We start from the raw sequence: 70,027 nt of genomic DNA on the forward strand, positions 1-70,027 counted from the left end.
CTCAGCTATCTGCCAATCTCCCATTCCCACCACCCTTCTGAGTAATACCCTTCCCCACCTTCTCACTATATAGAAGGATCTGGCAACTTCTGTTTCAGTGTATCTGAAGAAGTGTGCATGCACACGAAAGCTCATACCAAGAACTAACTTAGTTGGTCTTTAAGGTGCTACTGGAAGGAATTTTTTTATTTTAACTTTTAGTTAAGTATTTTTATTTATTCATTTTGGGGAGGGGCAGCTGCCCCTCCCTGCTATGCTCATGCTGGCATTGGCCTCTGGGGGGTAGGAGTGCCAACATGAATAAAATATTGAGGGGCCTCCAGGTAAGCCCTGATGCACATAATCGATCACATGATGCACATCATTTGAATGGCAATGCCCATCAACATTTTTTGGGGGGTGGCCCACTTAAATATTTTATTGGGGGGCAGGAGTGCCAGCTTGGCCCAATAACTGGGGATGCCTGGGGTGGGGGTGCCATGAAGCATGCACCAAAATTTCTGGGGAATTTTGTGGGTGCTTGGGCACCTAGGGCCCCATGGCGTTGGCACCTATGGGGGGGGAGCGAAGACCCCTCCGCCCCTAAGAGTTGGCTCCTATATCTGGGGCATCGCTGTCAACTTACAGATTTGAAAATAAGGGACCAGCAGCCTCGAAAATAAGGGACCAGCAGCCAAAATAAGGGATTTTGTGAGTACAGGTATGTTCAACTTCTGAGCCCTTCCGAGCCAAAGGCAGAAAGCCCAGCCAGCAGCCAAATGAAGCCTCAAGCAGTGGTTTGCACAGCGCAGCAACCCGGCAAAGCGGATGCAGCAAGGAAAACCACCGTCACCTCTCCGCTGGGAAGCACTGAGCAAAGGTGAGTCCCCAGGCAACACGGCCGATTTGATCGGCACAGGGCATGCAAGCTCCACCCCCCAGTCGTTCTTAGACTCCTTATTGGGTGAGCAACGCAGCCAAGCAACACAGTTGGAGCCTCCCTCCTCCCTGGCCAGCAGGGGGGGGCAGAGAGGAGTTGCTTTGAAACCCAAGAAGTTTAAGGGACATCATCAATAAGGGACAGCAGCGGGACACGGCGCTGGGATAAGGGACTTTCCCGCCAAATAAGGGACGGTTGACAGCTATGATCTGGGGGCAACCCCGTGCAAGCCCCGCACTGCAAGAACCAGGCACTGCTGGGGGTTGATGGATTTGCCAGTTCATCCAGTCGGGTCAGAGGCCTCTCTACCACCAGAGAAGACTTGCCCCACAGCGCCCCCTCCAGCCTGCTCCACAGCTCCGCCTTTGTCCACACACCAGTGCAAGAAACCTTCACGCAAGGCTACTTATGATTTCACCTCAGACGAGCTGGACTCTGCCTATGAGTGGCCAAGGGAATCTTCTGCAAGGCAAAGTGGTGTGGATATGATCTCTCTCCGCCGAAGCACTCTGGGCCAGTTTCCTTTAGGTTTGCATCTGGATAAGCTGGAGGCCCTGGTGTGGAAGGAGACAAGGCCAAGCTGTGAAAACTGTGCTACAGTGAGAGCCTGAAGTTCTTGGAGGTGTTACCTAGGATCAGGCTCAAACTCTCCGGCAAAGGGACTTTCCGGTGCCTTGTGCTGCTGGACCCAGTGGAGAAATGGTGTGGTGAAGCAGACAGAGGATCAGACAGAGAGACCTGGCTTCAAATCCCCAATCAGCTATGAGGCCCCTCTCACATGGCTGCAGTGCTCTGTTTTTAATGTTTGATGCTTTGTTGTTGTTTAGTCGTGTCTCACTCTTCGTGACCCCATGGACCAGAGCACGCCAGGCACTCCTGTCTTCCACTGCCTCCCGCAGTTTGGTCAAACTCATGCTGGTAGCTTCGAGAACACTGTTCAACCATCTCGTCCTCTGTCGTCCCCTTCTCCTTGTGCCCTCCATCTTTCCCAACATCAGGATCTTTTCCAGGGAGTCTTCTCTTCTCGTGAGGTGGCCAAAGTATTGGAGCCTCAGCTTCACGATCTGTCCTTCCAGAGAGCACTCAGGGCTGCTTTCCTTCAGAATGGATAGGTTTGATCTTCTTGCAGTCCAGGGGACTCTCAAGAGTCTCCTCCAGCACCAGAATTCAAAAGTAAAATCTCTCACTGCCTCCATTTCTTCCCCTTCTATTTGCCAGGAGGTGATGGGACCAGTGGCCATGAAAAGATTGATGCTTTATTATGTTTTATATATTCTGTAAGCTGCCCAGAGTGGCTGGGGAAACCTAACCAGATGGGCGGAGTATAAATAATAATAAATTTTTAAAGGTGCCTCTGAGCATGAGCAAAGTGCGTTTTCCCTGCGCTCCCTAGGGGTTCGAGTCCCGATCCGGCAGGAGCCCCGGCACCTTTCTTCCTCTCTCTCTCTCCTTTCACAACCTGTTGCTGCCAGGCAGCTTCGGGAAAGCGCCCGGTCGCGCCTGCCGGGAGCGCGCCTGCCGGGGTTACTGCCGGGCAATCTGCTCCCGACCGCAACACCCTACAGCTCCTGACAGCGACGCGGCCAATCAGCCGAGCGCCTCCCTTGTCTGACTCCGGCTCCGCCAATGGGAGCGCGAGAAGCATCGCTGCCCCTGGATGCTTGAGCGCTGTGAGCGCACAGCGGCGAAGGGAAGAGCAGCCGCGAAACGACTCAGCGGTTCCCCCTCATCCCCCCCCCCCAAACCCGCCTCTTCACTTCCTTGGAAAGTTACAGGAGTATCCCTGTCCCTGCTTCCCTCCCCACTCCAAAAAAAAACCTCTCCCGATTTGGGAAGGAGGCTTACCTGTCCGGGGCAGGTAAGATTTACCTGTCGAGGCAGGTGAGATGTAGCAAACACCACGTGAACCTTCGGTTCCACTTAGGGTTGCAGGGTTGCAGATTTGCGTATAAGCTAAACAAGCTATAGCCACTCTCTCTTTTTTTGGGGGGGGGGAATTAAAGGGAGGAAAACCCCTGGATGTACATTTCCAAAATATAAGATAAAAAACAAAATAAAACCTACATACAGCAACTGTTTTGTGTTGTGTAAGCTCCTTTGATGCAAATCATGGGCTCCAATCATTTTACGAGCTTAATAATTATTTCACTATTAATATACTTCTTAATTGTATTTCAATATTAATATACGTCTTCTTAATTGTATTTCAGTTGCACAATTACTTTGATAAAATACGTACTGTTATGTGCAAATGGCTTTAGATACCTATTAGGTCCATCACTTACCATATAGCATATATTCAACAACAACAAAAACAGTGACAATTTGTTGTTGACAAAGGACAGCTGGACATATAAAGGGCCCCATTGCCTTCAGTAGCCTAGGGCCTCGTCAAACCTAAATCCGGCCCTGGTTGCCACCTTTTGTTCTGGCAAAATACAAAGTGGGGAGGTTAGGGGGCGATTCCCCCACCCAAAAAATCTGGTGCTGAAGTTTTTGGAGAAATGTCAAAGGAAAAGCAAAAACCCAAAACAAGCCCATGGCTGCCTGGGTGCCAAGTTTGTGTTCCTTTCCGTTCGGTTGGTGCCGGAACATACATGTGTAGTACATGGAGTGCACACTTTCTGGGAACTGTAGTTTTGTGAATTGGAACTCTTTTGAGTGGGGAACTGCAGTTCCCAGGAATGTGCGAGAGAAGTCACATGCTTCAAATGTGCATTAGATATGCTTTAGACGTACAGTGCAGATTCGTCCAAAGATCTATGCGATCTGAGAGAAGTGGAGACAAAAGGAGGAGCTTTTCTGGTTTTCTGATTCCCTGCTTCCAGTCACCAGCTGAATGAACCCACATAAGAATATTATGGGCGTAGGGGGAACATGGCTTTGCTTTTGAAAGAGAATGGAGTTTTGCTCGTGGAACCACCTGCATAGGGTAATGTCCGGAAAAATCTGGACATATGGCAGCCCTGGGGCTGAGGCTCCAATACTTTGGCCACCTCATGAGAAGAGAAGACTCCCTGGAAAAGACCCTGATGTTGGGAAAGATGGAGGGCACAAGGAGAAGGAGACGACAGAGGACGAGATGGTTGGACAGTGTTCTCGAAGCTACAAACATGAGTCTGACCAAACTGCGGGAGGCAGTGGAAGACAGGAGTGCCTGGCGTTCTCTGGTCCATGGGGTCACGAAGAGTCAGACACGACTAAATGACTAAACAACAACAACAACAACAACAACAACAACAACAACAACATGGCAGCCCTGCCTGAAACCTTGTTAAAACTTAAAAATGGATAGGAACTTGAATGCCCAAACCAGTTTGGATCTCTTAGATATACAGTGGTACCTCGGGTTACATACGCTTCAGGTTACAGACTCCGCTAACCCAGAAATGGTGCTTCAGGTTAAGAACTTTGCTTCAGGATGAGAACAGAAATTGTGCTCTGGTGACACGGCAGCAGCAGGAGGCCCCATTAGCTACAGTGGTGCTTCAGGTTAAGAACAGTTTCAGGTTAAGAACGGACCTCTGGAATGAATTAAGTACTTAACCCGAGGTACCACTGTACTGTTGTAGCTCTTTAAGAGTCATGGCTTCCCCCCAAAGAATTCTGGGAATGTTATTTGTTAAGGATGCTGAGCTTTGTTGAAAGACCCTTAACAAGCTACACTTCTCATGATTCTTTGGGGGCAGCCTGGGCTCTTAAAGCCGTGGAACAGAGTTCTAAATGTGTGGTGCGTGAAAGTGGATTGAACTGTGAATTGGATTTGGAACCTTGGCCTTGTGTGGACCCAGTGGCGTAGCGTGGGTTGTCAGCACCCGGGGCAAGGCAAGTAATTTGCGCCCCCTAACCCGTGGATTTGCGCCCCCTAACCCTAACCCCCAGATGTTGCGCCCGGTGCGGCCGGCCCCCCCTGCACCCCCCACGCTACGCAACTGTGTGGACCTGCCCATGGGCTCACTGAGTGGTTTTTCAGGCAATTTACTAGCTTTTTCAGCCTTGGTTCTTGAACTATCGAATGAGGATTAGTGTAAGCCACGTCACAAGGTTTTTCAGAGTGTGAAGAAACTGCTCTTTGCCCTGTGAGTTAATAAGATAAAGATCTAAAAACAAAAGAAATCATACCAAACCCAGACTTTCACCATAAATGTAATCAATGTAATGGGGGGGGGGGAGTAATAATCTGTTCTATTTTGAGTGCATTATGTAATAAACAACTTTGGACGTCTTGCAAAAGATCGATGTCATGCAACTCTTGGAGAAGGAATGTCAGAGTTGCATTAATAGCCTGAAATGGAACTGCAAAGCACAGTGCCAACAATTATTTCTGTGCAAATTGCAAGAGACAAATTGCAAAGCCTATTAAGATGTTAATGGGGAAATACTGTAACTAAGATTGCCAAGCTGTCTGACGCGTGGCCTTGTGCTACATTGATGGGATCTTGCTCCCTTGCACACTTTTTCTCCTTCTCCATGTTCTTCATTATGATCAGGCAATCAGATGTTTCAAGCATATTTTTTAAAAAAACAGAGAAGTAGCTTTGAAATGGTAAAAATAAAACAAAATCATTTATTTCTATAGGGCTACTATGTTTGCATTATTCCATACAGCTTAAGTATTGTTGTTGAGTTGTTTAGTCGTGTCCGACTCTTCGTGACCCCATGGACCAGAGCACACCAGGCACTCCTGTCTTCCACTGCCTCCTGCAGTTTGGTCAAACTCATGCTGGTAGCTTCGAGAACACTATACAACCATCTCATCCTCTGTCGTCCCCTTCTCCTTGTGCCCTCCATCTTTCCCAACATCAGGGTCTTTTCCAGGGAGCCTTCTCTTCTCATAAGGTGGCCAAAGTATTGGAGCCTCAGCTTCAGGATCTGTCCTTCCAGTGAGCACTCAGAGCTGATTTCCTTCAGAATGGATAGGTTTGATCTTCTTGTAGTCCATGGGACTCTCAAGAGTCTCCTCCATAGAAACATAATAAAACATTAAACATTTTAAAACTTCCCCATACAGGGCTGACTTCAGATGTCTTCTAAAGGTTGTCTAGTTATCTATCTCCCTGACTCAGGGGTCACAGAACTCCATACTCTCCAACATTTCTCCGATGAAAAGGACATCCTAAGGAAAAGGCATGGGTGGCGCTGTGGTCTAAACCACTCAGCCTTGGGCTTGCTGATTGGAAGGTCAGTGGTTCAAATCCCCGCAATGGGGTGAGCTCCCATTGCTCGGTCCCAGCTCCTGCCAACCTAGCAGTTTGAAAGCACGTCAAAGTGCAAGTAGATAAATAGGCGGGAAGGTAAACGGCGTTTCCGTGCACTGCTCTGGTTTCGCCAGAAGCGGCATAGTCATGCTGGCCACATGATCTGGAAAAACTGTCTGCAGACAAACGCCGGCTCCCTCGGCCAGTAAAGCGAGGTGAGTGCTGCAACCCCAGAGTTCTTTGCGACTGGACTTAACTGTCAGGGGTCCTTTACCTTTACCTTTTTTTAAAAGGAAAAGCTGGACATTCCGAGAGCAAATCAGAAACTGAAATATCTTCTGTAAATCCGGGACTGTCCCTGGAAAATAGAGACACCTGGTGTTAAGTTGTGTGTAAACATATCAGACGACACAGCGATTCTTCCAAAGCAGCTCTTTATTTGTAAGCTGGAACAGAACTGGACTGAGGAGCTCAGTCAGCCTGCTTATATAGAGCTCCACTAGAATGCAACAGTAACCATTTTCTGTAGCTATCCAATCACTGAACGTCACTTTCGATCCTTCATTTGCATAACTATCTACAGTATCCCCCTGCTGGCCCAGGGTGAGAACTTCAGTACATAACACCTGGAGGGTCTGGAATATGGTATAATTGTGTTCTTCCCCTGCATGCCACCCCCCCCCCCAATTCTGCCCACAACTCATTTTAGCCATTCTGCCAGTGTGTCTTCACTGGTGCAGCAAATGAACTGGTGACACATTTCACCAGTTTGCATGAAGGTGTTGCCAAGCTGGTTTTTCTTATGTATCTTATAGCCTCTCAACTGGTGTATCTGGAATATGGGATGGCACCCTACATACTATTCTAAATCTGATCCTTCTGATTTCTTGATTAATCCTCTTCTGTTATTTTATCCGTATTGCCCAACTCTACAGATCTATCCTCCGTATATCTCTTCTTCATGTCTTAATGCTTCTGCTTCAGGCCAAACACTCATGGCCTCTTTGCCTTGGAACAGGAAGAGAAACTGCAGACATGATTTCCACCACCAGCTCCTAGGTGAAAGTTTTATTCAGAACCGCAGGATCTACTGGGGCACCACTAGTGAGAGTGAGCTGGGGCCTGTGACCTGGAAGTACACCTAGCTGGTACAACTTTTGGTCGGAAGACACTGCCCAGTATTTGTTGCTGTTTCTAGATTTTTTGTCTCTTTGAAGGTCCAGGCAGTCCACTAAATGGTGGAGAGGCAAGGATGTTCTCTCATGCAAATTGATTTTTTTCAGAGAAAGCCACACCTGTGACTATGGTGTCTTGTCATCCAGCTTTCAAAGACAAAGAAGCTCTGCTAAGACAACAAAAATGTCAGTGAGTCTTTTAATCCTACTGATTCTATCCGCGAGCCTCTTTCCGCCAGAGGCAAGATGATCAGTGGCGTAGCGTGGGTTGTCAGCACCCGGGGCAAGGCAAGTAATTTGCGCCCCCTAACCCGTGGATTTGGGCCCCCTAACCCTAACCCCCAGATGTTGCGCCCGGTGCAGCCGCCCCCCCTGCACCCCCCACGCTATGCCACTGATGATGATCACCTGCAAGAAAGCTTTCTCAGCAAGGCCGCCCCATTTATGGGATGCCCTCTCTGAATGCAAAAGGATTCAAGGTCTTGCTGAGTGTAGGGGTGCCAGAATGGAACTCACACTGTCTCTGATCTGTCCCTCTGCCATCTCAATCTCTTGTTTGTAACCTATGAAGCAAAAGACAAGCCAGAGAGAAAGAGAGGAGAGAAGGGGGGGACCCTAGTTTAGCCCTGGTGTGCTAGTTTTTAATGTGTGAGGGTGGTTTTTATTATGTGTGGAAGCATTTAAAATTAAAATTTCAACCTGCAGTCTGAAATGCTTGGTGCAAACGTTATCACAGGAGCAGAAGAAATGTTCCCCTGTGGCTTCTTCCCAGTCTGTAGTAGTAATATAATATAATAATAACAATAATTTATTATTTATACCCCGCCCATCTGGCTGGGTTTCCCCAGCCACTCTAGGCGGCTCCCAACAGAATATTAAAATGCCAGCAGGTTAGAATCACATACACTGGGGGAGATTACAGGAGTCTCGCCTCTCCTGTAGAGCTGTGCATTGCTCCTCGCCTGCAGCACAAACTTAATATAAAGTCACAAAATTAAAAGACTCCTGCTTCTTGGGAGAAAAGCGATGACAAACCTAGATAGCATCTTAAAAAGCAGAGACATCACCTTGCCAACAAAGGTCTGTATAGTTAAAGCTCACGGAAGTGAGAGCTGGACCATAAAGAAGGCTGATTGCCGAAGAATTGATGCTTTTGAATTATGGTGCTGGAGGAGACTCTTGAGAGTCCGATGGACTGCAAGAAGATCAAACCTATCCATTCTGAAGGAAATCAGCCCTGGTGACATCAGGGGACAGCTTACAGTTGTATTTGCATCAACAGGCTCCCCCTACTGGTGATTAACCCCCACTAGACTCACCCCTCTCCGAGTGGGTGGAGTCAATTTTGCTGTTATTCCAGTGCCTAAGCCAATACCTCTCACATGCTGTAATCAATAAAGTTGTGGCCTTTTCTAGCCCATAAACCTAAAATACTGTGTCCCTGTGTCTTTCTTATCCCAAGCTAAGGGTGCAGGTCCTCAAATCACAACTTTACGTTGGAATCTACTCTGGATCAACATTGAGTAGAATTCCATGACAAAACTACTCAAGCATGCAACTGATGACCAAGGTACCCCCAGCATCCCGGATCTAGTCTTGTGTATGTTGAACCAAGGCCACTCTTAGGATTCTAGGAAGAGAAGTCTTAGCAGTGTGTTAGCAAGTGTTTAGTAGACAATACACCAGAAAGTTTCAGCCAGTGTTTCGCAGCATTGCACCTAATCAAGACATATCAGCTAATGGAAACTCATGAAAGGCAGTTCACATTTCGCTCTGATAATCAGTTCCCCGAAGTTTGCAACGGTTTGCATGAATGCTACCAAACAACTGAACTCATTTGAAAAAGCAGCTGGAGCTGCCTTTTCCATGCCGTCTATTGCAACGCTCTTAAGCTCAAATTGGTTGTTTTGCCAGCCTGGCTGTGACTTCCCTGAGTGTTCTTACTGTTGCTTTTATGGGGGAGAGGGGAACTGCTCAGTTGAAGTTAAAGTAAAGGTAAAGGGACCCCTGACCATTGGGTCCAGTCGTGACCGACTCTGGGGTTGTGGTGCTCATCTCGCTTTACTGGCCGAGGGACCCGGGGTACAGCTTCCGGGTCATGTGGCCAGCATGACTAAGCCGCTTCTGGTGAACCAGAGCAGCGCACGGAAACGCCGTTTACCTTCCCGCCGGAGCGGTACCTATTTATCTACTTGCACTTTGACGTGCTTTCAAACTGCTAGGTTGGAAGGAGCTGGGACCGAGCAACGGGAGCTCACCCCATCACAGGGATTCGAACCACCAACCTTCTGATCAGCAAGTCCTAGGCTCTGTGGTTTAACCCACAGCGCCACCTGCATCCCTTAGTTGAAGTTACCTTGAAGTAAATAACATCAGTGCCAGTTATTTGCTTTTCAATAAACATGATGATGATGATAAACACCCTATGAATCTAAGGGGTTGCATTTACCGTGGTACCTTGGTTCTCAAACGCCTTGGTTCCCAAACGCCAAAAACCCAGAAGTAAGTGTTCTGGTTTTCAAACATTTTTGGGACGTTGAATATCCGATGCAGCTGTTGGCTATTGTTTCTGGGGCGCTTGCACCAATCAGAAGCTTCGCCTTGGTTTTTGAACATTTCAGAAGTCAAATGGACTTCCGGAATGGATTAAGTTTGGTGCTTCCGTTTTTGCCATTTCTTTTGCATTTTTTGCTTTTGAGGCTTTTTTGCTTAATTTGTTTTTGTGACTGTGTGGGTGGTAATTTCTATCATCTACAATACTGTCTTATTTGTTTTATAGTACAGTACATTGATTATTGCTTTCATTTTATGGATCAATGGTCTCGTTAGATAGTAAAATTCATGTTAAATTGCTGTTTTAGGGGTTGTTTTTAAAAGTCTGGAACGGATTAATCCGTTTTCCATTACTTGCTATGGGAAAGCGTGCCTTGGTTTTGGAACTCCTTGGTTTTGGAACAGACTTCCAGAATGGATTAAGTTTGAGAACCACGGTACTACTGTAAAGGTTACTGGAGAAAAGTGGGTGGAGGGAGAGTGACATACCAAATTAAGTTTGAGAACCAAGGTAACACTATATTGCAAAAGTCCAATGTAAGGGAAGAAGTAACATCTCCTTTTATCCCCTTGAGTTCTCACCAGGGATGAGGGGCAAGGTAGAAGAGCAGGAGTGAGAGAGGAGTGAAAGGGTTATTTCACTTTTTTGCTGGGCCTTTGCATTTGGAAAAAAATAGTTACTCTCTGGAGATGGCCAGAGAAAGGACAGATGATTCCCTCCTCCACGAGTCCCCTGCACTTATCACAAGACTTGGAAAAGGAGAAGTTGGCGGTGACCACAAATAAAAGTTGAGGAGTAACTCAGTTCAAAATGTCTAGACGTAAGCTCCCCCCCCACCTTATTTCTTTACACTGCTCTGGGTACTTCAATGCACTTGAAAGCACAATGTTTGTAAGCACCCTGGGCAAATTAGAGATGGCAAACTCTCCAAGCAGTGCCTTTTTCCTGGGAGGACGCAGGGGGACACAGACCCCTAGACATTTTGCGAATCTAAGTTTGGCCTCATTGAGGGGCAGTATTTCAATATGAGTAGAGAAATGAGAGTACCCTTAAGCATTTTTTTTTTTTTAGAAAAAAAAGCACTGCCTCCAAGTGTCTCTATTTTCCAGGGACAGTCCCGGATTTACAGAAGCCGTCCCAGTTTCTCATTTGATCCCAGAATGTCCCGCTTTTCATTAGGACGCTTCTATTTTCATCAGAGAAATGTTGAAGGGTACGGTGGGATGTCCCTGTTTTCATTGGAGAAATGCTGGAGGATATGACGTTATGCTACCCCTGAGCTACTGAGATAAGTAACCACACAACCTTTAGAAGACAGACCTGTAGTGGGAAGTTTTTTTTAAAAAAAAAAATTAGTATGTTTTTATATCTGTTCGAAGCTGCCCAGGGTGGCTGGGGAAACCCAGTCAGATGGGTGGGGTATAAATAACACTATTTTTTATTATTTGAAGTGTAGGTGGGTACCCACAAGGCAAGACATAGTGATAACAGCAAGAACCTTTATTGAACTACGTAACTGGGGAAACAGAGGCAAAGCAACTGCTTATATACATTTCTGAAGGCCTGGGCCACTCCCACTCCCAATGTGATTGGCTGTCTAAACTTCCAAACTGCAAATCATGACTCAGAGTTCAAGGGCCAGTGGCAGAGGCCCAAATCCTGAAATGTTCTGTGATTGGACAACATGTATCGAATCAGAATACAGGAGCTCAGAATACTTAGTCCAGACTCAAGCTCAGGCAAACACAGACCACTGAAAACATAACATGTTGTTGTTGTTGTTGTTGTTGTTGTTGTTGTTGTTGTTGTTGTTGTTACTACTACTATTATTATTAGGTAGCTGGGATTTCACCAACACTCTGATGTGCAGTGTGATCAGTGAACCTGTAAAGAAAGTGAAAAACCAAGCCTTTCCTACCTGTTAGGCCTAGCGGGGAAGGAACATGGGAAGTGAAAAGGGCAGAGCTGCAAAAGGAAAGCAAAGGTGGTAAATCTTGTTGTTGTTTAGTCGTTAGTCGTGTCTGACTCTTTGTGAGCCCATGGACCAGAGCACGCCAGGCACTCCTGTCTTCCATTGCCTCCCGCAGTTTGGTCAAACTCATGCTGGTCACTTCGAGAACACTGTCCAACCATCTCGTCCTCTGTTGTCCCCTTCTCCTTGTGCCCTCCATCTTTCCCAACATCAGGGTCTTTTCCAGGGAGTCTTCTCTTCTCATGAGGTGGCCAAAGTATTGGAGCCTCAGCTTCAGGATCTGTCCTTCCAGTGAGCACTCAGGGCTGATTTCCTTCAGAATGTAGAGGTTTGTTCTTCTTGCAGTCCATGGGACTCTCAAGAGTCTCCTCCAGCACCAGAATTCAAAAGCATCCATTCTTCGGCGATCAGCCTTCTTTATGGTCCAGCTCTCACTTCCATACATCACTACTGGGAAAACCATAGCTTTTACTATACAGACCTTTGTTGGCAAGGTGATGTCTCTGCTTTTTAAGATGCTGTCTAGGTTTGTCATCGCTGTTCTCCCAAGAAGCAGGCGTCTTTTAATTTCGTGACTGCTGTTATCATCTGCAGTGATCATGGAGCCCAAGAAAGTAAAATCTCTCACTGCCTCCATTTCTTCCCCTTCTATTTGCCAGGAGGTGATGGGCCCAGTGGCCATGATCTTCGTTTTTTTGATGTTGAGCTTCAGACCATATTTTGCGCTCTCCTCTTTCACCCTCATTAAAAGGTTCTTTAATTCCTCCTCACTTTCTGCCATCAATGTTGTGTCATCTGCATATCTGAGGTTAGGTGGCCCTAACACTTAATAGATGGCCATGGACCAGCCACTGTCTTGCAGCCTTACCTTGCTGCTTCTGAAGAGCACAGTAGCCACAGGGAGAAACCACCTCTGTTTGCAAGGCATTTTCCTGTTTTCCAGTTTGGTACATTTGTAACCTGGGTTGTGTAGATTTGCAATAGCTGAATACGACACGTGGGTGATATTGACTGACAGCAGGCAGCATGCAATAGCTGGATGGGATGAGGGAGAGGGGTATGTGTACATAGTGTACTTTGGGCAATATTTGTGGTTTGGCATGTACATAAGAAGCAATTCTTGTCAGGTAATTGTGGCCTGGTGCCCACAATATATAATGGCTGGCCTATTCCTCAAACAGTATACTGGGCCTAGAACATCCTCCTGGCTCTCAAGAGCTCTGAGTCAGCCCTGACGGCATCAGTAGAGTTTGTATAAAAAAATTCCTTCCAGTAGCACCTTAAAGACCAACTAAGTTAGTTCTTGGTATGAGCTTTCGTGTGCATGCACACTTCAGATACACTGAAACAGAAGTTGCCAGATCCTTCTATATAGTGAGAAGGTGGGGAGCCTGTTGACAGCTCATCTCAGCTATCTGCCAATCTCCCATTCCCACCAGCCTTCTGAGTAATACCCCTCCCCCACCTTCTAACTTAGTTGGTCTTTAAGGTGCTACTGGAAGGAATTTTTTTATTTTGACTATGGCAGACCAACACGGCTACCTATCTGTAAGTAGAGTTTGTGTCATCGTCCCCGTCCCCCCGTTCCCTGCCGCCGCCGCAAGAAAGTCCGCCTAAATTTGCATTTATATTTGTGTTTTTACCTTGTATTTTTATGTTGCGAACTGACCTGAGATCTACGGATGAAAGACGATATGCAAATGTCATAAATAAAAAATAAATGAATAGAAATATTTGACACAGCTGTTGGATGTTCTCTCTGTGTGAGAGAGAATCATTTGTTGCGTGTTCAGACCTTTAAACCTCCCCCTTAAATAAATTCAGACAAGACTCAAATTTTGGTTTGGTTTTGGTCAGAATTTCTGCCACAACTTTATTGATTACAGCAAGTGAGTGGTTGCATAGGCTCTGGTTTGACTAGCTCCCTGCACTGTTGCAGGTAGCGCTGACCCAGGGCACCAGCGTAGGTCAGCCTAGGGTGAAAACCTGGATAAGCGGATAAGAAGTTTCTATGTACACCGACCATCTTCACACCTGTCTCTTCTCCATCAAGGCAAACAAGAGGCATTACCAGGCTTCAAGAATCATAGAATCATAGAATCATTGAGTTGGAAGAGACCACAAGGGCCATCGAGTCCAACCCCCTGCCAAGCAGGAAACACCATCAGAGCACTCCTGACATATGGTTGTCAAGCCTCTGCTTAAAGACCTCCAAAGTAGAAGACTACACCACACTCCTTGTCAGCAAATTCCACTGTCGAACAGCTCTTACTGTCAGGAAGTTCTTCATAATGTTTAGGTGGAATCTTCTTTCTTGTAGTTTGGATCCATTGCTCCGTGTCCGCTTCTCTGGAGCAGCAGAAAACAACCTTTCTCCCTCCTCTATGTGACATCCTTTTATATATTTGAACATGGCTATCATATCACCCCTTAACCTCCTCTTCTCCAGGCTAAACATGCCCAGCTCCCTTACCGTTCCTCATAAGGCATTGTTTCCAGGCCTTTGACCATTTTGGTTGCCCTCCTCTGGACACGTTCCAGTTTGTCATGTTTGTTTGTTCATGTATTGCATTTAGACCCCACCTTTTCTCAAAGGGAGACAGGGTTTTCATCCACCCAATCTGCAACTCCATCTCACCCAGAATACATTTCCCATCTTTTCCATCTGAGATAGGAAGCAGACCAGTGGTCATTCTCACTCATCATTGAGAAGACCTTCAGGGTCAGAAACAGGGTTCTCTTCCCCCAATCCTACTTCAAGATGCCAGGCATTGATCTTGGGAATTTTTGTATGTCGCATTTCTACAAGGAGCGCATATTTCAGAAGGAGAGAACGTTGAAAATAGCAGCGTTCTCAAATTGAGAGCATGGACGTTTCCCAGAAGGAATGTTAAGAGACACACCCCATAAATATTAGTTTCTCTGAAACTGCCCTTTGAAAGCATGCAACAGCATCCACTCTGAGGTGGAGATGCACCCTTGGCTGGAATTGGCTATGTATCCCTATGAAGTCTAAACAAAGCAGCCTCTCTGCTAAAGCTTTCTAAAGAGCAGAGTTTCAAAAGGGATAAAAAGAAGAAACCCCAATGTTCACATTGTAGGGAGGAGAGTATTTATTTTGCTTCCTATGCTGTTTATTCGCAAGTCACCCAAGAAGTGGCCATTTTAGATGCGCGTGTGTGTATTATAGCTGTCAACTTTCCCTTTTCTTGCAAGGAATCCTATTCGGAATAAGGGAATTTCCCTTAAAAAAGGGAAAATGTTGACAGCTATGGGGAGAGGGAGAGAGAGAGCCTTCTATGGCCTGCATCAGGTGTAGTGGTTGGTCTAATGCCCTCAAGTGGTAGCAATTTACTATTTGGTGCGAGTTTATGGAGGCAAACCACTCAAAAAGTCCTTGTTTGCCCCATTGCTTTCGACAAGCATGGTGAAACGTTTGTTTTTCTAGTGGAAAATAGGATGTCGAAGAGTATTTCACGTTTCATTTTAAGGGGATGGCATGGATGCCAGGATTTGAGTACAGTGGTACCTCGGGTTACAAACACCTCAGGTTACAAACACTTCAGGTTACAGATTCTTAAAGACCTCCAAAGTAGGAGACTCCACCACACTCCTTGGCAGCAAATTCCACTGTCAAACAGCTCTTACTGTCAGGAAGTTCTTCCTAATGTTTAGGTGGAATCTTCTTTCTTGCAGTTTGGATCCATTGCTCCGTGTCTGCTTCTCCGGAGCAGCAGAAAACAACCTTTCTCCCTCCTCTATGTGACATCCTTTTATATATTTGACCATGGCTATCATATCACCCCTTAACCTCCTCTTCTCCAGGCTAAACATGCCCAGCTCCCTTAGCCATTCCTCATAAGGCATCGTTTCCAGGCCTTTGACCATTTTGGTTGCCCTCCTCTGGACACGTTCTAGTTTGTCAGTGTCCTTCTTGAACTTTGGTGCCCAGAACTGGACACAGTACTCCAGGTGAGGTCTGACCAGAGCAGAATACAGTGGCACTATTACTTCCCTTGATCTAGATGCTATACTCCTATTGATGCAGCCCAGAATTGCATTGGCTTTTTTAGCTACCGCGTCACACTGTTGGCTCATGTCAAGTTTGTGGTCAACCAAGACTCCTAGATCCTTTTCACATGTACTGCTCTCAAGCCAGGTGTCACCCATCTTGTATTTGTGCCTCTCATTTTTTTTGCCCAAGTGCAATACTTTACATTTCTCCCTGTTAAAGTTCATCTTGTTTGTTTTGGCCCAGTTCTCTAATCTGTCAAGGTCGTTTTGAAGTGTGATCCTGTCCTCTGGGGTGTTAGCCACCCCTCCCAGTTTGGTGTCATCTGCAAATTTGATCAGGATGCCCTTGAGTCCATCATCCAAGTCGTTGATAAAGATGTTGAATAAGACCGGGCCCAAGACAGAACCCTGTGGCACCCCACTAGTCACTCTTCTCCAGGATGAAGAGGAACCATTATCCTGTCAGATAAATGTTCTTAAGAAGGGCACTGAGCTATGGCCTGAAAGAGTCACAAGGGATCTGGAGGGTTGCCTTTGGCCTCTGAACCTGAGCTTCCCCCTCCTTTGATAGAATCATAGAATTGGAAGGGATCCTGAAGATCCCCTCGTCCAGGCATGGCCAAACTTGGCCCTCCAGCTGTTTTGGGACTACAATCCTTAACTACTGGTCCTGTAAGCTAGGAATGATGGGAGTTGTAGTCCCAAAACAGCTGGAGGGCCAAGTTGGGCCATGCCTGCCCTAGCCCAACCCCCTGCAATGCCGAAATATGCAGTTATCCTATATGGGGATTGTTATGTACTGAGTTGAATAGGATCCAAATGCAGCAGTCTGATTGGTCCTAGAACAATAGGATCCAAAATGCAGCAATTTGGTTGGTCCTAGAACAATAGGATTCAGAATGCAGCAGTCTGATTGGTCCTAGAACAATGCAGCAGTATGATTGGTCCGCAGGAGCCACCCAATCCAGCTCCAGGTGGAAGTGAATCCGCAACCTGATTGGCCTACAGGAGAATCTCAGAATTAGCCAATCACGTGCGGCCCATTGTGTAAATATTGTATATAAAGCAGATATTTTGGGGAAACTTTCATTCCTCACTACTACGAGCTGAATAAAGAACATGAAATCCACACTCGACGCCGAGTATATTTCAGGGATCGGACTGGCAACCTTGGCACTATACTCCAAGCAACTGAGCTTTCCAGGTTCTTAACCCTGAAAGAGGAGTTTCCCTTGAGTCTCTTGGATGATTTATGGATTCACTGTGTGCCATCAAGCCACAGGTACTTTGTTCCCAAGCTGTGTGGTGTTACTGCTAGTCATTCTTTGAAAACATGGTGGGGACAGGAGATCTTATGAAAGAGAAGACAACCAGGGCACATTCTATACAGGGTGGTTCAAAAGCAGGTACGTTGCTTTAGAATCCACATTCTTCGCTCTAGACTCAAGTTCGCTGACATCATTCACAATACCAATAAAGCAAAAACAATCCTTTCATCTGACGCCACTGTTCTTTCTACCTGCCAGCCTCAAATTTAACTGCTAATTTCTTGTATGTCAGTTATGTGTACCCATATACTGTCATACCTCGGATCCTGAATGCCTTGCGAGTCGAACGTTTTGGCTCCCGAAGGCCGCAAACCTGGAAGTGAGTGTTCCATTTTGCAAATGCTTCCTGCAGCCAATCGGAAGCCGTGCCTTGGTTTCCGAACATTTTGGAAGTTGAACGGTGTTATGTACTGAGTTGAATAGGATCCAAACTGCAGCAGTCTGATTGGTCCTAGAACAATAGGATTCAGAATGCAGCAGTCTGATTGGTCCTAGAACAATGCAGCAGTATGATTGGTTGGCAGGAACCACCCAATCATGCTCCAGATAGAAGTGAATCCACAACCTGATTGGCTTACAGTAGAATTCCGGAATTAGCCAATCATGTGCAGCCCATTGTGTAAATAGTGTATATCAAGCAGATACTGTGAGGGGACTTTCATTCATTCCTCCTCACCACTATGAGCTGAATAAAGAGCATGAAATCACTTTGCGACTCTGAGTATATTTCAAACGGACTTCTGGAATGGATTCTGTTCAACTTCTGAGATACCGCTGTAATCTGTTGCGATGCATACGTGCTTTGGGGCTAATCTGTAGTAAACATAGAGTTGGAAATAATTTTTCTTCCAGGCCGTGTGTGTGTGTGTGGGGGGGTGATTCAGGGTCCGTGTTTCATCTTTACTCTCCTCTAGCACAGGCAGCTCACATTTCTTACAAAATACACTTCTTTCAGCACTATTATCACCAGGGGCCCTTTTGTAGACATGTCACATGGCAATTTGGATGTCAGGGTTGACGTGGGCAGTGCTGGTGGCCACATCTTAAGGAGGACATTGAGACCCTTGTACAGTGGTACCTCAGGTTACAGACTCCGCTAACCCAGAAATAGTACCTCGGGTTAAGAACTTTGCTTCAGGATGAGAACAGAAATTGTGCAGCTGCTGCGCGGCGGCAGCAGGAGGCCCTATTAGCTAAAGTGGTGCTTCAGGTTAAAAACAGTTTCAGGTTAAGAACAGACCTCCAGAACAAATTAAGTTCTTAACTCGAGGTACCACTGTATATCTTTAACCTTCCACCTTCCTCCCCTGGACTTCCCTCATACTCCCGTTTTGTTTTATTTCCATATTGTTTCCACAAAAATTTCCCAATACATATAGACTTATTTTTTTGTTGTATACAGTTGTGATTGTTTACGCAAACCCTGCCAATGAGTTCATTTCTTTATGTTGCTTCTTCATATATGTTGTAAATGGTTCCCATTCTCTTTTAAAGTCTTTGTTGTCCTTTTCATGTAGTTTTTCTGTTAGTTTAGAGACCCTCGTACATATTTTTAGTAGCTGGGCAGTAGTGGCCGTTTTTGCATAGGCAGCTTTTGTCACTCCTCTGTGCTGAAATTCCCTTGGCTACACAACTATTAACAGGTACAGAATTCCTAGGGGCTTGCACAATAGGCCCATTAAGCCACTGGTTCCCTCCCAGCCCATAATTTAAACCACAGGTGTCTAACCCCAACACCCTCCAATTTCAATATCCAACAGCTCCAGCCATAATGGCCAGTAATCTGGGAAGGTGGGAATTGGGGGCTTGCACAATAGGCCCATTAAGCCACTGGTTCCCTCCCAGCCCATAATTTAAACCACAGGTGTCTAACCCCAACACCCTCCAATTTCAATATCCAACAGCTCCAGCCATAATGGCCAGTAATCTGGGAAGGTGGGAATTGGGAGCCATTGATTCTGCACCCCTTATTTAATCCCTGGGAAGCGCTGGAATGATGCAAGGGGGGCAGCAGTAGCCTTGGGCGCAATTAGGGAGTGTAGAACAAAAATAAGGGGGCAGTGGAAACATAAAGAAGAAAATTTTGAAAAACGGTTCCTACGTGTTCCATCTGTTGTGTAATGCCACTTACCGCCAGGTCGTGTGCTGTTGCAGGATGGCAAGGGTTTTTCCCAGACTTGGAAGAACCTTTCTCAACTTCACCCAGGCCCAGGAAGTGGGTTGCAGTTTGCCTGCTTATTTACAGCAACGTATTTCTGTTGGGGACGCGGGTGGCGCTGTGGTCTAAACCACAGAGCCTAGGGCTTGCCGATCGGAAGGTCAGTGGTTTGAATCCCTGCAACGGGGTGAGCGCCTATTGTTCGGTCCCAGCTCCTGCCAACCTGGCAGTTCAAAAGCACGTCAAAGTGCAAGTAGATAAATAGGTACCACTCCAGCGGGAAGGTAAACAGCGTTTCCGTACACTGCTCTGGTTTCGCCAGAAGCGGCTTAGTCCTGCTGGCCACATGACCCGGAAAAACTGTCTGCGGTCAAACGTTGGCTCCCTCGGCCAGTAAAGCAAGATGAGTGGCGCAACCCCAGAGTCGTTCGTGACTGGACTTAACTGTCAGGGGTCCTTTACCTTTTCCTATTTCTTTACTATATTGTAGGATGTAGGTAGAAAGATAGATACAGTGGTACCTTGGTTCTCAAGTGCCTTAGAACTCAAACAACTTGGAACCCAAACACTGCAAACCCAGAAGTAAGTTTTCCCGTTTGCAAACTTTTTTCAGAAGCCGAACGTGCTCCATTTTGAGTGCCACGCTTCCATTTTGAGTGTTACGCTGAGATCTCTCTGTTTTTGCTATTTATTATGTGTTTTTGTTTTTGCAGCTCTTTTTTTGTGTGGAACCCAGTTCAGCTACTGATTGATTGATTGATTGATTGTGTGACTGCGGTACATTGTTTATTGCTTTCATTTTATGGATCAATGGTCACGCTAGATAGTAATATCCATGTTAAATTGCTGTTTCAGGGGTTGTTTTTAAAAGTCTGGAACGGATTAATCCATTTTGCATTACTTTCTATGGGAAACCGTACCTTGGTTTTGGAATGTTTTGGTTTTGGAACGGACTTCCAGAATGGATTAAGTTTGAGAACCAAGGCACCACTGTACAGTGGTACATTGGGTTAAGTACTTAATTCGTTCCGGAGGTCCGTACGTAACCTGAAACTGTTCTTAACCTGAAGGACCACTTTAGCTAATGAGGCCTCCTGCTGCTGCCACGCTGCCGGAGCACGATTCCTGTTCTCATCCTGAAGCAAAGTTCTTAACCTGAGGCACTATTTCTTGGTTAACGGAATCTGTAACCTGAAGCGTATGTAACCTGAAGCGTATGTAACCCGAGGTACCACTGTATATAAAAGAATGCAAATTTGTCATGGCATCTTTCTGATTTCTACAGAAGGTAGATTTCCGGGGAGGAGTGGGGAGTGAGTTGTTTTCCCCCCTGAAAGGGGGGCAGTAGGCCAAATAAGTTTGGGAACATCTGAAGTTCCACATGCATCTGAACAGCTCCCATAGGAACTATCAGCATCGACAATCTTACGCAAGAGAGGTGGTGTAAAGGACGAAGGAAGGAGGACGTTCCACAGTTCTGCTTTGCTGGGTTATGTGATCGGTTTACCCTCCCAAGCTGCAGTGGTGCAGGAGGAAATTTCCTCTGTGTTGTTAGGTGACTGAACTGAAGTGAAGCGAAGTGACACACTGACTCAGACTTGGCCGGTCGGAAAGCCTTGAGCTGATGATGTTACGTGTTTGGCTGCATGAACTGAGATTGGCACCACACCCTTGGCACGGGGCCTCGGCCAACTTTAAACTGGAATAAACCCCAACCTGCAACTATGTCTGGCTGCTTGAGTATGAGGCTGTACATTATTGCGAAATAAAGGCGTTCAAAGTGGCTCGTCCACTCTCTTTTTTTTCTAGGCAATGTTGCCGATGGCACATCACCTGACTCTTGAAGCTGCAGGCAATCCAAGCAGTGGCTAAACCGACAGGTCCAATAAGAAGATAGAAGGAACTTCCTTCCTGGTTGAAATGGCAACCATAGGAAAGAAAGGCACTGTAACAGAAGCTTAGCTCTGGGGAATTTGAATGAGGATGTCATTTGTGGGAAAAGGAGGGTACTTGGGCAAGAACAATCTGGGCATAGCTGTCAACCGTCCCTTATTTGGCAGGAAACTCCCTTGTCCCAACGCCGTGTGCCGCTGCTGTCCCTTATTGATGATGTCCCTTAAATTTCCCGGGTTTCAAAGGAAGCAGCTCCTCTCCCTGCTGGCCAGGGAGGAGGGAGGCTCCAACTGTGTTGCTTGGCTGCCCGGCCCGCCCCCCTCTGGCCTCCTCTCATCAGCCTCGGCCCCCGGGAACCCCTTCCCACCGGGACTGGCGGGAGCCTCGGGCCCTTCCGCCACCATCCTCCTCGCGGCCGCCAAACCGAGCGTCTCTGCCTGGGGCCTCCCCTCTGCCCGCCACTGCCACCCCCGCTAGGCTGTACTGTGGCTGCATCGCCGAAGGACCTGGATGAGATGGGCAGCCTGACGCGGCCTATGAATTGCTGAGGAGCCTTGAGAGGAGAGCGAGGACAACCATAGAGAAAGCAGTTCAGAGAGAGGAGGAGGAGGCGGAGGCGCGGGCAGGTGTTCCAAGGGCTAAGCATAGTGGTGGAAAGCGGAGGAAGGACCGCAAGCGCTTCTCCCATAGATTTGTAGTGGTAGACTAGCATAGCTGGTCTGATTTGCGGGTTTACTTTGAGCGCTATTCCCCCCCCCCCGCTCTTCCTCCCGCCCCGCCTGATGGAACTGAGAGCTGCAGATGGAGCACGAGAGAAAAGATACAGAACTGCAGCAGCATCTTTGTAGCTTGGACTTCGTTTTGCGTGAAAAGTTGTTGCTGCTTGTAGTTATTTAATTGCAGTGTTTCATCAGCTGGTGTCTTGAGCAGCAACCTCTGGAAACGAAGGGCTAAAAACCGGCGCTGTTCTCCCAAATTATCTGGTCCCTTTTTACTTCGTATTTTAGCTGGCTGACTAAAATCCCTTATTTTGCATGCTGGTCCCTTATTTTCAAATCTGTAACTTGACAGCTATGAACCTGGGAGATCTGAGCGTATGGGATTTGACTGCCCAGCAATGCTTTCGCAGCCCTTCGCAGCCTTCAACTATATTAAAAGGAATAAAGGGAGGAAGCATCTCAAGAACAAAGACCCTGTAACACTCCAGGGCTCTCTCTTTCAAAGGAAATGGTGCCATGAAGTTTGAAAGAGGAAGCCACACCAGCAAGATGGAAATTCATTGCTTCCTCTGTCTGGACGCATGTTAAGGACAGCTCAGGGCCCTGTAATTCTGAATGTCTCGCAATGTCACCAAGAGATTGCAACAGAAAGTCAAATTCAAAAACCAACCATTTTATTATAAACAAACAAACAAAAACACACCTTCAGATCAGCATAAATCAGACATTCAATTTCATATTAGAAGAAAATTATTATTATTTCTCAGTACATAAAATATGGAAATATTAAATGGAAAAGCAACAAAGGTCCTATGCATATACACATATCAGGAGCATAGGAGCGTCGACAATTCACATTGACCTTCACAGTCTCCACTGTTCCGGCATTTGGTTTTCCAGTTTCAAACTCTTTCGCTCGCTGCAATCCGATGGTTTGCTTGTGTAACTGCTCCTTGGATATTGAGGTCCGTTTGACCTCGAGCCAGTTAAGCTGAAGCACTGAGATGAAAGCCAGTTTAGTCCCAAATAGTCAAGAGTGACTTATACCTCAGAACATCGAGTTAAACCACATTAGTACTCCCCTTTTAAAACGGGGGCTTTTGCCCTTTTGCACACCAGCAAATGCAGGCTGAAGAGAAGAAAAACTTGCCCATTGCACTCACAAAGAATCTAACAGTACAATCCTATACAAAATCCGCCGCTCGGGGGGGAAAAAGCCCCACTGAATTCAATAGAGCCGCCTCCAAGGTCCTAAGTATAGGATTGTAGATTAAGTTGCAGTTAAGAAGACAGCCCAGGTTTCCCAATGACTAGGCTGCTGCTCTGACTGCTAGATTGCGTACTCCAATCAACACCCACATAATTCCAGCCCATATCACAAAGGGAAGAGAGAGAGAAAGAGAGAGAGAGAGAGGGAGAGGGAGAGGGAGAGGGAGAAGCTAACCAAAGAGGTCACCTTCTAGAGAATGCATCCTAGATAAAATGTGCACCACACAAAAAAAGGAGAAGCAAAAAAAGGCTTTATTTTTAAGTGATCTAACTATTCCTTAACTTAACAGAAGATTAACCAAGTACATTAAAACAAAAATGCATCTGTGCCCACAATTCAACGCAGATGAATAATTAACATAAAAATAATTTAGCACAGGTGAAAATAAAATACTGCGAAGAGCTCTTGATACTTCCTATGTATGTTCAAGAAAAGCTTAAGGCACATCAAAACACTTGTCCGTTTACCCCCCCCCCCCGCAAAGTGTCTGGACCCAATTGGGAACTGTTTGGTTGCTTACGTTTCCATCCCACATCCCAACGTTTTGGATTCGCTAGGCCCGTATCAAGTTTGCAATCTCAACACCTGAGTCGATAGCGCTTGTTTCCTTTTGTGAGAGAGCGCACAGTTCTGATGGCCACAAGGGGAGCATCACTTAGGGAGGCTGTGCCGTGCAGGTGACCCTGCTAGGAGGATAATTTAGTTCTTTATTTATTACTGGCCCCAGTGTCTTCCAGGTACAAGTTGGAGCAAGGATAAGCCTTCAGAAATCGCACTCACCTAGCACTATGACTGAGGCCACCCAACGACTTGGGATGGCTGCTGTTGGTCATAGCCAAGCTCGTTGAGATGGCCGAACAAATGCATTCAGGAATGTGAAACGGCGTCCGAACCAATACTGCTATATTCCAAACATCCTATGTCAGATTCAGTGAAAATTAGTGGCGATGGAAGGGGAAACCCCAGTCTGTGAACTTCTCCTGAACTATTCTCATGAGAGTGATGGCTGCTTAGCCCAGCACTCAACAGGAACCTCAAGTTGCCACTAAGTGTATTGCTGGTCACCTGGCAAGTGTACCTGTACAAAGAATCTGGTTCTGCAGTTTTAGGTGTCTACCAGCATTAGAAACTCAGATATATAAGCTAGGGCCAAATGGCTCCCCTTAAACCAAGGTTACAGTTGCCAAAGCAGAATGTCTAGTTGCCATTTGGAGGCAAGACTGCTCTAAAGTCTTATTTTTAAAATGATGGACTGTGATTGATTCTCAGTTAAACATCTGGCTAGTTTAGATGACGACCTCGAGCCAGGTTAAGAACTTTGAGAACTTAAGGAACAAAAGTCGCTTGAGCCAGGGATGTTCTACAAATCTATCGGCCTGTTCCTACCTCTCTTTCTCAATGGTGACATGGACCATTCATAACGTAAGAATATTCTTCACAACTTTTGAGCAGGGCAGTGGGAAGACAAGCGACAACAATTAACTAGAACATTGTTCACGGCTCCTGCTCAGGCCACACAGAGAAAGCATTTTGGTTCCTGAAATTAGTTCCAATTGTGCCAGTAAAATGTAAGTGGCAGAATTCTACAGGGTGGGGTGTTAGTGTGTGAAAACAGTCTAGATCAGCCTTTCTCAACCTGTGGGTCCCCAGATGTCATTGAACTACAATTCCCATCACCCCTAGCTAACAAGGCCAGAGCTCAGGGATGATGGGAGTTGTAGTCCAACAATATCTGGGGACCCACAGGTGAGAGCCACTGGTCTAGCTCCAGTGATCCTCAGGCACACACCTCCAGATGGTGGAGATGTCAGGCACCATCTTGACACCCAGGCATCTTCGCTTGGTCTCAAGTGGTCGATAGTCAGGTGCAAAATGTGTGGACTGGTGTGGACTTAATGTCAGGAATACACCCAAAATTCCACGTGTGAAGAGATAGACCCTAGGCGGTCCTCTACAAAACTCTGTTTCCCTCCGCTCCCTTTGCATCTCACGTGACTTCCCCAAAGACACTCTTTAAGCCAAGGGAGGCAGAGGGGAAATTGAAGTAAAACCTGCTTGAAGTCATAGCCTCTCCACATACCAAACTGGTGAAGCGAAGGCAGAAAAAGTCCACAAGGGCTTTTCAACACTTCCTTGTATTGCTCTCTTTAAAAATGATGAAGTGCCTCAGGTGGCAAAACTGGTCTTTAGATAACTATGGGTTGCTACGCTCATAATTTCTCTTGAGGCCAAAAATATATAAAAATAAGAAATCACCCCTGGTGTCAAGCTGCTTTGGCAGGAATTGCCACTTCCTAATAAAAGGTTATTCGTAAGAAGAGGACTGATGACTCAGACAGACAACAGAGGTCAGCCAGATGTTCCTGGGAAGCTCAGAAACTGGAAGCATTTCCTGGTGAACGACAAGGAGCAGGGTGGCCAAGAAGCTGTCATATTGATGGGAGTTTGAACATTTGGGTCATGGGGAAGGAGACAGGCATGTGCCCTGGTGCTACGGAGGAACAGAAAGGGGTTGGTTTTGGGGCCCTCACTGTGAAATCCTAACTGGAACAGGGATGCTTTAGCTGAGAATTCTGCATTGCAGGCAGTCGGATGCTATGATTCTAAGCAAGTCCCACAGAGTTCAGCCACGCTTACGCCCAAGTCAGCAGGTGTACGATTGCAGCCTTTAATCTCAGGAACCAGATTTTGCAATACAGCAGAGAAAAGAACGTCCTCTCCCTAGATCAGGGTCTGCTTTAGATGTACTGTTTGCAATGTGCTTTTCTGTTGAGCTGGATTTATCTTTTTGCTGAGCCTCAGTGCTAACTGATGAGTAATTCAAATGTAAATCAGCTGACAGCTGGGCAGTGCAGAACAATTCAGAGGACAGCTGCTGCAAACTCTGGCATGGCAGGGGATTAGTCAAGATCCTATACACATCCAATCTGAGTAAGCAGAGCTAGCTAGCTAGGCAGTGGGTCGTTGTTCCCTTCCTGGAGAGGAGAATTGGAAACAACTTGCACTACAACTCTGCGTGGAGTCAGAATCAGCCTCTCTCTTACCCTTTCTGCTGATATTTTATATGAATTATCAATAGGTTGCATCTGATCTAACGTTTCACGTTACTTGAAACACAATACATCCCCATTAAGGTGGCTAGATGATAGGAAGGGAAATTTCACTGCAGTGAAACTTCTTGGCATGGCAGAAAGAGGGGCACTAAAGAGGGAAACTAATGCAATACATAAATAAGGTTTGTTTTTTGGGGAAAGTTGTTGAGCTGCTGGGGGGCAAGTTTTCAAAACCTGGACATTTTGTCATTCTCACAAAATTCCCCCCAAACACTAATTCTGTCCTTGGAATTCCAGACATATGCCAACCCTACATAAATTCAAAAATTTAACCAACAGCATCTGCCAAAATATCCTCTCCTTAGTGCAGAATGGTTACAGAAGATGTGCTCTTCTTGGCCATGTGACACTCATCACTGCAAATGTCCCCTCCTCTCACCGGTAGCAGATAATCAAATCAAGTGTGTGAATGCTGTAGTCTTTGTCACCCTGTTAGAAATCTGTGTATAATGGATGTGCAAACACCTCCCTCGTTTGAAAGCAGCTTTCCTATGGATTGCAAAAGTGGCCTCTCTCTCTCTCTCTCTCTCCTTTCACAAGCTCTCCTGCAAAGAACCTGTGTAGAAAGCAGTGGCATAGCAGGGGTGGGTGGGCCACGGGGCGGTTGCAAAACTGTTAGGGTGTGCAAAATTTTGACACCTACTGCTGCCCTGGTGCTTCAAGAACAGTATAAAGCTCCCTGAACAGGGAATATACTTCTTTCTAGGCCGTTTGATTTCAGCCCTTAGTTGATCATTCCAGGGATCAGTGTGTGGATATCAGCTGCCGTATTTTGCAGAATGAAAACGATCTGTTTTTACCTACACCAACAAACACACTGTCCTGCGTCCAAATTGAAATATACTCTTCCAGCACACACACACACAAAAAACCCAACTTGGGTCTGTGACACACCTTTGGTTCAAACCCCTCCAGTACCTCCAATTTCCTCTTTCCTGTCGGGAAGTGTTGCTTTGGTGCACTCGTTTCCACCCTCAAAACATGCCCATTTCCCCACTCGGAAGCCGTTCACAGCCAAATCTGTTCCAGAGCCATCCAGCAACCAGCTCCTTTGTGTAGCTTTCCTACATAAGCATCTCATAATCCTGCACAGGCCGCTTGGTTTCTAAACTAGCGCCCAGGTGCAGGAAAAGAGCAGTTTCATGACACTAGAACATGGGCAGAGGTAGAAGAATCACTCAGCTCCAGTTAAGAAAACCAACCCCTAATTCTGGGACTAACCAGCAGGCTTCTTTGCAACCCTTACAAAACGCATTCCCCTTTCCCTTTCCATCCCTGCCCTCTAACCTCTGCAATAGCAAACCCACTCTTTCTACTTTCTCCAGATTTCAGAACCCCTGGCCCAAGGGGTTAGACTCAAGTTTCTCTACAACAACAAGAGATAGGACAAATCTCCCTCCACTCATCAAAGAACCAGCCTCAAGAACCAGGAAGAGATGACCCAAACAAGCATAATTGCAAACGGAGTCCCTACATTGGTGAAACTCCGTTGGCTCAGTCCCTCCAATCAGTTGCAGGGAAGTTTGTTGGGTGTTCTACCAGCTTCTAATGAAAGCAAGCGAGAGAACACAGGAGAAACAAAAGGAGAGAGAGAGAGAGAGAGAAGAGAGAGAGAGAGAGAGAGAGAGGTGTCCCTTGTAAAAGTTACAGGTCTTGAATACATCATTTCAAAACATAGTACTGGAATGGGTTAGAGTCATCACCTTGAGAATCCTGAAAGCATTGCTTTGTAATTAGTAAGCAGAACATTAAACATATGCCCAGGTTATTTGAAAGAGAAGGAAGGGAGGAAAGGAGACGGAGAAGAGCAGAGCTTCAGCCAGTCTTGTGGCTACCATCACCAGTCCGAATTTTCCGGGCCATGATGGTCTCCTTTGACACTCGCTTGCAGTCCGTGGCCAAGCCCAGGTAGCACATAAGATCAATGAAAGCTGTTGTGATGTTCCAGTTCATTCCAAATTCACTGGTTGAGTAATCATAGGGGAAAGTATGGTGGTAGTTGTGGAAACCTTCGCCTGGGGAGAGAGAGAAAGGAGGAAAAATCATAAGCGCCCAAGTAGTGTATTTATTTGGGAACTAGATTCTGGAAAGCAGTCGACTCTAGTGAGTAAATTTTAAGTTTCTTTAGTTTGCTTGATGAGTAAAAACAACGTCCTTTATGACCGAGTGTGAGTATGTACAGTGGTACCTCGGGTTAAGTACTTAATTCGTTCTGGAGGTCTGTACTTAACCTGAAACCGTTCTTAACCTGAAGCACCACTTTAGCTAATGGGGCCTCCCGCTGCTGCCGTGCCGCCGGAGCCCGATTTCTGTTCTCACCCTGAAGCAAAGTTCTTAACCTGAAGCACTATTTCTGGGTTAGCGGAGTGTGTAACCTGAGGTGTATGTAACCTGAAGCGTATGTAACCCAAGGTACCACTGTATTCAATAAATGTTTGCTGCAGAAGCCTTTAACTGCTAACTTACTGCTGGAGCTACCATTTGAACTACCATTTCCACTGCCACATTGTTTTGTCCATAATAGTATTTTGATATTAAGCCTAGATTAGCTTCTTGGTGAATGGAAAGGATCCAGAATTGGAGGCACCCCATGCAATTTTTTCTAGAAAAAAAAGAGGTGCCAGAGCTCCCTTGTTCTTTTATAATGGACAATGGCGCCCACCTGAGAGTTCCGGAAAGTTCTAGCGGGAAAAAATCCCCAGAGGCCCCCATTATAAGCAATTAATGAAGTAACTTCTGCTCTCTGGCACCCAAAGAATCAGAAGGAAAGGTTGGGTCACGTCACCCTTCTGAGGAATCATGGGACAGCCGCCGCACACAAGAAGGGAGAAACCAGTGGGAGGGGAATGTCATCAGTGTACGTGGAACAGCAAAAGACAAAGATAGGTTAGGTGGCCTGAGAATAATTGCAACTTAAAATCAACACAGGGGAGGCACAGGGATTAAGGATAATAATCTGTGGGGCTTGTTGCATAATCACTGGAACTGCAATAATAAGCTCCCATCGAACGTGCAAAGGAACAATTCGTATGTGGCAAGGAGATAATTACCACAGACATCTTCAGAGAGACCAAACTATGTCAAGTGGGAAATGGCAACGAAAAAACTCTCTATAGATGCTGATGGAGACTGAATGAAGGAGAATGTCCTCTTCAGAGTAACTGGTCCCCAGTGTACCACACCAATGGCAGACCCTCCAAGTGTCCCTCTTTTCCAGGGACAGTCCCAGATTTACCGGAGCCGTCCTGGTTTCTGGTTTGATCCCGGAATGTCCCGCTTTTCCTTAGGGCATCTCTATTTTCACCAGAGAAATGTTGGAGGGTATGCAATGGCCCCAAATCAACCCACCGAACTGCAGCAAAGTGTTCTGTAGTTTCCTTCCTTAGAAACGTAAGGCGGAGAAATGACAGGTTGTTTGGCCCATCTCACTGTGGCAATGCGTTAAGGCTATTTCCAAGGAGTGAACAAGCAGATACATATAGGGTGATCTACCTACAGTATATTGTACCACTGGGAACAATTGACCATTTTGCTCCTGAATGTTCAGCGATTAGCACCTCCTACGAAACTTCTGAAGCACAAAATATTGGATCAGTGCATAAGACTGGAGCATTAATTCAAACCCTTTTCGTGACCCTCACACCAGATAGGAATAATGCCATTCCAAGTCTAGGAACTTGCTGGAAGCAATATCAATTTATTTCAGGGGCCTTCTAAACTTGCAAGAATTGGATGTTCAGATCAAATTCTGGCATAAGGCAGAATTCCTGTTCATGATGTCTAAATCCACAGAAATCTACTGTGGATCTACTGTCTGATCCACGTTTCAGATTCCTAAAATCGCTTTTCTGCTCCTGTACTAACGAAATAATCCAGTGTGCAGGAGCAGAAATACATTCCAACTCTGTGGCCTCAAGAACCGTTACCCTTTCTCCACAACACTTACCCAAAACTGCAATATTTGCTTTCAGAACAATGCCTCCCAGCTAAATAAAGCAGCATGCAAAACAGGATGACAAACAAACATTTTTTGTGGCAGATAAAAATGGTCAGTACAATTTTATATACATTTTTTCCCCTGTTCACAATTTGGATTTGTGTGTGTGTGTGTGTGTATGCCAGCTACACAGAGTAGGAGAACGTTTTCCTCTAGCCTACCTCTATAAAGTTCCTGTTGGCACTGTATTATTAAAATGGTGTTCTGCCATACTTAAATACTAATAATAGTATCTATTATGGTCTGTAACAAAAGCTGAATCTGGATGACTGTGCACTGCTTTTCACTTAGGCTTCAAAGTCAATGTGAAACAGGTCTCGCCTCTGTTAAAAGGTAGAGGAGAGGAGAGGCTGGGATCAGAAATTAAACTGAGGTTCACAGAATCCCATCTCAAAGGAGAAGTGAGTTTTAGAGGCGCTGAAATTCTTCTCCGTTTTGGGATTAAAATCTGAGCCAGGAAGAATTCTTTGCTTCTGTGCCTGACTTCCAACATGCCTTCTCACCACTGTCAGGATAACTAAGGTGTTCAGATAAAGGGGAGAAGGATGTTCAGGGGAGGAGATTGCTGCAACAAGGACACCCAGGACAGTGGAGTGGGGAGAGAAAAAACTCTCTCCTAGATTGAAACCGACAAATGGGCAAGGAGTCGGTATTTGTGATATGGGCATATACATTCAGCAAAAAATCTTAGAAGATGGCTGAAGTTGGACAGCTTCTCCTGGGCTCAGAAAATTAAATGTGCACACACACAGCAAATAACTCTGCTTCTTTTCAAGCCTGCCAGACTTCATTTCACCATCAACTTTCTGAAGTTAGAAGCAGTGCTCCAGTCCATCCACTGGCAAATGCATGGAGGGAGATATTTTCCTCCCTCCCCTCTCCATTGTTTGATATCCTGGTAGCATGCTGGAATGAAGGTCTTATGCAGCCCTTGAGAAATATAATTTCCCCGTGAGAACCTATCTAGAGATGGCCTCTTTGAAAAGATGTTAGAGAAGTCTGGATGCTCTCCCCAGAAGCTATGGCTACCTGTGTGAAAGTCAATGGCAACAGGATGACTTCTCATGAACGAGGAAAGTGAAACAGGATGTGGGCACAGCTGGAAAACCAGGGATGAAAAGCAGGCAGAACTTCCTGCAGATCCGAACATGGGTCAAAAAGAAGGCAAAAGGTGCTTGCTAACCAAAATACACACCAACTGTGGTGGGAGCAAGATGACAACAGACCCTCCCCTCCCCCAAACCCCAACATCTTCCCCTTTACATACCTAGGGCTCCAAGTACGACAAAGTGGTTCTCTCTGGGGTTGATGTTCTTATCATACGGCCGGTTGCCATACATGTGTGCCGCACTGTTCACCAGCCAGGTGGCGTTGAGGATTAAGGCATAGCGGAGGATGGCAGACATGTAGAAGCTGGTGTGAAACGTCTCCCCCCAGAAGTACCAAGGCACAACAGTAGGGAAAATGAAGCACATGATGACCACAGAGGTTTTATAATGCCTGGGAAGAAAGATACATGCATTGAAGTCAACATATTTTGAGCTCTTTGTAGGGGATCACATTAGAATGCCAACGTTTGAAAAAGCTCCATTTCGAGTAAAGGTAAAGGTAAAGGGACCCCTGATCATTAGGTCCAGTTGTGGCCGACTCTGGGGTTGCGGCGCTCATCTCGCTTTATTGGCCAAGGGAGCCGGCATACAGCTTCCGGGTCATGTAGCCAGCATGACTAAGCCGCTGCTGGCGAACCAGAGCAGCGCACGGAAATGCTGTTTACCTTCCCGCCGGAGCGGTCCCTATTTATCTACTTGCACTTTGATGTGCTTTCGAACTGCTAGGTTGGCAGGAGCAGGGACCGAGCAACGGGAGCTCACCCCGTTGTGGGGATTCGAACCGCCGATCGGCAAGTCCTAGGCTCTGTGGCTTAACCCACAATGCCATCCACGTCCCATTTCAAGTAGGCCCTTGCATTTTCCTGCAAGATTTCACTCTGCACTAAATATTTCCAGTTCACGATCAGATTTTTAGCTCGAACCCCCAAGGTGTCAATGGTTCAAACTACAGTGGTACTTTGGTTCTCAAACGTAATCCGTTCCGGGAGTCCATTCGACATGCGAAACGGTTCAAAAACCAAGGCGCGGCTTCCGATGGGCTGCACTCAATCATAAGCCGCGTCAGACATTCGGCTTCTGAAAAACGTTCGCAAACCACTCACTTCTGGGTTTGCGGCATTCAGGAGCCGATTTTTCGGGAGCCAAGCCATTTGAGTGCCAAGGTATCACTGTACTGTAAAGGTCGGAAATTTGGAATCTACAGTTCTTCCACTATGAATGCTTATCTGATTTTCAGTTACAGATAGGTAGCCATGTTGGTCTGCCATGGATTCTTATCCCATGATACATGACTAAGCCATTTCTCACCTTCTCACCCCTTGCCTTTTCCTGTAAGACCTATTACAGTCGTTAAGAGTCGTCAACAGGCTCATCTCAGCTATCTGCCAATCTCCCATTCCCACCACCCTTCTGAGTAATACCCCTCCCCACCTTCTCACTATATAGAAGGATCTGGCAACTTCTGTTTCAGTGTATCTGAAGAAGTGTGCATGCACACGAAAGCTCATACCAAGAACTAACTTAGTTGGTCTTTAAGGTGCTACTGGAAGGAATTTTTTTATTTTATCTGATTTTCAGTTTATGTAAACAAACAAACAAACAAATCCATTCCCTATCTTCTGGAAAAAGAAAGCAACATCAACGGGAGCCCTTTGCTCACCTCCTTTGGAACATCACAACTTTGTCAGCCTTCAGGTCGGAGAGATCGAGCTTCTTTCCCTTCTCTTTGACATCAGGGTGCTTGCGTACCAGCAGCCAGCCGATATGAGAAAAGAAAAAGCCTCGCTTTGCATTGTGGGGATCAGCATCTGTTTCAGAGTATTTGTGGTGGACGCGGTGATCTCTGGCCCACTCATAAATGTCGTTCTGGATGAAACACAAAGGCAAACACATTAGTCGTGGTTCGAGCTGGACAACAGTCCTCCGCTTCCACAGCAATACTTTAAGGAACATGGAAGATAAAAAAAACTACTTCCTTAACTCATTCACCCTGAACGCAATGCTCTAAGAAGCCAGTGTGGTGTAGTGGTTAAGAGTGATAGACTCGTAATCTGGGGAACCGGGTTCGCTTCCCCGCTCCTCCACATGCAGCTGCTGGGTGACCTTGGGCTAGTCACACTTCTCTGAAGTCTCCCAGCCCCACTCACCTCACAGAGTGTTTGTTGTGGGGGAGGAAGGGAAAGGAGAATGTTTTGGAACATTTTTCGGAAGCCAAACTGATGCGGCTGTCGGCTATTGGTGCCTGCACCAATCAGAAGCTGCACCTTGGTTTTCGAACATTTCGGAAGTCAAATGGACTTCCAAAACAGATTAAGTTTGGCGCTTTTGTTTTTGCTCTTTATTTTGCATTTCTCTTTTTGAGGCTTTTTCGGTTAATTTTTTTTTGTGACTGTGTGGAAGCCAGTTCAGCTACTGATTGATTGATTGATTGTGTGATTGCGGAAATGGATAAAAGCCCCCCATCCAAACAATGACCATCATCAGTGCAGGTAAGAAAAAAAATACTTCTAATTTTTATCCTCTACAATACTGTCTTATTCATTTTGCAGTACAGTACATTGATTATTGCTTTCATTTTATGGGTCAGTGGTCTCGTTAGATAGTAAAATTCATGTTAAATTGCTGTTTTAGGGGTTGTTTTTAAAAGTCTGGAACGGATTAATCCATTTTGCATTACTTTCTATGGGAAAGCGCGCCTTGGTTTTAGAACACTTTGGTTTTGGAACGGACTTCCAAAACAGATTAAGTTTGAGAACCAAGGTACAGAAAAATGGAAATAGAAGTTACTGGGGGGAAAGAGAGGGGGGTGAGATACCATTTTTTTTGTACAGAACTCCAAGTTAGCCAAACTGCAGGAGGCATGTAGCCTTGTCTGCCCTCTCCCCATGTATCCATGACTCTGGAATCTGGCCATGTTAATCATCTCATAATTCTTACCTGGAAAGCCATGGAGTTGATGATCGCCAAGAATATTCGGAGAGGCAGACTGGCTTTGTAGGAACGGTGGCTCCAAAGGCGATGTGCTCCGGCTGTGATTCCCAGCCCACTAAAGACGAAGAGAACAAATACTGCGAACAAGAAAAGCGAGGGAGAGAGTGAATTTTGAGTCTCTTGGGCGCAGGAATTTAATCCTAATTGCTTACAATTTTTGTTTAATCTGCAAGAAAGAAGGGCCTTTTTGTTGGCTAGGTTCAATTCTAATCCTTCTAACCTCCTTTGGGGTAGGTTTGCGGGTTTGGCAGAAGGAGATAGGATCTGCCCATGCGATGCCCACCTGGTGGAAACTCTAGCTCACACGGCCCGTAAATGTATGACAATCTCCGCCAACAATTTCTAGACCATCTATGTATTCCAACATGGAAACCAGAGACGGAGGTTATGCGCTTACAGGGGAGAGGCCAGAAGCTCACCAAGACAGTAGCTAAGTTCCTCTATTTGATTTTTTGTCACTGACGTATGCTAGAGTGACGGGGTGGCGCTGTGGGCTAAACCACAGAGCCTAGGACTTGCTGATCAGAAGGTCGGTGGTTTGAATCCCCGCAACGGGTGAGCTCCCGTTGCTTGGTCCCTGCTCCTGCCAACTTAGCAGTTCGAAAACACGTCAAAGTGCAAGTAGATAAATAGGTACCACTCCAGCGGGAAGGTAAACAGCGTTTCCGTGCACTGCTCTGGTTCACCAGAAGCGGCTTAGTCATGCTGGCCACATGACCCGGAAGCTGTACACCGGCTCCCTTGGCCAGTAAAGTGATATGAGCGCCGCAACTCCAGAGTCGGCCACGACTGGACCTAATGGTCAGGGGTCCCTTTACCTTATGCTACGGGATCCTGCCCTTGCTGGAAACCCACAGAGATGAGGCGGATCACTCGCCTCTTCTGCCCCTTGGTGGGTGACTGCGCCGCTGGGGTGGCGACGAGATCGCACTGGCCTATCTATTCTGAATGTATTCTGAATTTTCTTATGTGGTGCCAATAAAGGTTACTTGATTTGACTTGAGAGAGTGAATTGGAAGAAGCCTACTTCAGCGTTATCCCACTGCAACTCACAAACGTAAGTATTGCTAAAAACAAACAAACCAGTAATAAGGACTGGAGGAAATTCAAGGACTATTTGAATAAATATTGTAATAAAAAAAAATTAGAAATGACTTGAAAGAAACAAATAGGCGTAGGATTAAATTAAGTTATAATTAAATAAATGGGATTTAGAATGTTAATAAAAGTGAATAAGATGGACTATAATTGGAAATTGTTTTAGTTTAATAATGATATTGGAAAGCTGTTACTTTTAATTACAAGGAAACTCAGATGGAAGGGATTTGAGGAAGTCAACCAAGATGTTTAAAAGGTTGGATTTGTGAAGAATTAAGTTTGTTGTTATTGTTTATCTGTTTATTGTTCCCCCCTTTTTTTTTCTCTTTCTTCTTTTTTCTTTTTCTGTTTTTGCGTATCATTTTGCTTTGTGGTTTGTGTTATCACTGTGGAAAATCTAATAAAAAAAATATTTTTAAAAAACAACAACAATAATACTACTCATTTGAAGGAAGAACCTGGAGTTCAATTTGTTAGAGAAACAGAAGGCAAAGAATTGCCATTCAGACAGGTTTCACCCAACACTGCAAATCTGTGTCTGATCTTTTAGGGCATATCAAGAGATCCACTTCACAAACGTCTGATTTCTTAATTGTTATTATTTTTTGGCATGCTGTATTTGTTGCATGAGATCCAGGCAGCTTTGGGCCGGAGACGTCGCATATTTCCAGAACTAAATTATATCTTATTGATAGGGCGAATGCAATCATTTCCCAGCTAGCAAGGCTTTTCATTTGGCGTGTGAGTCATGGACCCATCCTCAACAATACTTGTAATATCCCGGTGGGTTAATTGCACAACTCTTGCATGCATCGCAAGTGCAGAGTTTATTAAAAGGAGGCAATAGCAGAAGTTCTAAAAAGATAAGGAGAATCATTAAATGTTTATGGGCAGGTCTTGTGGAAGGAGCAACCAAGCCACAGATTAACCAAAAAGCCAGTGCACTACACATAGATAAGTCAAGAACAACAGATTGTAAGCTCTGCTGAGCCAACGAATAGTTTCTCTGTTACTAGATCAGCTCTCCTGCTTCTTTAGCTGCTCACGCGGAAAACAAAATTACTTTTTTTAAAATGTAAATTAAAATGTATAGCCCACCTTTCTAGGAAAAACACACACTGGACATCTTTAAACTGAACAACTTCTTAAAACAACATAAATGGGAAATGGAAAGGGAGATCCAAAAAATCAGAAAAGGCAGAAACAGAAGAGCAAAAAGCCAAACTGAGAAAAACGACCTTTTTAAACACCTGCTGAAATAATACAGTTTTTGATGCTTCCTTAAAAGCTGGCAACTAGTGGTTGGGGTGGGGAGAGAAACCATAATTTGTCTGGCAGTGCCAATCCTGATATGGGAATCAATACAAGACTGCAGTTTAGCTTCTGTAAGCAGAGAATGCTCAGAAACCTGATCTCTCTGCTTGCAAAACCTGATCCTCTGCTGCGCATAGGAGTAGACAGCGTGCATAGCTGTCCAAGGGATTATTCTGCTCAAGTCACTTTGGGCAGAAACAGCCTTACTGCATCGAGTGCTGAAAATTCCCCTGCTTCCTAGAACCCCAGGTGTTAACCCTGCTCTGAATCAAATCACTAATTACAGACCCTCCAAGTGTCCCTATTCTCCAGGGACAGTCCCGGATTTTCAGAAGCCGTCCCTGTCCCTGACTTGATCTCGTAATGTCCTGCTTTTCCTTAGGACACCCCTATTTTCATTGGAGAATTGTTGGGAGGGTATGGTACGATCTCCCTATTTTCACTGGAGAAATGTTGGAGGGTACGGAGTTATGTGATCCCCGAGCCAAGGAGATAAGTAACTATACAACCTTTAGAAGACGTCTGAAGGCAGCCCTGCATAGGGAAGTTTTTCAATGTTCAATGTTTTATTATGTTTTTATATGCGTTGGAAGGTGCCCAGAATGAATGGGACAACCCAGTCACATGGGCGTGGTATAAATAATAAAATTAGTAGTATTATGGATTAGTAAAGGCAAAGGTAAAGGGACCCCTGACCGTTAAGTCCGGTCATGGACGACGCTGGGGTTGCGAGGGAGCTGGCGTTTGTCCGCAGACAGCTTCCAGGTCATGTGGCCAGCATGACTAAGCCACTTCTGGCAAACCAGAGCAGTGCACGGAAATGCCATTTACCTTCCCGCCGGAGCGGTACCTATTTATCTACTTGCACTGGTGTGTTTTCGCACTGCTAGGTTGGCAGGAGCAGGAACTGAGCAACGGGAACTCACTAAGTGACCAACTAACCGCCAACCTTCCAATTGGCAAGCCCAAGAGGCTCAGTGGTTTAGACCACACCGCCACCTGCATCCCTTATTATATTATCCTATGGAATAGGATGTCCCTATTTTCATCAGAGAAATGTTGGCGGGTATGTGAGAGGGAAAGTCACCTCCCACTGTTTGTAGCAATGATATCGCTGCTAGTCTCCTAAATTGGCTGCTTTAAACGATGGCCTTGAAATAATGCTGAAGGATTGTTAACACAGTCAACCTAGAGGGATCAATTGTGAGGACAGACCGTATAACTAGCACATCTGAAACCCAGAAGGCAGTGCTGTTCTCGAAGCACAATGGCTTCTCAGGGGAAATGACCAAAACATTGTCTTTAAAATTGGGCTCCTTGTTCAGAACAAAGGGCCTTTGTGGGGACTCAGCTGATGCCGAATATTTCGGCTTCTATTGTGAAAAATCTGAGTCAGCTGGACCAAAATAAACAACAAGAAACAAAAACAGAACATTTATCCCTTGTTCCTTGTTTCCAGGCCTTTCATTTTGGGCCGCTTTAAGTTCTAAATATGTAACTTGGGGTTGCCTCCCTCTTTTTAAAGAGGACAGCCCCACAGGTTCACCTGATTAGAAAGTGCAAATTGCCCCATTACAGCCCAATTCCAAACACCCTGGTTGATGTCTCTATATAGAGCAGTTTGCATATCAACTGTGGGTACACTCAGCTCTTGTCATCTGTTATCATCATTGCTGCTGGCGGCGTCAAATCACATTTTAAACATGACAGTATAAAAAAATATCTCCATAGCTTTGTCTATAAAGATCTACATGTACTACAATAAAAAAGAGAAGATACAGTAATAAGCAGGGACCGGTTATTATGTACTGGTTATTATATGTACTAATTAATGCCTTGGAGCCAGTCCATTCTGCAGTATGTGAACAGTGAGGTTCTGAGAGTAAATGGGATGAAGTTCCTCCGGTTACCACAAATCAGACATTCATATCTTTCAGAACTCAGGCAATTCAAAGTGGGGGGCATTTTGTGGTTCATCAGCTGTTCTTTGCAGTGATGCAGCAAGGCGGATATTGGGACGAGGGCAAAAAGGCTGAGGCCTGGAAGAGGCTATCTTGCCAGTTTCAGAATGTCACCTGATGTCAAATGTGTTTCCTCCCCCCTCCCCCCCCAAAGGCTTTGTCATTGTGGCTATCAATGGGATTTTATAGCTGCCATAGGTTCAAACTACTGAGCTGAAATTTATTTGAATTTAAAACATCGGCTGGGTAAGTGGCTGAAATAGATTGTCCTCCTCCTGCATTAAAGGGATGGAATTCCTGGAGTTTCTCCATTGTTATTTGTTTGTTTATGTACTGCATTTAGACTCCACCTTTCTTCAAAGGGCTCAAGGTGAAAGACAGGGTTTTCATCCACCCAATCTGCAACTCCATCTCACCCAGAATACATTTCCCATCTTTTCCATCTAAGATAGGAAGCAGACCAGTGGTCATTCTCACTCATCATTGAGAAGACCTTCAGGGTCATAAACAGGGTTCTCTTCCCCCAATCCTAATTCAAGATGCCAGGCATTGATCTTGGGAATTTCTGTATGTCACATTCCTACAAGGAGCACATATTTCAGAAGGAGAGAACGTTGAAAATAGCAGCGTTCTCAAATTGAGAGCATGGACGTTTCCCAGAAGGAATGTTAAGAGACACACCCCATAAATATTAGTTTCTCTGAAACTGCCCTTTGAAAGCATGCAACAGCATCCACTCTGAGGTGGAGATGCACCCTTGGCTGGAATTGGCTATGTATCCCTATGAAGTCTAAACAAAGCAGCCTCTCTGCTAAAGCTTTCTAAAGAGCAGAGTTTCAAAAGGGATAAAAAGAATAAACCCCAATGTTCACATTGTAGGGAGGAGAGTATTTATTTTGCTTCCTATGCTGTTTATTCGCAAGTCACCCAAGAAGTGGCCATTTTAGACGTGTGTGTGTGTGTGTGTGTGTGTGTGTGTGTGTGTGTATCATAGCTGTCAACTTTTCCCTTTTCTTGCAAGGAATCCTATTCGGAATAAGGGAATTTCCCTTAAAAAAGGGGAATTGTTGACAGCTATGGGGAGAGGGAGAGAGAGAGCCTTCTATGGCCTGAATCAGGTGTAGTGGGTGGTCTAATGCCCTCAAGTGGTAGCAATTTACTATTTGGTGCGAGTTTATGGAGGCAAACCACTCAAAAAGTCCTTGTTTGCCCCATTGCTTTCGACAAGCATGGTGAAACATTTGTTTTTCTAGTGGAAAATAGGATGTCGAAGAGTATTTCACGTTTCTGGCAGAAATGACTGGCAGAATCCGAAACCAGGGAAAAGAGACGGCGGAAGAAGATTGGAAGAAATTTAAGAATTATCTTAAGAAACATTGTAAAATTAATGAATGTTAGAATGATGTGGCTTTAGAAATTAAGTTGATTACAGCTGTAAGGATTAAAAGAAAAGGAAGGTTAAAAATTAGAGAAAATTAAGGGTGAGGATTTGCTGAATTAAAATTTGAAATTGGAATGCAGAAAGGGGAGGTACGAGGAGGTTGGAGAAGTAAGCTATATGAAAGTAAGGGTTTGAAATTATACTTGTTTTTCTTTTGTTTGTGTTTGTTTGTATTATTGTGTTTGTCTATATAATTTGTGAAACTTTAATAAATATCTTATTAAAAAAAGAGTATTTCACGTTTCTTTTTAAGGGGAATGGCATGGATGTCAGGATTTGAGTACAGTGGTACCTCGGGTTACAAACACTTCAGGTTACAAACACTTCAGGTTACAGATTCTGTTAACCCAGAAGTAGTACCTCGGGTTAAGAACTTTACCTCAGGATGAGAACAGAAATCGTGCCACAGAGGCATGGCGGCAGCAGGAGGCCCCATTAGCTAAAGTGGTAACTCAGGTTAAGAACGGTTTCAGGTTAAGAACGGACCTCTGGAACAAATTAAGTTCATAACCAGAGGTACCACTGTATTGGTTTTTGTTTATATCTTCAGTCCACTATTTGTCCATTTAATTAGGAACATATGCATTGCACATGGTCTCTTAGGACAGTTTAGCTGTGCACATGTTCAGCGGAGGGATGGAATCAAAAACAAAACTGCTTGCAATTCTACTGAGAAGGAATAGCTTCCTGAAAGATTGATAACAGGCTTGCTTTCATGCTGTGCGTTGTATTCAACTAAGTCATCCTCAGAAGTCACTCGTCAACAAGATTAACTTTTGCATGTGACGTCTTAATACTTTAAAATTGCAAGCTGCCTTGGGTGTCTTGGCAGACATATAAATGCAATAAGTAAACTTAACAAATTAGGCCAGCTTAGAGTTCAGCGGCAGCACCAGATTGGCTCTGTTGGTCTGTTTGCACCGCGCTGACCTCATCTGCCATGACCCTAACATAGTAACTCTGGTGAGCTGCCCCCAAGAGGGTTAACTGGCCCAGGTGTATAGGGACTTTAAAAAAAAAAAAGCCTTTGCGCACAAAAATCAGCTTACTAAATATTTTTTTTAGAAGGAAAGGATGTGCATCTTAATGGCTATGAGGGTATTGGCAATCCAGATGGGCCTGCCTTGAGGAGGGAACTTAAGTGTGTGCTACAATATGCTTTTGAACTAATTAAAAAACAGCAACCACAATGCTTCCCGATGGAGCCTGTTCCTGTGTTCACAGGTGGTAATTAATTCTCCCCGAGGCCCTCTGAGAGCAAGGCTGAACACAGCAATGATGAGAGGCAGATCCCATTGCGCAGGAGGTCAGAAAACAGAGCAAAACAAGCAGGCAATTCCTTCGGAGGGAAATCAACACGTTCTTTGCTTACCCCACACCAAGGTGGCAAACTTCGCTGTAGGGGTGAGCCAGATAGCTGTGTACAGTGCACTTAAATGGAGGAGAGACATGAGAATTATGTTCCTCCAGACGTATCTCTTCTGCGGCTTGGGGCCTTCTTTCTCACGATAGGTCTCGTCGAAAACGTCATCCGTCATCTCTCTGTGAGGTCCGATGTCATCCTGGGCGGAGTGGACCTTCTCCATGCTAGCTGCCCCATTCTGGGCCACGCGAGCGAAGGCAGTGGTGGTGGAGAAATCTGAGGGGAGCTGGCATGAGAGGCAGAGAAAGGGAAACAAAAACCAAAGTCACAAAGAGAAAAATTGGAATCAAAGCTCTTGTTATGTTAGGCAAATCCACAGGCGGCTAAATGGCTCCTGGGCCCTGAGGCACGTTCAGGCAGAGACGGGCCATGTTGGGAAGCCATTGTTAATTGTGGTTGCTTGTAATTATCATCATTTAAACAAGCTGGCTAGAAACCAAGGTATCGTGGAACACGGCCACTTCTTTTCTACACATAAGCAAGATGGCAACCTTCATTTAGTGCGGCAGTTCTTTCAGGCTAGTGACGGCCATCATACAAGGAAACAGGCCGGCGGTAGCTATTCCCAATCAACCCATTTTGACCTTATGCAACTGTCCCAATAAAGCATCAGGTGATCAATGATATAACCCTCCTTCTCATAAACAACGCAAAGCATTTATCTAAATTCCAGATCTTAATTCTTCCTAATTGCTGGCACTTCAATCGAAAGGACACCACATAGATTACTTCATAAGTGACTCGCACTGTCACAGCATCAGAAGGTTTCAAGAAAGGCGACATGACCTGATGAGAGGCTCGGTGGAGAACAGAGGAGATCAGGAGACAGGCTCCAGCCGGGCGCAGCTGGCAGCAGGGAAGTCATTCTCCAAAGCTGCCTCCTCCTCCGGACTGGCAAATAGCACTGAGATCCCGCCCACATGAGAAAATCACAATGCAAGCGGGAGCAGGCACTAACATGGTGCAAAAAGCTACTCTTGAGACCTGCCATATACCGCAGTTTTCGCTCTATAAGATGCACCAGACCACAAGACGCACCTAGTTTTTGGAGGAGGAAAACAAGAAAAAAAATATTCTGAATCTCAGAAGCCAGAACAGCAAGAGGGATCACTGCGCAGTGAAAGCAGCAATCCCTCTTGCTGTTCTGGCTTCTGGGATAGCTGCGCAGCCTGCATTCGCTCCATAAGACGCACACACATTTCCCCTTACTTTTTAGAAGGGAAAAGGTGAGCCTTATAGAGCAAAAAATACGGCATTAAGCCTCTTCTCACAGCAATGGGTACCCGACCAGGAGCAGTGGCATGAAGCATTTGCCCTATCCCCAGAGGTGCCAGAGCTTACCACGAATTTCCCCCTTATTCTCTTAGGATGGCAACGGTGCCCACCAGAGAGGTGCCAGAGCTGAGTTCCGGTGAGCTCTGGTTGGGGAAAAAAAGCCCCGTATATAACAAAGGGTGAGGACAGTAACATTTTCTCATCTTGATTTTCATTCCTGTACAGTAAAGGTTCGCTATCTACGCTAGCATTTGATTGACGTTGGAGTGAGAATAAAACTTATTTGATATTGATTGATATCAATCATATTGATATAGGAATGTATCAGATAAAATGTAAAGAAATATACAATAATAAGAGTGCATTCATTTGTAAAAAATGAATATACAACAGGATAGACAGGAAGTCTTGTGTGCTGGTATGTATATGATTTGGGGGGGTGTTTTTGTTTTTTCTCTTTGTTCTTTCTTTTTGTTGTTGTTTCATTTTCTTTCTAGGTACCGGTATATAAAATTTGTATATAATTTTTGTATACATGTTGGAAATTATACTATAGTAAGTCCTGTAATGTAATATGACAACGTTTACCGTTGCATAAATAAAATGCAAATTCAAAAAATAAATAAATGATTTTCATTCCTGGGATGTCTTGAGTTTCCTGATAGGTCATATTCAAAGAAACTCTGTACCAGATTTCCCCTCTTGATTTCCCCTCCTTTTCCTAACCATGTTTGTTCCTCTTCTAAAGCCTTCACAGCAACCAGAGAAGGGATGGTCAATGTGGTGCCTTCTGCATGTTTTGAACTCCAAATCCCGTCAGCCCCAGCAGTGGATGATGGGAGCTGTAGTTCAAAAACATATCGTGCCCCCTTATGATGACTTTAGCTGGAAGTCACTGTACGGTAGAAAGAAAATGGGCATGTTAAATTAGCCCAGTCAGCATCTGCATTAGATTTTAATTGTTTTTGTATATTAAATTATTGTTTGTTTGTCTATACAGTATATTGAAATCTTCGGCACAGAAGTAAATAACATTCATCAATGGGGAAATGAAATGATCTGTTTGTTTGCTTTATAAATCATTCACTGGAGGGAAAATCAGAACACTTTGCAGCATTAATATATGAAGCCGTACAATAAAGGCCACACCAAGAAAGTTGTGGGAAAATGTATTCTTAATTGCCTGCATTAGTATGATAGAAAAGAAAAAGTTTTCAGCTGGCATTTGAAAGGTGAGGCGAAATGCAACATGCATAAAAAGGTAAAATAAAAACAAAATTTAAAAGAAGCAAGGCCACACACACATAGAGAGAGCCCAAGGAAAAGATAAATAAGGAGCTGAAATAAAATTGTAAAGATAATTATGTCGTGCAAATAATTTAAGAGAATGTCTTCTGTCTGAGGTTTTTATTGCTAACAGCTTCGAGACAGGAAGCGATTCGTAAATGGAAATAAATCAGCCTGGCTTTCTTTAGACTACTCCAGAGCAGCTCTACAGAGGTTCCTGTATAGTCTTTTGAGCTGGCTGTAATTATGTCTATTGCCTCTGACCGGTAGGGAGAGACAGAACAATGAAGGCATCAAAGGGGCTGGGACTGGCAGGAGGGCCCCTTCCCCCCCATAAAATCTCTCCACCTCATCACCTCAGCCCAGAACCACAATGACTAATGTGCTCTCCTCACCCTCACCCCACAGCCACCTCCGCCAATCAAAGCAGGTTACACAGACTGTACCAAAATTACACACGAGGAGGACCCAGGGAGGTTGGCTCCTCGTGCTCCTCCTCAGTCCCTGGTTCCAAAAAAATTAATACGCCTGCAGTTAATTGCAGTGGCAGGTAAGCAAACTGCTTGCCTCTAGCAACCAGGTTTTCTTGCTAGGGATAGAGACTGAGGGAACCATTTTGCAGAGGGTTGCAAAAACCTATATGGGTGCTGGGAGGAGTCACCCCACGGCTTCTGGCTTCTAAACCTGGCCTGGTGAGAGTGATAGCATCAGGACTGGTCCTGTCGTCATGCTTTAATCCCAAAGTTAGGCACGGTTCGGCTCATCCATTTCAGTGAAGCTGCAGGGTGAGGAACGCTGTAATCCTGACACCCACTTCCCTGGGAGCAAGCCCCACTGAAACCACTAAGCTTACTTCTGAGAAGAGAGGTGTGGGTTTGGCGCCCTTACACAGCCTGGAAGCAACCCTGCTAAGGCAGGGCTGTAAGCTGCTTTGAGGGATTTCCCTTTTCTTTTTTTCTAAATATATCCAGAGGATTGGAATATATGCACGATTATATAAATAGGTATGCATTCCTTATTGAAAAACAAAAAGGACAAAATTGCAAGTGCACGGGAGAAACAAGAAATAGTATCCATGTGGAAAACGAAACAGGACAACAACAACAAAAATATATTGTGTACATTGCAAAAAAGGGGAGAAAATTATTATTGTAGTTAATCAGACCTTAACCTAATATGGTGTTTTTTTCTTTTTACAATTAAGCGGCGTGCAAATTTTGTGAAATGAATGACATAAAATAAATACAGTGGTACCTCAGGTTACAAACACCTCGGGTTAAAAACACTTTGGGTTACAAACTCCGCTAACCCGGAAGTAGTACCTCGGGTTAAGAACTTTGCCCCAGGATGAGAACGGAAATTGTGGTGCAAGGCCCAGTTAGTGAAAGCATGCCTCAGGTTAAGAACAGTTTCGGGTTAAGTACAGACCTCCAGAACGAATTAAGTGCATAGCCTGAGGTACCACTGTAATATGTTTCTGGTCAGAATCCAGAAATTCTGGTGTCACAGAATCACAGAATTCTGGTGTGATCCATGAAAGGCTTGGGACATAGAAATCTGACGCAGCATTAAGATCTTTGAGATGGGCTCTTTTTATCATCGTGACTTTGGAAACCATTCGGTGACGCAGGAGAAGGCCTTCCCTGTGGTGGCACCCCAAATGTGGAATACCCTCTAATCTGAGTTATGTTTGGCACTCACTTTAGCTCAGTTACAGCATCAGTTTAAGATGTGGCTATTCTGCCAGGCTATTCACCACAAGCTGTTCACTCTGCAGCGCAACAGTTAGCAAATTAGACGCTCTGTCTTTCACAGCGGCTATTATTGTTTTATCTGTTCTCGTTTCACTAACTGAATGATTGCTTCAGTTGCAGCCTCCTTGCTTTGTGTGGGTGGCTCCTGCAATTTGGAGCCTTCAAAAAATCAGGGCTCAAGCTTGCCCAAGTATCCAGGCTTCCCTGTCACGCCTTAAGAGTGATGCAGGAGAAGCAGGGATGATGTAACAAAGGGGGAGGTGATGCAACAAGGAGTGACAGAAATGTGATGGATGGGGTAGTGTGCCCCCCCTCCTTGTGCAATGGTAACCACATAAGGGGAATGATGATGATGATGATGATGATGATGATGATGATATGGTGATGATATTTATACACTGCCCATCTGGCTGGGTTTCCCCAGCCACTCTGGACAGCTTCCAACACATATAAAAACATAATAAATGTCAAACAGGAATGCCAAAGAAAGCTCATTGGGGAAGATCTACCCTTCGATTCCGTCTGAGAGTCCAAAGGCTTCCACCTTTTTCTACAAACCAATTCACATTGCTATAGTATCAATGTGATGGTCAGTTGCAAGGGACACAATTTATAGCCCAAGTCAAACACTTCTTAAGTCCCATTCATTCTAATGGAGAATTTAAAAAGATCTAGGCTGCAATCCCGTGTGATGCACACACGGAAGGAAGGAAGGAAACCCCACTGAACAATGTGAATCAACATTGTTTGATACAGAGAGTCACTGAGATGGTAACTAGGCCTGCAGTGCTAACTACGTCTACAGAGAAGTCAGTACCATACTGTACTGTACTGTAATTGCTTTAGGGGGTGTGAGATTGCAGTCTAATTTGTTGGGATTGAGGCAACCAGCGTTTTGGAAACAGCTTTGAGCCTCTGGGACACGATGGGCTACTTCTAGCAAGAGAAATGAATAAGGAGCATTACTGCATTGAATATGAAATGAACACTGGAGTCGAGAGTTCTTTTTTACGATGGTCCTGGAGAATACAGAACGAGTGACACGTTGCCTTTTAACAAACCAGTTTGCATGGAGGAAAATTTTAAAAATAAGCAGCTTTTTGTGTTTCATAGAACTTTTGGTCAAATGTATTTCTATTAGCAGCAACATTTATTAACAATATTGCCTGAGGGCATGTGAGACCACCACCTAAGGAGGTTTGGCTCCAGCATATCTGAAAGCCAGGGAACCAGATGTGCACTGTAGCAAGTTATGAGTAACATAAAAGATTGGCCACTCCTGCAAGAACACGCTAGTATATTATCGCTTTCTTTTCCTGGCCTTGAGACAACACAGATGCTTAGCTTGTGTAGATCTGTGGCACCTATGCAGTCCCCCCCCCCATCCGCCAAAGGCTGCCTGCCGTTTTTGACTGGACAGGTATTGTCAGCGGAAGAGGCTTTGGAGAATGACCTGGATGCTCTCTCAAGCATGCTAAAGGCAACTTGGCAGCAGAAACCGCATTCCTAAAGGCCAGGTGGCCTCCCGGGAGTAACCTGCTCATTCTATAATCTTGCTAAAAGCCCTGGCAAGCTTTCGCCGAAAGCTCTTCTGCCAAAGAGAAACTAACGTGCAGGTTTCAATCCGGGGGCGCGTTGCAAAGGAGTCCAAAGGAGAGCTTGCTCGCAAGTAAATGCAAATCGAGACTGCAGCCTGTCATACTCAGAGCTGCAGCTGGGCTGCCAGGACCGCAGTGAGGCATCGGGTGAAAAAGTAGATCCAACCAGTGGCGCAGTCGTGGCTTGGAGAGACTGGGTTCTCTCCCTCTAACGCAGCGCATACGTGTTTACTCCCATGCAAACCCCACTGCCTTTAACAGGGTTTGCTCCCGGGAAAAGGCAAAGAAGCCGGCAGCCGGCAGCTTTCCCCACTGTGTCTCCATCACAAAGCCGCTGCCAATGGCCCGGCTAGTGACGCCCCCCTGCCTCGCTCCGCGGCGCGCATCGCCAGCGATTGCGCAGCGCCTCCGCCCCCTTGCGCACAGAAGCCGTTGCAAAAACCAGGTCGGGCTGTGGAAGGCCTGGATGCGGGGCAAGACCTCGGCGCGGGGCTTGCATTATTCACACCCTCTGGTTTAAGGAGATGCGCGCAGGGGAAAGACCGGAATGCGTTTGGGGTTTTTTTTAATGGATGTTTTTGCAGGGCCTTTCGACGCGGCCGTCAAAGAAGGATAATAACACTAAAGGAAAGGGATGCTGCTCTGGGATGCTGGAGGCGAAGGGAGAAGCAGGCAGGCAGGCAGGCGGGAAGGAAGGATGCTGATCCCCGGCTGTTGCCCAGGAAAGGATGCGGACCCGGCTTCCCAAGCCATGGGGTCGGATGGAGAAGGAGCTCTCCACGCACCCCCATCCCGCGGGACAGGCAGCAACGACCTACCAAGGGGGACGGATGAGTCGTCAGCCGCTCTGGGTTGCCTTGGGCAAGAGAAAGCGACTCACCATTTTAAAAAATAAAATAAAAATTATTAAGGAGGAGGAAGCGGCGCCTTACCTCCCCGTGGGCTAGTTGGGCAGGCATCGGAAGAGGGCTTTGTGCTGCTCTTCCTCCGGCGCGATGCTCTCTCGGCGATGCTCTTTCCCGGCTCCGCTGGTGCGCAGCTGCCTCCAAGTCCCCACGCTCCTTTGGCTGCTGTGCGCGCTGGTGCGCAGCTATTTAAGTTGCCCGAGCTCTGAACGCGAGTAACCCCCCAGGAGGTGCCCGGTCTCTCTCTCTCTCTCTGGCCCTTTGTTTGCACGGCGACGATGTCCAGCGGCGCACCACGGGGCGATCAGGGTCCGTCCACTCTGCGCAACTCCGCCGAAAAGGATGCCTTGACGGTCCGGTGGCGCTGCTTAAGTGGAGCTCAGCTGGGCGCAGAGGCGAGCAGGAGGCTGGTACCTTGGCACTTGGAGAGAGCCTCCCATTGGTCGCCGGCACTTTGGTGCCACCTCGCTGCGCGCTCCGCATTGGCTGCCCGCAATCTGCTGTTGGACGGCGCCGTTGGCCGCGGAGGGACTCCGTTGCATGCATGGCCCTCGCATGGCCAGCCGGGTGCGCAGCCGGCGCGTCAGCCGGGACTTTCCCCTTAGCAGCTGATGCGCCGCCGGGGAGAGGGAGAGGTTAGGAGGGAAAGGGGGCGTGCGCGCGCGCGCCCGAGAGGCTTACGCCGCTCCCGGAACCGGGAAGGCAATGACCGACAGTGACCTCCGCCGGCAAAGTGGGTCACGAGGTCCTCCCTTCTGTGGGGCGGTGCAGACCCCGAGCCGGCTCCCCACGGGTTTGGAGCTTACCGGCGCAGCCCAGCGAGGCGTTGGCAAGCAGGCGCCGGGGTCCGCAGCCCTTGGCGCGTTGGAAGTGCCCTGCCCAGGCGTGCCAACTTGAATATCATATGGGTGGGGAGGCAGGCAAGCCCTGTCCCGCATCAATCACAGACGTGGTGCGCACCATTTGAATATCCATCAGGGGTCATGTTGGGGGGCAGGCTTTTGTTGGAGCGGGGAGAATCTCAGATTTGTCTTGATTGGGGGGGGGGCAACTGCCCCCATAACGCCCCCCCCCCCGTGTAGCCAGGGGGGCAGAACCTCAGTTACTTAAGTATTTTTATTTTATTGCCTACACCCATGTCAGGAGGGCCAACTTGAATAAAATACTGGAGAACCAGATAAGCCCCTCCACACATAATCAGTCACATGACACAGCACACACACACACACACACCGTTTGAATGGCAATGCCCATATTGCAGGGCCCCCCCCAATATTTTATGGCGGGGGAGGGACATTGTCCACTAGGAGTTAGGCTGGCAGTATGTTCTAAAAATGGGAATCGCCAAGAAACGTCCAAAAATCTTAACACACTCCTGTATGGGCTCTGAAATGAAGCCAGTGAAATCTTTTTGCCTGGGCAGAAGGATGCAATTCCACTGAAGCTGAGCAATTGGTCCAAAGGGGCCTATGCGTCCCTCGCAGTAGCCTTTCCTTGCTGCTGTTATGGAGGGGAATTTAGAAACACGCAGACTTTTCACCCAGCCCTATTTCTGAAGCCACTTCTCTCTTTTGCAGCCCCACCTTGAACCCCTCATTTTACCCTCCATGACCATGCCTCCCCCCTCCTTTGGGGCAAGCCCCCTTGTACGCAGACCACCTCCACGGAGGCTGCTGCGGTCTTCCTCCACCCAAACATTGCAATGACTCAGTATGTTGTTTGTTCCAAGGGGACAGCTGGGCGGTGAGGGCCATAGAGCAGGAGGGGTGGGCAGGGGAGGCAGAATCAGTAAGTACAGAGGGGACCCCCGAGGCTGAAAGGACACCGGAACCAGAGCCGCGACCGAGCGGGCCAGTTGCGCCAGATTAACAGCCCCATCACAGCCAGCAGCCTCGGAACACGAGCCAGAACCCGAACCCCTGACCAGGGAACACGCCAGGCCGCAAAGCATACGTAAGCAGCCGGCGTACCTTGAGGACTATGAATGCAACCTGCCGGGCAGGACTGGAACTTAGAGGGGAGGGGTGTTATGTACTGAGCTGAATCCTAGATCAATAGGATCCAGAATGCAGCAGTCTGATTGGTCCGCAGGAGCCACCCAATCCAGCTCCAGGTGGAAGTGAATCAGCGACCTGATTGGCCTGCAGGAGCAGCCAATCAGGCTTCTGGAGGAAGTGAATCCACAAAATCCACAACCTGATTGGCCTATAGGAGCAGCCCGGAATTAGCCAATCATGTGAGGCCCGTTGTGTAAATAATGTTTATACAGTGGTACCTCTAGATACGAACGGGATCTGTTCCGGGGCCCTGTTCATATCTAGAAGTAAACGTAACTAGTGACAGCGCGTCTGCACACGCGCGTGTCACTTTTTGCCACTTCTACGCATGTGCGTGACATCATTTTGAGCGTCTGTGCATGCACAAGTGGCGAAACCCGGAAGTAACGCTAGACATTTTGGGGAAAGTTTCATTCATTGCTACTACGAGCTGAATAAAGAGCATGAAATTCACACTCGACTCCAGGTATATTTCACTCGCCTTCTGCCCTAATATCAAGCCACCGTCCCTTCCGATTCTGCAGCTCTGCTTGTGTGCACGCTCGATACTTGCCGTGTTTTAAGAACCTTAAGGTCAAATTCTCAGTTTGTTCAGTTAGAGAAGGTGAAAGTCAGTTGATGGTTGCTTTGTTTACATGGGTGTTTGCTTGCTTGTTAATAAAACAGCTCACCTTCCCAATTTCCACATGGAATCTGTGACTTCATGTTGAAGGCAACACATTGTGGGAAGGGATTATGGGATATTTCAGGGCTGTGCATACTTTATCCTCCCTCTCACGGTGAAGGTTCTCTGTTGTGCAACCGGCTTCATCTTCAGGCATCATGACCTGACTGGTCCCTTCCAACTCTACGATTCTATGATATTTTTGGTTTCTCCTCTTCCCCTCTCTGACTTCACAGAAATCCCGGGTTGTGATGCGGCAGTAGAAATCCTCCAGTGTCGACTGCATGAGGACAACCTTTCATTTTTATATATCCGGGAAATTACATTCCCCGGGATCATTTTGAACAATTTATTCAGTGTTGGAGAATGAGCAGAATGTCTGAACCTGAACTTTTCAAGAGTCCCAGGAGCCCAAGATTCTGGGACCAGGATTCCCAGAGATAGCACCCCCTTAGCCGGGGGATTCTTCCCAGGGGTCCTGCTCCCCAATGCCAGCACACAGTTACACATTTTCCAAAGCAACTACAGTAGTACCTCGGGTTAAGTACTTAATTCATTCCGGAGGTCCGTACTTAACCTGAAACTGTTCTTAACCTGAAGCACCACTTTAGCTAATGGGGCCTCCTGCTGCTGCCGCGCCGTCGAAGCACAATTTCTGTTCTCATCCTGAAGCAAAGTTCTTAACCTGAAGCAATATTTCTGGGTTACCGGAGTCTGTAACCTGAAGCGTATGTAACCCGAGGTACCACTGTACTCTATTCCAAACTTACAAATGGAAAGCGTGATGCTGGTGGTCAACAAAAGAAGTTTAGCGGCTCTCTGAAGGCAAATCTTTAAAAATGTAGTATACAAACTGACAACTGGGAAACACTGGCCTGCCAGCACTCCAGTTGGAGAACAGCCTTACCAAAGGTGCCATGGGCTTTGAAGACGCTCGAACTCAGGACGAAAGGGAGAAATGTGCTAAGAGGAAGGCACGCTTGGCAAACCCTCACCGTGATCAACTCCCACCCGGAAACCTATGTCCCCACTGTGGAAGGACATGTGGATCCAGAATTGGCCTCCACAGTCACTTATGGACTCACTGTTGAGACCGTGTTTATGGAAGACAATTTTACTCAGCTATGGGTGATCGCCAAAGAAGGAGAAGATAGGTCTTGCACCAGGTGGGAACTGATAGTAAGGCAAGGGAGTCTTGGCTTTGAGGGCTGCTCATGTAAGACTCTTCATTTCCGAGGAAGGATGTGCTTGGGAGAAGGGTAGTCAGAGCTAGGTGGAATATAAGAGCTCAGGGGCAGCAAGTACTGTATTCTTCTCCCTGGACAGTGATCCAGGGTCCTGAGAGACTAGTAACTGATCAGTCTTCTTCTCCAGCATGTCTGCCTCAGACTAACTTCTACCTTCCTCTGGAGCATTAATGGTGGATGTTTTATTGTGCTTTTAATATTTGTTGAGAGCTACCCAGAGTTGCTGGGGCAACCCACTCAGATGGGTGGTGTATAAATTGTTGTTGTTGTTGTTGAAATTCTTATACACTGTTTGGATTAAATGCTCATGTGAAATACAGCATTAGGGCTGGTTTGAAGGGAGTTAACAGTGAAGTAAAACAAAGCATGAAGCATGATTAAGCTATACATCAAAGACTGGGAGATTCTCCACTTCTGAGAGGTTTCCATTTCACCTTATGGCTTTTCTTCTTCGTCATAAAGATGCGTGCTGTTGCTTTTAGATATAATGAAACTGAGGTGGAATCTACACATGTATTTTTAAAATATGCTGTGAAAATGCTTTTTAAAAAGTTTTGAAAAAATATATCAAATTTGCCATAGCTCACTCTCGCCATCTAGTGTCACATTTGTATATTGCATTTTACAACACAAAACCTTTTATTTGCAGCTGTATAGTTGAGTCCTGGGTCTCACTAAGGAAATTAACCTGCAACTAGTTTCCTAGATACAATGTATTTTTTTAGGAACGTAGGGCCTTATATTGAGCCAGAACACTGGTCCATCTAGCTGGGATCTTTTGCTCACAAAATAGATGCTCTGACCACTGAGACAAGACCCTTCACAGGGAAGAACATTCAGTCCTGAGAGTCTCACTGGCAGTTTGAAGTTGCAGGGCCCAGACAGATTTACAATTATACTAGGCCCCTGTCTCGTCATGAAGGCTAATTATAGCTATACTCTAAGCAGCTGTAAAAAATAATAATAACAATTTGCAAACGAAACTAGGCCACAACTCTTCGTTGTGATGACTTTCCTCCTTTGTCTGTTGTGTCCCCTGCAAGCTTGCTCCAGGTAGTTTTTGAAATCCACCCAAGCCCAGTTTATTTTTAGCAATAGGATATAGCGGGAAAGACGATGGCTGTGACCACATATTTGAACAGAGCTATGTATAACCCTGGTGGTGTGCTTCTGGATAAAGTCCTTGCCGTGGGATCCCTTATCTTATCAGAAGCCTACGAAAGCACCAAGATAGCAGCTCAGGAGAGAGTGGGGCATTTGTCACCCTACTTTGTCCTGATCAGCTGATTTCAAACTTTGCATCCACTTCAAAGTGACCTGACTAGAAGCCCCAGTCTCCCGGCCATCACATCACCTGAGCCTTGCTTTGCAACATGTGCCCCACTCATGCCTTGGGAGCATCAGAAAGAACGAAAATACGGTGTTGTGTAAACGGAGCTTCACAATGGTCAGCATTGTTGACTCTGGCAATTTGCCCCGGTCCAGGGTGATCTCACAACTCTGCCCCCTTTGGCTCCCTTCCGTAGCTCCGTAATGATGTCTTTTTTTGACTTGGGCAGAGAGCTCCGAAAGGAACACTGTCTTCATTGTGTGGCCCTGCTCACTTCACCGCCACGTTGAGCCAGCAACTCTCTATCGGCATCGCACAGCAATGGCACAAACCGCTGTGTAGCTCTCCTGCGGACTGAAACAACAACAGCGACAAAAGGGAGCTGTATGAGAAAAGAACAACAGTGCTCTTGCCCAGGAGAAGTTCCCCATGGATTAATAATAATAATAATAATACCGTATTTTTTGCTCTATAAGACTGACTTTTTCCCTCCTAAAAAGTAAGGGGAAATGTGTGTGCGTCTTATGGAACAAATGCAGGCTGCGCAGCTATCCCAGAAGCCAGAACAGCAAGAGGGATTGCTGCTTTCACTGCGCAGCAATCCCTCTTGCTGTTCTGGCTTCTGAGATTCAGAATATTTTTTTTCTTGTTTTCCTCCTCCAAAAACTAGGTGCGTCTTGTGGTTTGGTGTGTCTTATAGAGCAAAAAATATAGTAAATTTTTATTTATACCCCACCCTTTCCAGTTTAAAAACCGGGCTCAGGGCGGCTAACAGCAAATATAAAACACTGATTGAAATGGGACTTAAAAACAGCATAGAATACATCATAAATGCAGCATCAATATCAATAAAATTCAAAATTCAGGGGTCATTTGGGGGGTGGGAACCCCAGTCAGTACAGTGGTGCTTCGCAAGACTAAATTAATCCGTTCCGCGAGTCTCTTTGTCTTGCGGTTTTTTCGTCTTACGAAGCACGGCTATTAGCGGTTTAGCGGGTATTAGCGGTTTAGCGGCTATTAACGGCTTAGCGGCTTTAAGAAAAAGGAAACAAACTCGCAAGAACTCGCAAGACGTTTCGTCTTGCGAAGCAAGCCCATAGGGAAATTCGTCTTGCCGAACGACTCCAAAAACGGAAAACTCTTTCGTCTTGCACGTTTTTCGTCTTGCGAGGCATTCGTCTTGCGAGGTACCACTGTAGACATCAAATGATCACCAGGGCTAACTGGCCAAATTGGTCCTACTAGGGCCAACAAGGGGACCAGGGATGAGTTTAAATGTGGGGTCCCAGAATGGTTTCTCCATAGAAAAGGAAAGGGAAAAGGGGAATAGAGGATCGGGCTAATTCAAATTAAAGGCCAAGCGGAATAGCTCTGTCTTAGGGATTAGACCCTAAATCAGCGTTTCCACCAAGTACTAACAGAGAGAAGGTGGTCCAATTTTGGCTCCCCCTTTGGACAGAAGCCAGAAGGATAGCAAAAGCAGAAATTTTGTCAGCTCTTCAGCAGGAGGCCAGATGCTGCTATAACAATTGCTGTGCTTTGCTCCTTTCTCCCTGTTCCACCCCCCATAAAATAAGAATTAAAAGCAGACCCCAGGGCTCCTATGCTTTGAATAGATGTAAATTAAAAGAGGACATTTCTGCAGCTGAAGCTTTTCTCAACCCTCCAGAACAGGGGTCGGCAACCTAAGGCCCATGGGCCACAAGCAGCCCATGGGGGTCATTTAACTGGCCCATGAGCCGCCCCCGAACCAAGCCGCCCACTCGGCAAGTCCTCATGTGCTGTCTAAACCAGTGCGGCACAGGGACTCGCTTCCACAGTGCCGAAAATTGCATCTGCGCATGCTCAGACGCCGGAAATCACATCTGCGCAGACGCAGACACTGGAAATTGCGGCCGCGCACGCATCTGGTCCACAGAAGGATCTCTGCTGGAGTGAACCAGTGTAGTCATAGGTATATCAGTACTCAAACCTGAAATGTTAAATTATGTTATTAGTGTTATTGTGGTTTTTGTTGTATGTGTTTTTTGTGGTTGTTGTTTGTATTGAAAAAGGATTTAATAATAATAATAATAATAATAATAATAATAATAATAATAATAAACCCGGCCCAGGTGAGGTAAACCTTGCCGACCCCTGTTCCAGAACAATCCGCAGGAATCTCCTTGCAGCCAATTGTCCTTCCTTGGTCCTCTCAAAACAGAGTCTACATGCCAGGTCTCCCCCCGAAGGAGCAGGCACAGCGATTGCATAGCCTCCAACATTTCTCCGATTAAAATAAGGATGTCCTGTTCCATAATGATAATTTTACTATTCACAGCCCACACATCTTAGTGGGTTGCTCCAGCCACTCTGGGGAGCTCCCAACATATTGTTGTTGTTTAGTCGTTTAGTCGTGTCTGACTCTTCGTGACCCCCTGGACCAGAGCACGCCAGGCACTCCTGTCTTCCACTGCCTCCCACAGTTTGGTCAAACTCATGCTGGTAGCTTCGAGAACACTGTCCAACCATCTCGTCCTCTGTTGTCCCCTTCTACTTGTGCCCTCAATCTTTCCCAACATCAGGGTCTTTTCCAGGGAGTCTTCTCTTCTCATGAGGTGGCCAAAGTATTGGAGCCTCACCTTCAGGATCTGTCCTTCCAGTGAGCACTCAGGGCTGATTTCCTTCAGAATGGATAGGTTTGATCTTCTTGCAGTCCATGGGACTCTCAAGAGTCTCCTCCAGCACCATAATTCAAAAGCATCAATTCTTCGGCAATCAGCCTTCTTTATTGTCCAGCTCTCACTTCCATACATCACTACTGGGAAAACCATAGCTTTAACTATGTGGACCTTTGTTGGCAAGGTGATGTCTCTGCTTTAACATAATAAAACATTAAACATAGGGGGGGGGGTCTGGATTTTCACTTCTTCGGAATATGGCAGCCCTATGGAATCACCAACTAGAAACCTGCTCCTTCGGGGAGAAGTTCGACTTCTCCCAGAACAGGAGAAAGCAAAGTGGGCAAGTTTGGGGGGAGGAGGGGGCGGCAGTCCCACAGATCTTCTCCATGCATCCAGCGAACGAACAGGACGGCACTTGCGCAAAGGGCTAATGTTTGCCTCCAGTTCTGAAGATCTAATCAGTATAACTTGGTGCCTTGTTTTAAATACACAGTTGTTGAGTTTCAGGAAACTGAAGGAGGAGCTGTCCACTGACCTGTTCCAGCCAAAGGTTAGCCCTGGAAGGGAGGAGAGGCAAGATGACTCCTTGCTCCACCTCAACGCTGCTTTAATTATGGGGATGAAATGAGTGTTACTGGACAGGGCCAGCCCAACATCTTTGCCTGCTGAGGCTAGGGCCAGCCCTGTCATGTGGCAGCATGCGGCTACTGCCTCAGGTGGCAGAAGATGGGAGGTGGGGTGGGAGCAGCAACAGAAGACTGCCTGCCTGTTTTCCTAAGCTACCGGCAGCCATTAGGAAGGTGCCGTTCCATTGTTGGTGTCAAAATAATATTTAACTCCCAACATAATGAAATGATAATAGGAAGGTTACCTGTTACAGTGTCATGACTAGAACATTCTGTTCTAACTTCTCCAGATGTGCAGAGAACCTGACTCATGAATTCCTTTTCAAGGGATAGAAGGAGAAGAGAGAGAGAGAGAGAGAGAGAGAGAGAGAGAGAGAGAGAGAGAGAATATAGTAACAAAAGCTGTGAGCCACCTCCACTCTCTGCAAGATTCCTGGGGGGTCCGGACACTCACCCAGAGTCTGTGTTCCTTTGGAGAATTGAGACACTGAAGAGACTGTTGTAGTTTTAAGAAATGTGGTTTATTCACCTATTTACACCTTCAGTCTCCATGGACGAAGTCCAGATCTTACAGCATGGCCATTTCAAGAGGGGCTTCTCCCCCACAGCAGTGCAGCCCTGAAGTCCAAGGCATCTCACCCAGCCAGCCTTCAGCCAGCCTGCCCAAGATGGATCCCATTCTTTCTTCCTCCTCCTTCTTCTCAGAATACCTTGCTAAAAACTCTCTTCTTGTCACTTCAAGCACACACTCCATCACCTTGGCAACATCTGCCTCCCCAGGCCAAAGGATTCCTCTCGGATGGCCCATCTACCTCTTTTGTCATGGTAACAGAGTTGCTCTTCCAGCTAGGCCAACCAGGCTGGTTTGCAGAAGCCAGCCCAAGGATTCCTTGTCTGGCACAGTCCTGCAGCTTGTACTTCCATTCATATCCCAATTCATCAAAATCCTACCATTTTTTAATTTCTAGGTTTTAGCGGTGTGTGTGTGTGTGTGTGTATTCAGGCAACATTTATACAGTGCTTTTTTCTGGGGGGACGTAGGGGTACGCATACCCCTAAACATTTTGTGAATCTAACAGAAGACACTAAAAAAAATTAGTTTCTTCTCTAGCACAGTGAATCATCACTTCCATTGCTACCCCCAATGGCAGCCTCATTTCCTGTCATGGTGTTTCCTGAGTCTCAGACGGAATGAGAGTACAGTGGTACCTCGGGTTACATACGCTTCAGGTTACACACTCTGCTAACCCAGAAATAGTGCTTCAGGTTAAGAACTTTGCTTCAGGATGAGAACAGAAATTGTGCTCTGGCGGTGCGGCAGCAACAGGAGGCCCCATTAGCTAAAGTGGTGCTTCATGTTAAGACCAGTTTCAGGTTAAGTACGGACCTCCGGAACAAATTAAATACTTAACCCAAGGTACCACTTTAAAAAACATTTTTTAAAAGAAAAAAAGCACTGCATTTTTGCCTGTTTTCCAAGAAACACCCATTGGCTCCTGGGTGCACCAGCCCTGACCCCATTCTTTCCTGGGCCAGATGTTGGATGGCTGATATTTATTTGATGGACGGCTGCTGTATAAGGAACTTGCCATAAGAATGGGTGGGAAGGCAAGCCAAGGTGAACTGCTTGCCGAAGGAACTTGAAGCAGCTTCCTTACAGAGCCAGTTCTGTTACTAGCCAAATTCTTCCTGGTCTAATCTGGAATCCATTTGCTTAAATCAAATTAATTTAGATGATATCACTTGGGTGTTGAAACTTACCGCTTATCTTATATTGTGAAACTCAGATGTCAAAAACTCCACCCACACTTTCTGTACCGGACTTCTTTTAACTTTTCACCTGGGCAGCACGGAGACTTATTATTATGGGATTAGCACTTGGGGGCTTTTCCTATTGACTCGATGCTGCAGTCCTCAAAAGAGACATTGCAGAGCTGGGAAAGGTATAGAACAGGGCAACTGAAATGATCAAGAGTCTGCCGTATTCATGGGGAGGGGGGGTTAATTTAGAAAAAAAGACAAGAAGAAGAAGAGTTTGGATTTGATATCCCGCTTTATCACTACCCGAAGGAGTCTCGAAGTGGAGTACCCGAAGTGGCTAACATTCTCCTTTCCCTTCCTCCCCCACAACAAACACTCTGTGAGGTGAGTGGGGCTGAGAGACTTCAGAGAAGTGGGTCTAGCCCAAGGTCACCCAGCAGCTGCATGTGGAGGAGCGGAGACGCGAACCCAGTTCCCCAGATTACGAGACTACCGCTCTTAACCACTACACCACACTGGCTCTCAGTGCAAGGCCTGATAGAGGTGTATAGAATTATGCATGGTGTGAAGAACCAAGGAAATAAGTCACTAGAAAACCTTTAGAAGGCAGCCCTGCATAGGGAAGTTTTTAAATGTTTAATGTTTAATTTTGTGTTTATATATGTTGAAAACCACCCAGAACGTCTGAGGCAACTTAGTCAGATGGGTGGGATATAAATAGTAAAGTTGTTGTTGTTGTTGTTGTTGTTGTTGTTGTTGTTGTTGTTGTTGTTGAATTGTTTGTCCCTATCTTCATCAGAGAAATGTTGGAGGGTATGAGACAGGGAAAAGGAAGGAGCAGAACAGGAACTGAGTGATGGCACAGTGGATGCAGGCCAGGCAAGACACAGTTTTAATGCCTCTTGTGTTTTGGGGGGACAAGGGGCGAGCAGGTTTGGAGGACTTCCTAGTCCTGAACAGGATAACTGTACCTCTGAAGGACCAGGTGCGCAGCCTGGAAGTCATTTTGGACTCACAGCTGTCCATGGAGGCACAGGTCAATTCTGTGTCCAGGACAGTTGTCTACCAACTCCACCTGGTCTGCAGGCTGAGACCCTACCTGCCCACGGACTGTCTCATAGAATCATAGAATCATAGAGTTGGAAGAGACCACAAGGGCCATCGAGTCCAACCCCCTGCCAAGCAGGAAACACCATCAGAGCACTCCTGACATATGGTTGTCAAGCCTCTGCTTAAAGACCTCCAAAGTAGGAGACTCCACCACACTCCTTGGCAGCAAATTCCACTGTCGAACAGCTCTTACTGTCAGGAAGTTCTTCCTGATGTTTAGGTGGAATCTTCTTTCTTGTAGTTTGGATCCATTGCTCCGTGTCCGCTTCTCCGGAGCAGCAGAAAACAACCTTTCTCCCTCCTCTATGTGACATCCTTTTATATATTTGAACATGGCTATCATATCACCCCTTAACCTCCTCTTCTCCAGGCTAAACATGCCCAGCTCCCTTAGCCGTTCCTCATAAGGCATCGTTTCCAGGCCTTTGACCATTTTGGTTGCCCTCCTCTGGACACGTTCTAGTTTGTCAGTGTCCTTCTTGAACTGTGGTGCCCAGAACTGGACACAGTACTCCAGGTGAGGTCTGACCAGAGCAGAATACAGTGGCACTATTACTTCCCTTGATCTAGATGCTATACTCCTATTGATGCAGCCCAGAATTGCATTGGCTTTTTTAGCTGCCGCGTCACACTGTTGGCTCATGTCAAGTTTGTGGTCAACCAAGACTCCTAGATCCTTTTAACATGTACTTCTCTCAAGCCAGGTGTCCCCCATCTTGTATTTGTGCCTCTCAATTTTTTTTGCCCAAGTGCAATACTTTACATTTCTCCCTGTTAAAATTCATCTTGTTTGTTTTTGCCCAGTTCTCTAATCTGTCAAGGTCGTTTTGAAGTGTGATCCTGTCCTCTGGGGTGTTAGCCACTCCTCCCAGTTTGGTGTCATCTGCAAATTTGATCAGGATGCCCTTGAGTCCATCATCCAAGTCGTTGATAAAGATGTTGAATAAGACCGGGCCCAAGACAGAACCCTGTGGCACCCCACTAGTCACTCTTTTCCAGGATGAAGAGGAACCATTGATGAGCACCCTTTGGGTTCGGTCAGTCAGCCAGTTACAAATCCACTGAGTGGTAGCATAGTCAAGACCGCATTTTACCAGCTTCTTTACAAGAATATCATGGGGCACCTTGTCAAATGCCTTGCTGAAATCAAGGTAGGCTACATCCACTGCGTTCCCTTCATCTACCAGGCTTGTAATTCTGTCAAAAAACGAGATCAGGTTAGTCTGACATGACTTATTTTTCAGAAATCCATGCTGACTATTGGTGATCACAGCATTGCTTTCTAGGTGCTCACAGACTGTTTGCTTAATGATCTGCTCCAGAATCTTCCCTGCTATTGATGTCAGACTGACTGGGCGGTAATTATTTGGGTCCTCTCTTTCCCCCTTTTTGAAAATAGGGACAACATTTGCCCTCCTCCAGTCTGCCGGGACTTCGCCTGTTCTCCAGGAATTCTCAAAGATGACTGCCAGTGGTTCTGAGATCACATCTGCCAGTTCTTTTAATACTCTTGGATGCAGTTCATCTGGCCCTGGAGACTTGAATACATCTAAACTAGCCAAGTATTCTTGTACTGTCTCCTTAGTTATTCTGGGCTGTGTTTCCTCTGCTGAATCATTTGCTCCAAATTATTCAGGTCGGGCATTGTTTTCTTTATCGGAGAAGACTGAGGCAAAGAAGGCATTGAGGAGTTCAGCCCTATAAATAGTAAAGTTGTTGTTGTTGTTGTTGTTGTTGTTGAATTGTTTGTCCCTATCTTCATCAGAGAAATGTTGGAGGGTATGAGACAGGGAAAAGGAAGGAGCAGAACAGGAAATGAGTGATGGCACAGTGGATTGTTTCACCATTGCAGGCCAGGCAAGACACAGTTTTAATGCCTCTTGTGTTTTGGGGGGACAAGGGGTGAGCAGGTTTGGAGGACTTCCTAGTCCTGAACAGGATAACTGTACCTCTGAAGGACCAGGTGCGCAGCCTAGAAGTCATTTTGCACTCACAGCTGTCCATGGAGGCACAGGTCAATTCTGTGTCCAGGGCACCTGTCTACCAGCTCCATCTGGTCCGCAAATGGAAACCCTACCTGCCCACAGACTGTCTCACCAGAGTGGTGCACGCTCTAGTGATCTCCCGCTTGGACTACTGCAATGCGCTCCATGTGGGGCTGCCTTTGAAGGTGACCCGGAAACTACAACTAATCCAGAATGCGGCAGCTAGACTGGTGACTGGGAGCAGCCGCCGAGACCATATAACACCGGTTCTGAAAGACCTACATTGGCTCCCAATACATTTCCGAGTACAATTCAAAGTGTTGCTGACCTTTAAAGCCCTAACTGGCCTCGGCCCAGAAGGGCCAGCCCAGGGCCACTGGGATGCAAAAATCCGCCCAGCACCCCCAAATTTAGTTTAGCCGCCCTCAAATTAACTTTTATTCAGCTTTTGGGGGGGAGGGGGGAATCGCTCACCTGTAACAACTCGTCAGGAATATTTAACACTATGGAATAAGAGTGGCTGGGGAAGCCCAGCCAGATGGGCGGGGTATAAATAATATTTTTTTAAAAAAATTATTATTATTTAAGGGGGAGGGGTGGGGACCTTCGCTCCATTGCTTTTCACTGCCACCGATTGAGAGGGACCAGTATACAGTAGGTATACATTTGGCACCCCATTGAATTCAGCGCCTGCACCCCTTGCACCCCCAGGTAAAGGCGGCCCTGTAGCCCAGTATACCTGAAGGAGCATCTCCACCCCCATCGTTCAGCCCGGACACTGAGGTCCAGCTCCGAGGGCCTTCTGGCAGTTCCCTCCCAGCGAGAAGTGAGGTTATAGGGAACCAGGCAGAGGGCCTTCTCTGTAGTGGCACCCGCCCTGTGGAATGCCCTCCCGTTAGATGTCAAGGAAATAAACAAGTATCTGACTTTTAGAAGACATCTGAAGGCAGCCCTGTTTCGGGAAGTTTTTAATGTTTGAAGTTTTTTTCTGTTTTTAGTGTTCTGTTGGGAGCCAGATGGGCGGGGTATAAATAATAAATTTTGTTGTTGTCGTTATTGCTGTTGCTGTTGTTGTTCTCCCTTGCCAATAAGCATTTTCCATTTTGGATGGTACCTATCAGTCCCCAGTGGAGAAAGAATGCGTAAGATTTTATTCAGATGCTTAAAAAGAGAAAGGTGGTACAGCCCTCCAAGGAATGCGTCCCTTCAGAATATTTACAAGCATAAATGCACGTCTGGAACATTGAGGCAGGGAGCAGGGGAGGCTGAATGGGGAAATGGCTGCTTGGGGAGAAGGTAAAGCAAATACCTATTTACATCTCTATAGATGAAAAATAAAATCAAAGCAATATTCAAAAACTGAGCTCTTTCACAATCAGCTTTTTTCAGGGGAGAATGTTGTTCTGATTCCTCTGACCCACCCCAGGTAGACTGGAAGATTCATTGTCAAAATTATGCAGAGTTAAGATTGTCTACCTACAACAGCACTTCAAAACATAGCAGCGGGGAAAGTTCTGACTATCCAGGGAAATATTTTCTGGCTAGTCACGGAAAGGGCCATTAAGAAAGGATCTGTAGGTACCTCATGCTCTCACCAGTTCCCAGCTAGGTATTTTTAGTTCAGTTGGCACACACCCAATGGCACCCACACAGGACCTGATCTCTGGCCCGATTTAAGGGCCTAGCTAAGTTCAAAGCCGCAAGCACCCACACAAATTTCACCTGTGCACTTCTCTCATGCTCTGAGGCCAAGTTTTCACAAACATCGTTTGAGATGGTAAAACTGTTAACAGGTTGTACTTCCAACTCAATGGGCCACACATTAATTAAGCCCTTCTCATAGAAAACTAACACATCAGGAAGAAAGCTATACCCTTCTCCCTGACATCTAGTCTTCTGTGTGCAAGGAATTTCAAATAATAATTATTTTAATCTGTAGGAGCATGAAATCATGTGAGCCTCCGCTATCCCCTGTCTCATCTTGCTACAACGTGGGCTAGAAGAACACAAAATTCGGGGGCTGTGTTTGGAATGCTTGGGTGTCTTGAAGTAAATAAATCCACGAATCTGCAAAAACAGGATCGGGATTAAGAGTCCCTCTGTGTCTCCCAAAAGTCACATCAGAGGAAACAACTGATGCTCTCTGTCGCACAAGGATAAGGAGGATAAATAGGACTGTTTGCAGGTGAAGTTAGCAAAGCGAAATACTTTGCTGCCACCTACTGGGGATAATTCTGTTTACTTGATATAGTGTGGATATTTGGGTTTTCCTCTACATGGGAGTTTAACGTGGATTTGAAGTTGCTTGGGTCTCAAACTGACAGCCGCCTCACCCCCAATTAATTAAGATTTTCCTGGTCCGCAGATAATCCAATAAGGGAAGGCAATCCAATATATGGTATCTGAACATGTATGCACTGAAGCACATGGCGTGTGGGGTTATGTTACCCATTTCCCTGGGTGCATCAAGGTGGTGCCACTCTATTTTGCCTTGGTCAAGCCACACCTGCAATGCTGTGTCCAATTCTGGGCACCACAATTTAAGAAGGATGTTACCAAGCTGGAACAAGGGGAACCAAGATGACTGAGGGTCTGCAAACAAAGCCTTATGAAGAATGGTTGAAAGAGCTGGGTATGTTTAGCCTGGAAAAGAGACTGAGTGGAGATATGATAGCCATCTTCAGATATCTCAAGGGCTGTAAGGTGGAGGATGGAACAAGCTTGTTTTCTTCTGCTCTGGAGGGTAGGCCTCGAAAGCTACAAGAAAGGAGATTCCAACTAAATATGAGGAAGAACATTCTGACAGTAAGTGCTGTTCGGTGGTGGAACGGTCTCTCGCAGGAGGTTGTGGACTTTCCTTCCTTGGAGCTTGGAAGCAGAGGCACAGATGCTTCCATTGAGATTCCTGTATCACAAGAGTTTGGACTAGATGACCCTCGGGGTTCCTTCCAACTACAGTACCCCTAAACAGGAAAATTTTCCACTCAAAAATAACAGCCACCGTCTAATCCCCCTGTAAACGAATCACAAGGAGCACTAAATAAACAGGTTATCTGGAAGTGATTAAAGTTTACAGTAGAGAGCTACTGCCTTTGCCAACACACACACACACACACACACACACACACACACACACACACACACACTTGTTGCAAGCAGAACCTGGCATGCAAAATTACTAATATAGGCATGATAACTGAAGTACCATGAGGAATGTTATTGTGCCAACCTGTTTGGCACAAACATAACAGGTGAAGGAGACAGAGAGGACTCTATGTACCTGGCGGTTATGTGTATTGGACAGCCTTCAGTCATCAGCAAAACCATTTTCTCTCTACGTCGTAAAACTTAAGAGAATGGTGAAGACAGCAGCCATTTCCATGCCATCACTGATTTTGGGTGGGATTCAACCACATACCAGCAAAGTCAGATTCCACAACAAACCCACCTCCCAAGAAAACCAGACTTTTTACAGACCCTTTTGTGGACTGGTGTCAGACCTTGACACCTCAAATTTCAGTGGTGCCCTGTTTGAGGCCAAAATACAGAACCCCAAAAGTCTTCTGCTGCCACGAGCCAGCTGACTCTCAAAGTCAGCAGAAGACTCTTTCCTTGAAGTGTGCAGTACAGTCGGGTACCTCGGGTTACAGACGCTTTAGGTTACAGACTCTGCTAACCCAGAAATAGTACCTCGGGTTAAGAACTTTGCTTCAGGGTGAGAACATAAATCACGTGGTGGTGGCGCAGCGGCACCACGAGGCCCCATTAGCTAAAGTGGCACCTCAGGTTAAGAACAGTTTCAGGTTAAGAACTGACGTCCAGAACAAATTAAGTTCTTAACCAGAGGTACCACTGTATAATTTAACTTTGAAACTGGCATAGCTGAGACATTACCCTAACACAGAACTGAACCTCAACGTTTAGCAATATTTCTTCTCTCTCTTCCTGTTCAGTTGTGATCCAGACATTAACTTAACATGATTTAATAACTGGCTTAGTTACTATGAACACATTCAGATACACATTGGTGTCATTAGTCATTATTCTTGTGGATTTCAGTCCAATGGGAATGACTGTAATGATGAATATTTAACTAAAGAACTTTTTTAATTCCTAAAACATGCGGACGGATCCAAAGGACCATGTTTCTTCTGCCATGTCACTCCAACTGGTCCTAAAAGGACTCCTCCCTGAACAGGGTTTGTTGAAGCCTGAGAACTTGCAGTTGGAAGGGGAAATTGTAGAAGCCCACATAATTGCTTAGGCAAATGCCTGGTGACCATTGGATCTTGGCTGTTTTCACACACTAATACCACATCCTGTAGAATTCCATCTATTCTATTTTATCCGCAGAATCAGAATGGACTTCAGGAGACGCTTTTTCTGAGCAGCCTGAGCAGTGAGCAACGTTATAGTTAACTGTTGTCGCTTGTCTTCACTTCTCCCACCCCACCGCTCTGCTCAGAGTTGCGAAGAATATTCTTACGTTATGAGCAGTCCGTGTCGCCATTAAGAGAAGGAGGTCGGAATAGGCCAACGGATATGTGGACTGTCCCTGGATCAAATGACGTTTCTTCTTTAAGTTCTCAAAGTTCTTAACCTAGCTCAAGGTTGTCATCTGAACTAGCCAGATGTTTAACTGATTGCCAGTCCATCATTTGAAAAATAAGATTTTAGCGACGCGGGTGGCGCTGTGGGTTAAACCACAGAGCCTAGGGCTTGCCGATCAGAAGGTCAGGGTTTGAATCCCCGCTATGGGGCGAGCTCCCATTGCTCGGTCCCTGCTCCTGCCAACCTAGCAGTTTGAAATCACATCAAAGTGCAAGTAGATAAATAGGTACCACTCCGGCGGGAAGGTAAACGGCGTTTCCATGTGCTGCTAGAAGCAGCTTGTTCATGCTGGCCACATGACCTGGAAGCTGTACGCCAGCTCCCTCGGCCAGTAAAGCGAGATGAGCACCGCAACCACAGATTCGGCCACAATTGGACCTAATGGTCAGGGGTCCCTTTACCTTTTACCTGCCCACAAATGGCAACTAGACATTCTATTTTGGCTGCTGCAACTTTGGTTTAAGGAGCCGTTTAATGCCTAGCTTACAGGTCTGAGTTTCTAACGTTGCACATGGCTTAGTGTTAGAGCGCCTGCCAGGCATGCAGAAGGCCACAGCTTCAGTACTTCATATCTCCAGGTAAGTCTGGGAGAAACACATGTCCGAAACCCTGGAAAGATGTTCTCTGTCAGTGCAGGCAATTTGGGCCTAGATGGCAGCTTCCTCTGTTCCTATGAGTTTTAACAAAGTTCTGCACAGGAAGCACTGTGGACAGTCAAAAGTGCTATACAAATGTGGAGAATTCTTATGACCAGTGAGAGAGTCTGGGACCTCCTTGACATGCTGAAGGGGATGCAAATAAACCAGATCTCCAAGCACCCCAGGAACAAGCTGCTTCCTGTGGCTAGGATGTGCTGGGCATCCCCTCTCTTGTGCAGTCTGGTACGTGGGTGTCACTGTGGTCTAAACCACTGAGCCTCTTGGGCTTGCCAATCGGAAGGTCAGCAGTTCGAATCCACTCGATGGGGATGAGCTCCCATTGCTTTCTCCCAATTCCTGCCAACCTAGCAGTTCAAAAGCATACCAACACGAGTAGATAAATAGGTACCACTGTAGCAGGAAGGTAAATGGAATTTCCATGCACTCTGGCTTCCGTCATGGTGTCCCATTGCACCAGAAGCGGTTTAGTCATGTTGGGCACATGACCCGGAAAAGCTGTCTGTGGACCAACGCTGGCTTCCTTGGCCTGAAAGCGGAGATGAGTGCTGCACCCCATAGTTGACTCTGACTGGACTTAACCATCCAGGGGTCCTTTACCTCTCATGTCCATTGCTACATCTCAGTCCCTCTTGGTGTTTGGAAAACAAGTAGCCAGGATTCCAGCCTTTCATTGGTTTCCTAACTAAGCCCTAAGGATTTCTTGGAGGCAATGCACAAAACTGTCTTGTGATATCTTACGTAAGGCAGATCTTCTTTTATGCCCTGAGCTAATGGCCCATCGGTGCTTTCACCGTTTGCCCAATAAATCAATGCCAGTGTTTTGAGATTCTCCTTTGTGGCCACCGACTGAGATGCTATCCTTTCCCCCCCCTTTTTTTAACAAGTGCGCTGTTTAATTCACAGCTTACAAAAATTAAGAAGGTCTGCCTGCCTCAAAGTATAGACAATAATGTGGGTGTCGAGGAGGGGGGCAGGGGTGAGGGGCTCCTTCCTAAACTCTGCCAGGGTGATCAAAGCAATCTCATGATTGTTCAAACAAGTTCCTTCAGAGCAGGAAAACTGCTGTCATAACTCAAGTTCAACTTTTGCGGCCTTGTTCCCTCCAAACAGGGCCAGCCCACCCATGAGGCAAGGTGAGGTGATGGCCTTAGGAGGCAGGATCCACAAGGGCAGCAGATCTCAGTGTCTATCTTTATCCCCCCCTTCTTCCTGATGGAACACCCCTTCTTCCCTGAAAGGGAAGGAAGCGTCATTTTCTGATTTGCCTCAGGTGCCAAAATGTCTTGGGTGACTCCTTGACGTCAGATGTCAAGGAGATGCGCAACTATACAACCTTCAAAAGAAATCTGAAGGCAGCCATGTATAGGGAAGTTTTTAATGTTTAGTTATTTTTTTGCATATGCTGGATGATGTATGGAAGTGAGAGCTGGACCATAAAGAAGGCTGATCCCCAAACAATTGATGCTTTTGAATTATGGTGCTGGAGGAGACTCTTGAGAGTCCCATGGACTGCAAGAAGATCAAACTTATCCATTCTTAAGGAAATCAGTCCTGAGTGCTCACTGGAAGGACAGATCTTGAAGCTGAGACTCCAGTACTTTGGCCACCTCATGAGAAGAGAAGACTCCCTGGAAAAGACCCTGATGTTGGGAAAGATGGAAGGCACAAGGAGAAGGGGACGACAGAGGACGAGATGGTTGGACAGTGTTCTCGAAGCCACCAGCATGAGTTTGACCAAACTGCAGGAGGCAGTGGAAGACAGAAGTGCCTGGCGTGCTCTAGTCCATGGGGTCACGAAGAATCGGACACGACTAAACGACTAAACAACAACATATGCTGGAAGGCACCCAGAGTGGCTGGGACAACCCAGTCAGATGGGCGAGGTACAAATAATAAAATGATTATTATCATTATTAGCCGGCTCCCCCCCCCCCAAGAACTCACTGCAATTCAGTTCTGACACCTCTCAGGTGGGTACCATTGCCACTATAAGAGAACAACGGAGGCATTCATGGTGAATTCCGGCACCTCCTTTTCCAGAAAAATAGCTCCCACACGTGGTGGCCCTCTTAATACAGCAATGCTGTCTAAGTTTGCTCTCATACTATGACTCTCAGCCTTTAACCCTGTCCTGGAAGACTCTCCTTCTCCTGACCCACCCACCCACTCCAATCACTCAAGCCCCCTGCTTCTAGCACCTCCCAGCTCGTCCCTTAAACAGACTGCTCTTGGGTACCCCACTATCAGGATCTGGAATCTAAGCTATTGGTGAAATTACCAGTATAGGCACGAATACCGAGGTACCATGAGGAATGTTATTGTGCCAACCTGTTTGGCACAAATATAACAGGCAAGGAGGCAGAGAGGACTCTATGTACCTGGCGGTTATGTGTATTGGACAGCCTTCAGTCATCAGCAAAACCATTTGCTCTCTATGTCGTAAACCTTAAGAGAATGGTGAAGACAGCAGCCATTCCCACGCCGTCACTGATTTTGGGTGGGATTCAACCAGCAAAGTCAGATTCCACAACAAACCCACCTCCCAAGAAAACCAGACTTTTTGCAGACCTTTTTGTGGACCGGCGGCGGACCTTGACACCTCAAATTTCAGTGGTGCCCTGTTTGCTGTTTGATGCTGTCAGAGCTGCTACCAGGTCCCAGCTCACATAGGACCACGCCACACAGCGTCCACTTTAAAAGAGTCTTTATTGATTTACAGGTTTCATTTCCGAACTGCAGCGTGCAGCTCTACACCTTCTGCTCTAGGTCGGCGAAGACCCGTCTGAGTCCCCGCCTCTTGCACACCAGCTTAATACCCTAGCCTTGCTCCACCTCCTTCGCCTCTCCC

General features: G+C 46.2%; 1 protein-coding gene across 1 annotated transcript; it reads right to left on the minus strand.

The window, feature by feature from the left end:
* Positions 1-22,582: 22,582 nt before the first annotated feature.
* On the minus strand, positions 22,583-48,864 carry SCD (stearoyl-CoA desaturase). The gene is made up of 6 exons (XM_082223643.1): positions 48,494-48,864; positions 41,597-41,873; positions 34,357-34,487; positions 33,080-33,285; positions 31,578-31,810; positions 22,583-28,328 (listed from the first exon to the last, which is right to left on the minus strand). Exons 1-6 carry the CDS (start codon positions 48,518-48,520, stop codon positions 28,129-28,131), a joined length of 1,074 nt encoding a protein of 357 aa, XP_082079769.1. The 5' UTR covers positions 48,521-48,864; the 3' UTR covers positions 22,583-28,128.
* Positions 48,865-70,027: the final 21,163 nt, after the last annotated feature.

This window comes from Podarcis vaucheri (genome assembly GCF_965113315.1).
Source record: "Podarcis vaucheri genome assembly, chromosome: 5".
Taxonomy (NCBI): domain Eukaryota; kingdom Metazoa; phylum Chordata; class Lepidosauria; order Squamata; family Lacertidae; genus Podarcis; species Podarcis vaucheri.

Bases quoted from the DNA above. Each gene is read 5' to 3' on its own strand.
- SCD (XM_082223643.1), bottom strand. From the start codon at position 48,520: ATGCCTGCCCAACTAGCCCACGGGGAG. The intron at 34,488-41,596 runs GTAAGCAAAGAA...TCTTGTTCGCAG, and splicing joins GTTTGCCACCTTGGTGTGGG to TATTTGTTCTCTTCGTCTTT. The intron at 31,811-33,079 runs GTGAGCAAAGGG...CTTTCTTCCCAG, and splicing joins GTTGTGATGTTCCAAAGGAG to GCATTATAAAACCTCTGTGG.